The sequence below is a fragment of the Rhodamnia argentea genome, chromosome 7 (assembly GCF_020921035.1).
Source record: "Rhodamnia argentea isolate NSW1041297 chromosome 7, ASM2092103v1, whole genome shotgun sequence".
Classification (NCBI taxonomy): Eukaryota; Viridiplantae; Streptophyta; class Magnoliopsida; order Myrtales; family Myrtaceae; genus Rhodamnia; species Rhodamnia argentea.
The window spans coordinates 2,735,626-2,800,499 of NC_063156.1; the positions used below are offsets into that span (position 1 = coordinate 2,735,626).

At 40.1% G+C, this 64,874-nt stretch overlaps 3 protein-coding genes and 1 long non-coding RNA gene across 4 annotated transcripts; 3 read left to right on the top strand and 1 right to left on the bottom strand.

Moving 5' to 3' along the window:
* The first annotated feature begins 3,756 nt into the window (after positions 1-3,756).
* Positions 3,757-24,837, top strand: LOC115732410 (rust resistance kinase Lr10-like). The gene is made up of 2 exons (XM_048281993.1): positions 3,757-4,070; positions 24,072-24,837. Exons 1-2 carry the CDS (start codon positions 3,936-3,938, stop codon positions 24,747-24,749), a joined length of 813 nt encoding a protein of 270 aa, XP_048137950.1. The 5' UTR covers positions 3,757-3,935; the 3' UTR covers positions 24,750-24,837.
* LOC125315888 lies at positions 19,684-29,464 on the bottom strand. Its single transcript, XR_007199160.1, has 3 exons — positions 29,036-29,464; positions 28,755-28,759; positions 19,684-19,694 (listed from the first exon to the last, which is right to left on the bottom strand). It is a non-coding gene; the product is annotated as an uncharacterized LOC125315888 (long non-coding RNA).
* A 16,510-nt stretch (positions 29,465-45,974) lies between these two features.
* Positions 45,975-47,373, top strand: LOC125315886 (rust resistance kinase Lr10-like). The gene has a single exon (XM_048281991.1). It carries the CDS (start codon positions 46,000-46,002, stop codon positions 47,203-47,205), a length of 1,206 nt encoding a protein of 401 aa, XP_048137948.1. The 5' UTR covers positions 45,975-45,999; the 3' UTR covers positions 47,206-47,373.
* Positions 47,374-62,463: 15,090 nt separating this feature from the next.
* Positions 62,464-64,809, top strand: LOC125315884 (rust resistance kinase Lr10-like). The gene is made up of 3 exons (XM_048281989.1): positions 62,464-62,869; positions 63,385-63,432; positions 63,500-64,809. Exons 1-3 carry the CDS (start codon positions 62,473-62,475, stop codon positions 64,651-64,653), a joined length of 1,599 nt encoding a protein of 532 aa, XP_048137946.1. The 5' UTR covers positions 62,464-62,472; the 3' UTR covers positions 64,654-64,809.
* The last annotated feature ends 65 nt before the right edge of the window (positions 64,810-64,874 follow it).

Genomic DNA, 64,874 nt, shown 5'->3' on the forward strand with positions numbered 1-64,874 from the left:
TTGTGTCTCTTGCAAATCCTTGACAGACACTTGTTGTGAAGAAAACTCCCCAAGAAATCGGTTTGCAAAGTGCAATTTTCAATAGAAAACTACCATCCCTCATTCAATGATGGTATTCTTTTCGAAGACATTTCCGTAAGACCAAGATCGGTGACTAGTCGGCGATGATCACCAACGTCAAGCCCCTTCTCATTTAATTTCCGAGCCAAAACGAGCCTTTTCGTTCCTCGGTCCCCAATCCTAGCCTACGTTATAACCATCCAAAGTCTCTTCTGATTAGGGCACTTGAGTTAACGTAGAGTTAAATGATTTTAAGTATCACTCGAAGAAGTTCGAGCAAGATTATTTCTCTCTCATTTTTGTAGGATTCTTGACTTGTAAATCCGGAGCAAATGATGAAGAAATTCATTTCAACAGCCTTGACTCAACTAGAGTCCCCTTTGTAAACCTTTGACCTAGCCCTCATTACGGTCCTAATCAAGACCTCCGGATCGGCTCGGTCGTATCAATTGCGAGATTACTTGGATCCTTATCGAATGCGATGATGGAAAGATTGAGTGATTTCTCTTGAATCCTCGAGACGGGATAAATAGCTTTTCTCGAGAGTGAGAGAAAGCCCTTTCGGATCGAAGTCCCCCATTCAGCTCACATTCGAGGTATTCGTCATGTGAGAACCTCTCTGGACAAAATTGGTAATGCAAACTTGACAGAATGGTTATGCATGAACCATAGTATGAGTGATTGCATTATACTCATTGTTGAATATGTTTGTGTGTGTTACCTCTGACATTCTATGATACGTAATACATTCCCGATGTTCGAGTTCCCTCCCAAGGTCTCGAAATTCATCCAAGGATTATTGAATGAGCAAGTTTTGCTGGCAAATGCCTACCAGGTACGATACAGCAATTTGTTTCGTTCCTTGATTAATCGTTTGGAGAACCCGGGTAAGTTTTCGAACCCCTTTTCAAATTAACAACTCTTCGATGATAGTTGTTATGATTCAATTCGAGCAATATGCCCCTTTTGTACTTATCGATTCCATTCAATGGTGCTCCTATCAAACATTGTTCAATTCGTGCAAGTATGCCTCTTTCGTCAGTCGTGAAGACATATGCATTGGCGATCTTGACATCTTATCAAATCATAACGACGTAGCTCTTATGATTTCGGTCTCGGATCACGAAGACGTATGCACCGATGATCTTGACCTTTAGTCGGCTCATAATGACATAGCTCTTATGATTTTCGGCTCCTTTATCAAATCATGAAGACATAAGCACCCATGGTTTTGATCCAAACCAAATCATAATGACGTAGCTCTTATGATTTTGATTCCCTTTGTCGAATCGTGAAGACATATGCACTCGGCGATTTCGACATTTAATCAACTCACAACGACGTAGCTCTTGTGAACTTGATTTCACTTCTTTCGACTCACAACGACGTAGCTCTTGTGATCTCAAACGACACACATATCTTGCGCTGTCTTGCATTAGGGAGAAGTCTCGATAACGGATAAGGCACCGATACCTTAAAATCCTTGCATCCGCAAAAAGAAGCTTGGAAATTAAGAGAACCATTAGCTTACGAGAAATTTGGTAAAACAGGTATTCTTGTATGCGATCCATGTGCAGGTTTCTCTAACATGAAAAATGAGAAGTTTTGACACATGTTATTTACAGTCTTGCATATCATGCATCACTTCATTACATAAAAAATGGGATTAAAACTCCCGCCAAAAAGTTCATCCATAATTTGCACTGTCAAAATTTAGGATTCAATTTTGTCTTTGAGCGGAACCTCTACGAGCCTCCACTCAAAGAGGGGCAGCTGTTGACGCCTAAATTTTGACTAATCTATTTTTTGCATAAAAATTATAAAAAAATCATCTCACATATTTATTTTTAGCGTACATTGCATTGGCATATAATTGGGCAAGCAGAACACTTAATTTAGCATGCGTCTAGACTAGGCACGGGATGAAAAATACACCGAGAAGATTTGAAACTTCAAGGACTGTATTGCAAATACTTAAAATTTCGGGGACCGTATTGCAAATACTTGGAACTTCGTGGACTGTATTGCAAATACCAAAAGAAGATGAAGAAGGGAAGATGATGAAAAGAAGATGATGAAGGGAAGATAATGAAGGGAAGATGAAAATGGAAGGTGAAGAAATGAAGATGAAGAAGGGAAGATGAAAATGGAAGGTGAAGAAATGAAGATGAAGAAGAGAAGATGAAGATGGAAGGTGAAGAAATGAAGGTGAAGAATGAAGGATGAAGAACTTTGCCTATAAAAGAGAGAGCTCTTGAGAAGAGTTTTAGAAGGGGGGAAGTGGAAGAGAATTGAAAGAGAGAGTAGAAGAGAATTGAGAGAGTTTTTTAGGAAGAGTGGAAGAGAATTGAGAGAGTTTTTGAGAGGAATTTTTAGAAAGGAAAAAGAGAGTTCTTGAGAAAAATCAGAAGAGAAAATTCGAGAGTGAAGAAAAGTGTTTTAGTCGAGCATCATCTTCGACGAGTCCCGACACATATTTCGCCTCTCGCCACCCAACAACGCCATTGCTTGCCATTTTCGACGACAGCCGCGTTCTTCCAGCTCCGAGATCTTGAAGGGAACTATAACGTGTATGTGAGTAAGATTTTGTGTAATAGAAGGTAATCCTTTCCATCTCGATCTACAAAAATGTAATCGTTTGGTTTGAACATTTGTTTGTTTATTTTAGACATGCCACGTGTTCCAAATTTTAGCATTATTACATGTTAATTTATTTTTATAAATACTCGTGACTGGCTGCGTTTTCTTTCTTTCTAAATCACCCATGGTGTATATCGTACAAAGTTCAATGTTTTACATCCCCATAAAAAAGAAGAAAAAACCAAAAAAATTGCATCTTTGAATTTCAAGCAAAATCCATCAAAATAGCCAAATCAAATATTTTTCATGAAAATGGTACCGAAAGGGCGTTAGAGAAATCTGACGTAACCAAATCCCCGAATTCAAAATCTCTGGTTCGCGGAAATAAGATAGTTTTCTCCCGCTATTTTATTTAGGTTTCTAATCAACCTACCGAAAATGATTAGTGGCGACTCCAAATTCAAAACACGTTGCATGTTAATTATTTGAACCTTAAGTTGCGATTTGGTATGGACTTGGGAGAGTCCGAGTTAGGTTAGTTAATTAATTAACCCGATAATCCATTAGCCCGAAAATTAACTCGTTTATTTTTTAGGTCGCGACAATGACAAATATACATGATAGCGTATCTATAGGAGGAGGAAAATTACTCATAAAAAATGGATGCTTTATCATTTAGGGGAAAGGAGGCTTATTATTCCACTTGTGATATTCTTTTGCACAAGATTCAACTTATGAAAAGTAGCTTGCTATTTACTCTGTTTCCCGTGAGTTTTGTTTTGCATACTCTGTTCCTTCAATTCCTTTTCACACCATTCATTCCTTCCACAGGTACCCTCGATTATATTGCAATTTGGACTGCTGCAGATTTAATAGCACTACTGGGTGAGCCGCAATGATTCGTTCTTAAGATAATTATAAAGATATGTTCTAACCTATCGAAATTTTCTCTAGTGCTTTTTTGTGCAGCGAAATTCATAATCGGGACACCATTTGTCGCGATATTTCTAATCTACAAATACAGGAGAAGGCACTTAGCAATGGACAAGAACGTCGAAGAATTCCTGCAGGCTCAAAACAACTTTTTGTCCATAATATACTCTTACTCGAATATCAAGAAGATTACCCGAAATTTTAAGCACAAACTAGGTGAAGGAGGGTATGGTTTTGTGTACAAAGGAACGTTCACAAGTGGAAACGAAGTGGCCATAATGATTTTAAAGTAGTCCAAGGCGCATGGCCAAGATTTTATTAGTGAAGTGGCTACTATTGGAAGAATTCACCATGTCAATGTAATGCAACTCATCGGTTTTTTCTTTGAAGGCTCGAAACAAGTTCTCGTGTATGATCTCATGACACATGGATCTTTGGATAAGCATATTTTTGCTGAGGAAGGTGATAAGTTTCTTGATTACAGGAAACTATATGAGATTGTTCTTGGGGTGGTGAGGGGGATCGAATACTTACATCGAGGGTGTAACATGCAAATAGTACATTTTGATATCAAGCCTCACAACATTCTCTTAGATAGGAATTTCAATCCAAAAGTTTCTGACTTTGAACTCGCAAAACTTTCCCCCACTGATCATAACATAGTTTCGCTGACTGCTGCAAGAGGAACCTTGGGATATATGGCGCCCGAGTTGTTCTACAAAAACATTAGAGGCGTATCTTATGAAGCGGACATCTATAGCATTGGGATGTTGCTCATGAAATGGCAGGGAGAAGGAAGAATATAAAAGCAAATGCGGAACACTCAAGTGAAATTTATTTTCCATTGTGGGTGTATGACCAAGTCAGTGAAGGAAAAAAATGTTGAAATGGAAGGACTTGTAGAAGAGGAAAGGAAGGTGAAAACAAAAAGATGATAATAGTTGCACTTTGGTGTATACAATTAAACCCTGACTATCGGCCTCCAATGAGCAAAGTCCTAGAAATGCTTGAAGGAGATATTGGTAAACTTTAAATGCCTCCAAAGCCGCTTATTTACCCACTGGGTGTGCTAGTGAACAGTGACAAAGCTGATATGGACCTAGAGACATTCTCAACTTTATCAAGCATTCCGATAATTTCCACTAGTTTTCATTTTGGAGATACTAATGATGTATAGAGAACCATGCATGGTTTGATTGAAAAAGCTTTGTGTATTTGTTATATGTTCGCACAATCTTGTATTATCTTGGGAGGGATTTGAGCTAGTTTAGCCCGACTGTGATTTCTTTCGAGATTGTCTTCTTCTAGCTCTTAGGTTACTGTTATGTCATTGTATTTCATATGGTTTTACTCTCTTGCCTCCTCCTTCAAAAGAATGAACAAATGGGTAAGAGAGCAAGACTAAAATGGAGGGGGAAGATGGCGGCATTGAGAAATTTTCCTCCCTCATTGTGATTCAGGGTAAAGTTCACATTTTTTACTCTAACGATTTCTGGATAATTTTTTAGTATAGATAATAGAATAGAGTTGATAACTCTTCAAATATCCTAAACATTTCTTTTTCACTTCAAATCAAATTTAAGGAATCCTTAACTATCAGAGTCCATCAATTTTTAATTTACATGGATTCAATTCGTTTCAATATTTGCATCAATTCATAAGACGGCTTTCACATCATCTTGAAAAGAAGAAAATCGATCAAAACCGTAAGTGTCTCCGAAAATATGAAGTAACTTACTCTAAAAATAATTCTCCAAAGAAATTTGGAGCGACGTCGTATAGCTAACTATATATGGGTGGTCAATTGTGATGTTCTCTTTCCCGGAAGGAGATGGTGATGATGTTGTGTTCTACTTGCTGCTCATGTAACGTTGTCGACTTGATTGATATTTGTTTTATCGATTGATGTACGGTTTTTTATAGACGGCTCCAAGTCTTCGTATTCAAAATCCATCTCTTTCGTCACCATTACACACGCATCCCATCCTTTCCTTGTTGACCCTCCACCACATATCAACCCCCATATTTCAATTGCTCACAGGCCGAGAGGGACATGATTTTTCCTCTCAATTACACACCAATGTATCTTGAATCTCTGGTTTTTCTTGGTGTGCTACTAGGGTCACGTACATGTAACGCCCAGAATGAATCGTCGTGTCCTCAGGATCCCACGTGTTAAAGTAATGGGATCAACTTGAGGATCACGCCATCAGGAAGCTGAACGTACTTGATGGAACTAAACCTAGATTAGACATCACTTAAATCTCATCTAATTGGCAGCCACAATGGTGCCTCCACTAACTAAATGGTCTAGCGTGCATTGATCTTAGATTGGTTTTACCACTTTATATTGTGATAGTGTCAAGTATTTTCAATTTTGGGCATTTGTCCATGCACATTGCCTGTTATCACCTCAAACGACATATTCATGGTCAACAAAACCGAGGATCAATTATGCTCAAGAGATCTACAAATGCGTCGCATTTACTCATAATTGGTGCCATTGGCAACTTCATTCTTCTTCCTATGTGATTTGAGACAAGTTGGGCTTTGGAATGACGAATTACGAGACACCTTAAGATGAGGTAGCCATACTGCTTTGACGGCAGAATACTATATAACCATGGCAAGGTAAGAAGTCATATATCTGCAAGATTACAGATATCATTGAGATCATGCAAACTTGTCATACTCAATTCCGAACATGATATTCTTAGTGTAAAACCTCATTCTACAGCGTCTCTTAAGTATTTAAGATAGAAGCAAAAGATCATGCCCTGCTCATGTGTAAAAGTGCCAAATTAACCGGATAACTTTCTTGATATTTCCAGATTGAAGGGGTGTGAATCCTTTTTTTGCCCATTTAATGTGTCCTTTTTGCTAGTCCTGATTGTATTAATTGTAATTCACCCTGGGATAGTTATATTTTTGCAGATTATTGTACTGGGAGGGTCCAAAAAAATATAAGAAAATCATTGCAGACTAGAACAAATCGTTGGACTTATCTAACATGCGACGGATTTATTGTTCCATTCGAAACAACAGTGCAGGGGACTTATGTAAAATGGATTCATGGTACTACGTCAAAACTGATGTACTATGTTGCGACATGGAGAAGAAGAAGTTTTGAGGCAAGCTAGTTTTTATTTTTTGCTCATTGTTGAAGTTGTTGTGTCTTACATCGCCCGACAACGAGTCTTATATGCTCTTTATATTCATGTAGTTTCTCTCCACCTAATAGCTTAAGTTTTTGGTTGGATTTCTAACATGGTATCAGAGCCAGTGTTGTCCGTATAGGTGAGCCCACCCCCCACTAGTTAAATTCCACACGTCAAACGAGTCTTATATGCTCTTTATATTCATGTGGACTCCTTATACCTAATAGCTTAAGTTTTTGAGTTGGAATTTCTAACACCTTGAAATCATATATCAATTTCCTATGGCCATGACTCATGGGGCGAAGAAAGAAGATGGAGAAGAAGAAGAAGACGAAAGATTGTGTATCAAAGGGAAGTGATGGAGAGAGGCTGGAAGGAACTTTTGAATTTTCAATGAAGTGACGTTGTATGGCTAAATATATGGGTGGTCAATTGTGATGTTCTTTTTCCTGGGCCACACCTGTTACGGTCTCAAATTGATTGATTTATGTTTTATAGATTGACATAGGATTTTCAATAGATGACCCCAAATCTTCGCATTCAAAATCTATCTCTTTCGCTACCATTACATACGCATCCCATCCTTGTTGATCCTCCACCACATGTCAAGTCCCATATTTCAATTGCTCCCAGGCTGAGAGGGAAGTCATGTAGAGAGACTAGAAGGAACTTTTGAATTTTCAATGAAGGGACGTTGTATGGCTAAATATATGGGTGGTCAATTGTGATGTTCTTTTTCCTGGGTCACACCTGTTACAGTCTCGAATTGATTGATTTATGTTTTATAGATTGACACAGGCTTTTCAATAGATGACCCCAAGTCTTCGCATTCAAAATCTATCTCTTTTGCCGCCATTACATACTCATCCCATCCTTGTTGATCCTCCACCACATGTCAAGTCCCATATTTCAATTTCTCCCAGGCTGAGAGGGAAGTGATGGAGAGAGGCTGGAAGGAACTTTTGAATTTTCAATGAAGTGACATTGTATGGCTAAATATATGGGTGGTCAATTGTGATGTTCTTTTTCCTGGGCCACACCTGTTACGGTCTCGAATTGATTGATTTATGTTTTATATATTGACACAGGCTTTTCAATAGATGACCCCAAGTCTTCGCATTCAAAATCTATCTCTTTCACCACCATTACATACGCATCCCATCCTTGTTGATCTTCCACCACATGTCAAGTCCCATATTTCAATTGCTCCTAGGCTGAGAGGGACATAATTTTTCCTCTCAATTACACAACAATGTACTTTGTTATCTCTGGTCTTTCTTGGTGTGCTACTAGGGTATTGTACTTGTGATGCCTGGAATGAATGGTTGTGTCCTCGGGATCTCGTGTGTTAAAGCAATGGGACCAACTCGATGATCAAGCCACGTGTTAAAGCAACGGGAGAGACTGGAAGGAACTTTTGAATTTTTAATGGAACGATGTCGTATGGCTAAATATATGGGTGGTCAACTGTGATGTTCTCTTTCCTGGAAGGAGATGGTGATGATGTTGGTCCTCCTCGCTACAGCTACAACATTCTCAACTTGATTGATTTATGTTTTATCGATTGACACGGGCTTTTCAATAGACAACCCGAAGTCTTCGCATTCAAAATCCCTCTCCTTTGACACCATTACATACACATCCCATCCTTGTTGATCCTCCACCACATGTCGGGTCCTATATTTCAATTGCTCCCAAGCTAATAGGGACATGATTTTTCCTCTCAATTACACACCAATATACCTTGTTATCTCTGGTTTTTCTTGGGTGCTACTGGGGTCATGTACTTATGATGCCCGGAATGAATGGCTGTGTCCTTAGGATTCCTCATGTTAGAGTAGGGGGACCAACTTGATGATCAAGCCACGTGTTAAAGCAATGGGAGAGATTGGAAGGAACTTTTGAATTTTCAATGAAGTGATGTCATACGGCTAAATATATGGGTGGTCAATTGTGACGTTCTCTTTCCCGGAAGGAGATGGTGATGATGTTGGTTCCTCCTCGCTACACTTGTAACAGTCTCGACTTGATTGATTTATGCTTTATCAATTGACACGGGCTTTTCAATTGACGACCCCAAGTCTTTGCATGCAAAATCTCTCTCCTTTGCCACCATTACATACACATCCAATCCTTGTTGATCCTCCACAACATGTCAAGCCCCATATTTCAATTGCTCCCAGGCTGAGAGGGATATGATTTTTCCTCTCAATTACACACCACCGCACCTTGTTATCTCTAGTCTTTCTTAGTGTGCTACTAGGGTCATGTACTTGTGATGCCCGGAATGCATGGCCATGTCCTCAAGATCTTGCGTGTTAAAGCAGTGGGACCAACTCGATAATCAAGCGGCGTGTTAAAGTAATAGGAGAGATTGGAAGGAACTTTTGAATTTTCAATGAAAAGATGTCATATGGCTAAATATATGGGTGGTCAATTGTGATGTTCTCTTTTCCGAAAGGAGATGGTGATGATGTTGGGTCCTCCTCGCTATACCTGTAATAGTCTCGACTTGATTGATTTGTTTTTTATCGATTGACATAGGCTTTTCAAAAGAAGAATCGAAGTCTTCTCATTTAAAACCTATCTCTTTCGCCACCATTACATACGCATCCCATGCTTGTTGATCCTCCACCACATGTCAAGCCCCATATTTCAATTGCTCTCAGGCTGAGAGGGACATGATTTTTCCTCTCAATTACACACCAATGTATCTTGTTATCTTTGGTCTTTCTTGGTATGCTACTAGGGTCAGGTACTTGTGATGCCCGTAATGAACCGCCGTGTCCTCGGGATCCCGTTGTTAAAGCAACGGGACCAACTCGATGATCAAGCCATCGGGTAGCTATACATACTTGACGGTAATAAACCTTGATTAGACATAACTCAAACCTCATCTAATTGGCATCTTTAGAAAGAATGAGCAAATTGGTAAGAGAGCAAGGACTAAAATGGTGGGGGAAGGTGATGGCATTGAGAAGCTTTTCCTCCCTCATTACGTGATTTAGGGTAAAGTCCCACGATCTTGCTACTTAATGTGCTACTATCCTCGTATGATTTCTCTATATCAAGAATTGCTAATTTTGGCTTGTGAAGAATATGCGTATATACATTTTACAAAGCAGACATCATCTCTTTAGAGAAACAACTTTGATCACAATGGATAAGGTCTTTAGATGAAATAGGTCCAATACCCAAAAAAACATTCAACTTTAGCATTTGTTACAATTATATCCAAAACTTTTTTTTGTCACATAAAAAACTCTAACTTTTACTTTTGTACTAATTCTATCCAAACTTTTACTTTTGTTCAAATTCTACCGGTCTAGTACCAAAAAAACCCTCAACTGTAGCATATGTCTCAATTATGTCTGAAACTTTTTTTTGTCTCATAAAAAACCTTAACTTTTACTTTTGTCCCAAATCTACCACCGTCAGCCTTCCGTCCATAATCATCATTAGTTAATCCTACTTAATATTTTCACATCGATGAATTACACCTCAGCAAAGCTGACATGGAAAAACTCTAGAACTTCTTTTCTGTTGTTTGCTTCCCCTACATATTGCTTGGAGATACTGAGTCACTCAAGACGGCACGTTTCGTATTCTATCTTGCACTAAATATCCCAAAGAATGGCTAGACATGAAGATATTTGGATGAACGATCTAAAATCTCGTTGTCCTTGAAACTTACTATATCTAAATTTTGAAGATTGATTGGTAAGTTCAGCAAGAAAATTCGAGCCACGTAGGATTAAATAATGGAGATTATAGATGGACAGATGGCGGTGATAGAATTGAGATAAAAGTAAAAGTTGGGGCTTTTTATGAGACAAAAAAAAGTTTCAGATATAATTAGGACATATGCTAAAGTTGAGGATTTTTTTGGGTATTAGACCATAGAATTGAGATAAAAGTAAAAGTTGGGGTTTTTTTTATAAGACAAAAACAAGTTTTGGATATAATTGTCATAAATGCTAAAGTTGGAGGTTTTTTTGGGTATTAGGCCGATGAAATATCCAATGAAGTTTATATTTGAAAGAATACATATTCCGTTTTAAAATTAGTATGAAATTGTTGACAAGCAATGGATCGAAAAATTAAAATTTCCTCTTAATATTTAATTGTTGACTGTAGCATTTTTAATTGACAGGCTTGTAGAATTTTGGAGCACTTTACTTCATAAACCTTGCTTATATAACCGACGTCAGCCACGGAGGGAAGGGGGAGGAGGCAAAACAAAAAGTCACATCTTGAACTTCAGAAAAAAAATATTCTATTATGATCCATGTCAGTTCTGCAAGACGTTGTATTCAATGGGAAAGATGTAAATTGCAAAGATGCAAACTGATGACATAATCTTATCTTACCTTATACGGTGTTACTTCGTTCAAAATTTTTGAGTAGAAAATGTTTTTGACTCCATATTTCATCACAAGTTTCACTCCCCTTCAACATAACGTGCTATAATATTCTTTCCAAAGATAGTGAGACAGCTACAGAGTTCACGTAACGATTTCAGGAGAAATTCCTTCTGTAGGTAATAGAATAGAGTTGATAATTCTTTAAATTTCCTAAACATTTCCCTTTCACTTCGAATCAAATTTATGCAATCCTTAACTATCAGATTCCATCAACTTTTAATTTACATGGATTCAATTCTCTTCAAAGTTTGTATTGATTCTTAAAACAGCTTTCATGTTAGCTTGAAAACAAGAATTAACACCATAAGTATCTCCGAAAAATGTGAAGTAGCTTACTTATCTAAAAATAATTCTCCAAAAATTTCAAGCAAAGTCACATGGCTAAATAAATGGTTTGTCAATTGTGATGTTTTCTTGCCAGAAAGAGATGGCGATGATGTTGGGTCCTACTCGCTATTCTTGTAACATTCTCGACTTGATTGATTTTTGCATTATTGGTTGACATGAGCTTTTCAATGGATGACTCCAAGTCTTCGTATTAAAGGTCTCTTGCTTTTGCCACTATCACACATGCATCCCATCCTTGTTGATCCTCCACCACTTATTCTGCCCCAAATTTCCATTGCTCCCCGGCCGAGAGGGACATGATTTTTCCTCTCAATCCCGCACCAATGTACCTTGTTATCTCTGGTCGTTCTTGGTGTGCTCCTAGGGTCACATACTTGTGACGCTCAGAATGAATGGCCGTGTCCTCAAGATCCCGGGTGTTAAAGCAACAGGATCAACTTGATGATCAAGCCATCGAGAAGCTGAAATACTTGACAGTACTAAATCTAGATTAGACATCACTTAAACCTTGTCTAATTGGCAGCCACAACTATCCCTTTACTAAGTAAATGATCCGGCGTACATTGATCCTCGGATCGGTTTTACCACTTATGAGTGTAAGATCATTGGAGATCACTGCATATTGTTGGAGTGTCAAGTGCTTTCAGTTTTGGACATTAGTCCATCCGCATTGCCAATTGCGACCTTAAAGTACAAATTCATTGTCAATAAAACCAAGGGTCAATTATCCTCAAGAGATCCTCCAAAGGGTGGCATTTACTCATAATAGGTGCCATTGGCAACTTCGTTCTCTCTCCTATGTGACTTGACACGGGTAGGCTTTGGAATGGCGAGATGTGAATCCTTTTTGTCCATTTAGTGTGTCCTTTTGTGGATGCCTACGACAAAAGTTTGGAGTCCAATCAAGCCTTTGAACTGCTCCATCAGATTGAGAGAGGAATCGGAACGAGTGCTTCTACATTTGCCAACCTTTTAATTGGATCTGCCTGTATCGGCCCTATCCGTAAGGGGTAGCAGATCCATGCGAGGATGGTAAAATCAGGGCTGGACTCAAATCAATGCATTTCTAATGCTTTTCGAGTTTTCTGTGAGACGAGAGAATTGGCCACTATGCATGCATGGGCGGACTTAAGGATCCTTTGTAGATGACCTTCAGTTTATAAATCCAGTGCTTTCCAGGGCTGATACACTGGTCAGGTCTCGCGTACATTTCTTGGAGCTTGCTGAGTTCCTGGTAATGTTGAACTTGCAAAACAAGCTGCATCGATGAGTTTTTAGGAGAAACCAGACTACCCTGCTGCTTATGTTTTGCTTATCAAATAATTATGCATGCCTCGGCTGGTCTTGGGAAGATGACAGCAGCAATCAGAAAGAAGATGAAACTGAAACATATTACAAAAGAAACCGGTTGTAGCTGGATTCAAGTGAAAAATAACGTTCGCAAGGTCTTATGTGGGTGACAGCACTTCATACCCAAAGGCACAGGAAATCTATTACGAACTGGACTCATTGGTTAGTCGAATGAATTTGTTCTTCATGATGTGGAGGAGGGACAAAAGGAACAATATTTGATCCAGCACAGTTAAAAAAATTGCTGTTGGTTTTGACCTTATAAGTGAAGGGATTTATCGGAACCGAATCAGATGATCACACAGAGAATCAAGAAAAATTGAAAGACGCACGAGATTACCCGGGTTCCCCCTAAGATTAGGGCTACGTCCTGCAAAGAGATTTTCACTATATTTTTCGGTTTACAGCCAATTCACAAATTACAATAATAAAACCGAGCAAAATATATATGCCCAAAAACGGGCTAAAAAACCTAAATCTCTTAATCCCAACCATACGGGCCAGCTTAAAAAACCTACGCGCTGCCCCCGAACCCCCGCATCCCGCGCGTAGGGGTCATATGTCGTTGGGTAACACTTTGGTTTCCCTAAGCTCACGTGGGCGTACCCGGTGTGAGAAGCAAGGGTCCCCGAAGTATTCGCCAACTCCAACATTCTCCCACTTGGTGGATACTTCGCGCAAATGAGAGCCCTTCCAATATCATTCTTCTTCAATCCAATCGCAGCAGAGCACCATTCAAACTTCTCACCCGTGACGGCTTTAGTAAGGAAGTCTGAACTATTTTCTACCGTGTCGACCTTTACAAGTTGAACCTCATTATTCTCCACTTTTTCTCTGATAAAATGATATTGAATATCAATGTGCTTTGTGCGTGAGTGAAACGCTGGATTCTTGGCTAAATAAATAGCCCCTTGATTATCACATCTCACATCTACAGCACCTTGCTCAAAACCGAGCTCCGAGCACAACCGCCGTAACCATACAGCTTCTTTTCCGGCATGAGTAAGAGCCATATACTCAGCCTCGGTAGAAGAAAGCGCTACCACGCTTTGCCTCTTACTCATCCAACTCAACGCAGCACCAAACAATGTGAAAACAAACCCGCTAGTGGACCGTCTACTATCAATATCTCCACCCCAATCAGCATCTACATGGCCTACGATATCAAGCATATTTCCATTCCCTGTACCTTCGTAACACAAAGAAAAATTTGAAGTTCCACGAAGATACCCGAAAACTCTTTTGATCGCATTCCAGTGTCCTTTACCTGGGTTAGACATGTATCGGCTCAAGACTCCCACCGCTTGGGCTATATCCGGACGCGTGCACACCATAGCATACATCAAGCTACCCACTGCACTCGCGTATGGAACTCGGGCCATCTCTTCAGCTTCTTCATCCGTTTTAGGACATTGCTTCGCAGATAACTTGGTCCCTAAAGGTATAGGGGTACCAATAGGCTTACAGTCTATCATATTGAATTTCTTCAAAATTTCTTTGATGTATTTCTCCTGCCCTAGCCACAGCTTCCGTTTCTCACGGTCTCTCCTAATCTACATGCCCAAAATAAAATTTGCAGGCCCCAAGTCTTTCATTTCGAACTTTTTAGCCAACAAACTCTTCACGGACTTCACCATCTTCACGCTATTCCCGATCAACAACATATCATCCACATATAGCGTGAGAATGACAAACCGATTGCCCGTCCTCTTCACATAAACACAATGGTCAGAATTTGAACGTACAAAATCAAGCTGGAGCATATACGTGTCAAACTTCTGGTACCACATCCTCGGTGACTGCTTCAGCCCATATAAGGACTTTTTCAATTTGCACACCAGATTCTCCTTTCCTTTTACTTCAAAGCCTTCTGGTTGCCTCATATATATCTCCTCCTCCAAGTCCCCATGAAGGAAAGCCGTCTTGACATCCATCTGTTCTACCTCAAGATCATATGCAGCTGCTACGGACGTAACAAACCGTATCGAGGTCAACTTCGCCACGGGAGAGAAAATCTCGTCATAGTCAACACCCTCGATCTAAGAGTACCCTTGGCTACAAGCCTAGTCTTGTACTTCTCTACAGTCCCATCCGGTTTCAGCTTTCGCTTGAACACCTATTTACACCCAATTGCCTTTCTATCCTTAGGCAATTTACAGAGGCTCCATGTCTCGTTATGATCAAGCGATCGCATCTCATCTATCATCGCGAGCTCCCACCGATTCGCATCATCCATGGATCTCGCCTCTTTTACGTAACTAGGATCATCTCCGGTAATGCTCAAAGCATGAAACGTACTCAAAGCACTAAGGGAGTATCGAAGTGGTACCTTTCTTTCCCGCGTCGATCTCCCGAGAGCCGGCATGCTATCTGTATCCGAGTCTTCATCCGAATCCATATCCTCGACTTCATTAACCGAGTCCCCTTGCTCCGATTCGGAATCATATTCTATTGGCGTACCTTGTGGAGCCATCTCCATAGTTTCAGCTTTAGGACTTTCTTCAAGCACTACCACTTTCTTCGGCTCATCCCCTTTCTGTGTGCCAACCTGGGATTGTGATTCACGAAAGACGACATCCCCGCTGTATACAATGGTCTTTGATTTCGGATTCCACAACTTATAGCCCTTGACCCCTTTCTTGTATCCGACAAATATGTTCTTCTCGGACTTATTGTCAAGCTTACCCCGTTTCTCCTTGCGTACATGAACATATGCATCACACCCGAACACCCGAACATGTGACAGATTCGGCTTCTTTCCAAACGCTGCCTCATATGGTGTACGATCCTTCACCGATGAGGTCGGTGACCGGTTCTTCAAATAACAGGCCGTGGCTACAGCTTCTGCCCAAAATTCCGGCTCCAAACCCGCCCAACTCAGCATGCATCTCGCCTTTTCTATGAGTGACCGATTTAATCTTTCGGCCACCCCATTCTGTTGGGGCGTATATGGAGTCGTCTTCTGCCTTGCAATACCATTGTCCACACAAAATTGCTCGAACTTATCCGAACAGAATTCACCTCCGTTATCCGTACGAAGGACCTTGATCTTCCCGCCCAATTGATTTTCAACCAATGCCTTAAATTCATGAAATTTCTCGAATACATCTGATTTACTCTTAATAAAATAAATCCAATCGTATCTTGAAAAATCATCTATGAATGATACATAGTACCTGGATCCTCCAATAGATGGAGTCGAAGTAGGTCCAAAAACGTCGCCGTGAATCAGCTCGAGAACCTCAGCTGCTCTTGTACCGGTGTGTTGGAAGCTAACTCGGTTCCGTTTTCCATGGAGACAGTGTTCACGTAACCCGAAACCCATAGAGCATTTTGGAACACCTTCTACCATCTGACTCGAAGCTAAGGTAGACAGCCCCTTTTCACCGATGTGCCCTAACCTCTGATGACATAACATGGACATATCATGTCCATCTTCCTTGGCCTTTTCAGAAACAAACCCGCTACCAACCATCACTGTTTCCCCGAGCAGCTTATATAATGTCCCGTAACGGACTCCTCGTGCAATCACAATAGAACCTCGAGTCATTTTGCACGAATCCTTATCACAGCTAAAAGTAACCCCCGAGTCGCCTATCGTACCGACCGATAACAGATTTCTACTCATCAAGGGTATGTGCATCACGTCCGGAATAGTCTTCACGGTGCCATTACTCATCCTCGCCTTCACCCCGCCACGCCCGACAATCCGAACCGGCAAAGATCCATCTCCGAGCATGACATCCCCACCATTATATTGCTCATATTCACAAAACCAGTGTCTATGAGGCGTCATGTGGTATGAAGCACCAGTATCGATCAACCAGATATCCTTGTCTGATTGCGCCATACATGCAGCAGCCAAATACATATCTCCCGCATCGACCTCCTTTTTACCCGAGGATGATTCAGCTTCCTTCTTAAAAGCTGGCTTGTTTTTTTGATCTCGCTTCACATGGCCCCATTCTTCACATCTCTAGCACTGTACCCTCCTCTCCCTACTCTTTGATCGCCCACGAGATTTGGACCTGGACCCTTTCCGATTCAGAGTCTTCTCTGCTGGCCTTCCCCTAGCCGCCAATGCCTCTTTACCGGAATTTCCCGATCCCTTTCTTCGTGTCTCCTCCGATAACAAAGCAGAACACACACTTTCATATGATAATTCCTTATCCCCACCACCGATCACAACAATCAAGTTATCCCATGAATCCGGCAGTGAACAAAGCAGTGTTATCGCCTTATCATCATCCTCAAACTTAACACCGATTGATACAAGTTGACTAATCAATGTGTTAAAGCTATACAGATGTGCAGAAAACGAGTCGCCCTCATGCATCCGAAGATTATACAGCTTTTTTCTCAAAAATAGCTTATTAACCAACGACTTACTTTGATACAGCGACTCCAGTTTCTGCCACAAATCCTTGGCTGTAGGTTCGCTCATCACGTTCGTCAGAATCGAATCCGTGAGACAAAGCCGAATCAAGCCCTTTGCTTTCCGATCAATCCGATCCCAGTCTTCAATCTCCTTTGGATCCGCCCTTTTGGAAGACGTCTCGTCATCCTTCCCCGCTTCCTTGCCTGATTCCCTTATCACGACACCAGGCTTCGCAGCAACAGGCCTTTCCGTTTCGATTGCCGACCAAAGATCTTGATTGTGACATCCTGTAATCCGGCGGCTCGGACCTTCAGGGGTTTCAAAAAAATAAAAATTTTGGACGTTTCCTCATCCTGGGTGCAATTCCTTCGCGGTTCGCCCCAAAGAGGTTCAGGAAAAATAGATTTGGATTGGATATGGGAAAGGACCCATTTACCCTCGAAAAATACCCCATTTTTAACTTGGAACGAAGGGTATTTTGGTCATTTTACCCCTTGGCCGAATTTTGACTATTTTTGGTGGAGAAAATCACCAATTTGTCCCTCTTGACTTTCAAGACACCAAAATATCCCACCCAATAATTATTTTGGCTTTCTTCTTCTTCATTTTTCAAGAACCCTTTCTCTCTCTAGCTCACTCCCTCTCTTGGCCAAACTCACCCTTGCTCATTCTCTCCCTCATCGAAAATTCTTCAAACAACCGCCGGTGTCGCCTTGAACCGCCGGAGCTCGACTACCGCCGTGAGCTACTCGGAGTCGCCGGATTTCCGTGGGTTAAAGCCGGTCAAGAGGAGTTGCCGGAGCCGCCGGATTAGGGTCAAAATTTTTCTTGGTTTCTCGCCGGAAAACTTGCTAAAATAGTGGTAAGTTGGTCCCTAACCTTATATTAGGTATCTAGGATGCTAATGGACTTGAGATTTGGTAGATTTGGGAGAAAAATTGGTTGTTTTTGGCCATTTTTATGCCTTGGCCGAGAATGAATATTTGGAGGAGAGAGAAAGCTTGTTCTTGCATGAATAGTAAAGTCAAGAAGATAATAGTGGTCAAAGTTTAACTATGGTTACTTTATGCCCTAACTAGAGTTACTTTATGCTATTGTTTAACCAAGGTTAGGTTAGTATTTGACTCTAGTTAATTTTTGAACCATGGTTAGTTAATATATTAACTAGGGTTACTTTTATGTGATATAAAGTTGTTATGCCATGGTACTAAATAAATGTGGCATTAGTACTATAGTTTAGTACTATAGTAGAATTATTTTATATGTTAGAAAATTATTATTGTTCGGCCGTGATAAATTTCCACGTTAGTATAATTTTAATGGTACGTGATTTATAAATTGCTACGTTAGCGTAATATGGTCGCATGACGTGGATTGGATACTATGGTAGTGTTAATTGATCGGGTAGTATGAATTAATATTTGGTTTAGTGTGGATTAATCGGGTGATCCCGAATTATTAATTCTCTAACGTGAGTGAATCACGTGGTCCCGAACTATTCTAAGAAAATGATAAGGTCGTATTCAATCAAGTCGCTCCTGAGGCCAAAGTGAGCCGTATTCGTCGATTGTCCGAGACCGAGGAAATGTGAGGGTCGTATTCAATCAAGTCGTCCGAGGCCAAAGTGAGCCGTATTTGTCTGATTGTCTGAGACCGAGAAAGTAAGAAAGTCGTGTTCAATTAAGTCGTCCGAGACCAAAGTGAGTCGTGTTCGACTAATTGTCCGAGACTTGATCCGGTCGTGTTCCTATGTGTCCGAGACCGAGATCCGTGGGTCGTATTCCTATGTGTCCGAGACCCTGGTATATATATAGAGCCGTGTTCCATAAAGGTCCGAGGCTCAATGTTATGAACTTATTGGATGGCGGTGGAGTAACGTGGAATATTTCTGGAGTAACGTGGAATATTCTGGTGTAACGTGGAATATTTCCGGAGTAACGTGGAATATTCTGGAGCAATGTGAAATACTTCCGGAGTAACGTGGAATATTTTCGAGTGCCGTGGAATATTTTCGGGTAACGTGGAAATTTTTGGAGTAAGGTGGACATTTATATTATGGCCTGGTGTGCTAAAAACGGGCCCTGGGAGCACGTAGAATATTTTATTGTTAGACCGAGGCGTGCAACGCCGAAACGGGAGTAACGTAGAATATTGGAGAAGGTGTGAGAATTTTCGGAGAAAGAACGGAATTTTCTGGAATTAAATTGTGGAATTTTTGGGAAGAAAGAAGAATTATTGGAAATTGTTCACTGAAAAATGTGTCTGGAGGCACTAGAGCCCTAATCTAGGATTAGGGGCTAGCTTATCGAGATTTTATCTCACCCCGTCGTGGGTTCGTTGTTTTTCAAACCACCCGCCTCAGCCATGAGTGTTCTGCCCAGGAGATTCGGTATTCCCTAATGTCATGGTACCGGGAGAAGATGGGAGGTTGTAGAGCCATCGGATGCGGAACAGCCACCCGAGCTTGACGAGGATGAGCTGGAGGCGAGAGATGATATAGTACCGGATAGCGAGAACGAGGCCTAGGGTAGTTGGCCTCTTGACTTTTGCTGGCTGTTTTATTTGGGATGTATAGTAGGCTTCGACCACGTAATCTTTTTGTTTTAGTGGTTATAGGCTTGTACAGTGGCCTCCGAAGCCGTAGATTTGGAAAATTGTATAGAACGTGTTGATATGTATATAAGTTTGTTTTTACCGTCCCAAGTCATCGTGATGTTAATTGTTTTTGTACGGGGATTTGTTTTTGCTTCCGCATGAATTTGTTGGCCTTTGGATCCTGGAGAATCGTACATAAGTGTGGCCAGGTGGGATGTCGATGAGCTCGCGGGGTTCGGGTCGTGACATCGATCGCAAAGTAGATCCTCCATCTTCATCTTCCACAGATCGAACCGCGTCCCATCGAATTTTTCGATCTCAATCCGTGACCCTCCTAACATCTCCGATAAACCCTAATCTCTCGAACACAAGGCTCTGATACCGATTGAAGGGATTTATCGGAACGGAATCAGATGATCACACGGAGAATCAAGAAAAATTGAAAGACGCACGAGATTACCCAAGTTCACCCCAAGATTAGGGGTACGTCCCGCAAAGAGATTTTCACTATATTTTTCGGTTTACAGCCAATTCACAAATTACAATAATAAAACCGAGTAAAATATATATGCCCAAAAACGGGCTAAAAAACGTAAATCTCTTAATCCCAACCATACGGGCCATACGGAACCCCCGTCGGGAGGTACGCCCTCTGAACCCCCCGCCCGCCGACCGGGCAGCGGGACACCCGTGTCGGGGGCGCTGCCCCCGAACCCCCGCATCCCGCGCGTAGGGGTCATATGTCGTTGGGTAACACTTCGGTTTCCCTAAGCTCACGTGGGCGTACCCGGTGTGAGAAACAAGGGTCCCCGAAGTATTCGCCAACTCCAACAATAAGCACCTCCAGTCCGAAATCTGTCAGGGTGTTTTAAGAATCTCCACATTTACGGGGATTGCCATTCTGTGATCGAGGACATCTCCATGGCAACCAGAAGATTTCTAGTCGTAACGGATGCAAATTGGTCCGCCAATTTACGGACTAAACATGCTCGTGCAGTGACCACTAGCGACGATGCTTCTTAAATTGTTTCATTGATAGTGTAAAATCGAACCTCTGTTTTAGATTTTCCCCTTTGTACCTATGTTACTTGAGCTGGGATTCCATTAGTTGCGCTCTCGAACGATGCATGTGTTCAGGTAGTACAGATAACAGAATCCGGAAAGTTAAATAATGTGCACAAGTAGGTAATTCATTCATGATATTTATTTAATACAGTGCCTCTGTTTTTAGTACAATTCTATTGATTAGGAAATTAATTCATTATCAGCGTCCACTTAAGAGGGTGTGAGCTGTTGATGGTAACTCCTTGGTCGCGCATTGGCTCTGGAAAAGAAGAGCTACCATTCTAAGGCAATAGGACCGTGAGATGCTAAACACAAGAATAGTCCAGAGGCTACAAGACAATTTGTGCGCAGGTGATGCTACCTCTTCCCTTTAGTGTGGTCTTGTCAAAACAGAGGATACCTGTCATCTTCTGCTTTCACGGAATTGCACGTTCTTTGCAAGTTCTTGAAGGTGAAAAGTAGAATGGATGGAGCAATAATTTCGTGGCTTGTTGAATAAATCCACTGAACCGCGTTGGTTATGGAATTGCCGAGCTTCAGCGGAATGTCTATTGTATTCTGTGCATGATGCTCCTAGCAATTTAGTTATAAATACCATAACTTGTAATGAACTTCAGCAAATTAATATAGAGCCAACAAGAAGAGCACGCTTATCACATTTGAAATAGATTTGTCACCCGAGCCGTCATGCCTCAGAGCATCAAAATGAGGTATCTCAAAATGTGTTTGATTATGAATTATTAAGTATCTTTCAAGATTGAGAATGAGAAAATAGCCCGTTTCATTAAGTGATTCGACCGCCTAAGGAATTGGAATTACGTCAAAAATTTGCGCCTTAATTTAACAAATATGGAGGAGAAACAAACGAAGAAGAAAATAAGAAGAAAAGTAGAGATGTGGGACCCAACAATCGCGTGGAAAAACCGGAGGAGGAAAGATCAAATTGGGATGGCCACGGGGAACCTCCACTCGGTTTGGGTCCACCTCTTTTAATTTATTGACTTCCATGCATTTGTTACGTTGACTGACTCGGGCATTTCTATCGGACGAGGCGATTCCGAGTCTCCAATTAATCAATGGTTGAGGTTCATCCAATCTGTTTTTTAGTCCTTTTATATCGGGCGTCCTCCACCAGCACCAATCGATTGTTTACCGATTTCTCTTTTTCCCATTGTCGAAAAGAGTCATGTTTAATGCTCCCATCTCCATGAATATCCATCCACTGTTGCTCCTCATTCTTGTGCTACTGCAGGCGATGACTAGCGATGCCCGGTCAAGTAATCCACGGTGCATTGCTTCTTCCTGTGGTGACATTCGCAACATAAGTCACCCATTCCGACTGAAGAGTGATCTGAAGGGATGCGGTGACCGCAATAAAGAGCTGATTTGTGAAAATAATCGCACTATTATGCATTTCCATGATGGCCGATTCTATGTGCAATCTATCAATTATTCCGCCTACCAAATTAGATTGGTCGACGATGGGCTGCAAGAGGATAAGTGCTCGTCTCTCCCACGTCATTCAAGGGCTCTGTATAACTTCAACAACTATTCCGATCCAAACAACCCATACTACAAGTGGGACGATAGTACTGTGGTCATTGTGAACTGCTCAAAGTCGGTTAGTTCTCCATTTTACATCTCTACCGGTCTATGCATTGAGGGGTTGAACTCTTCCAATGGATCATCGAATTGGAACTTGTATGCTCTGATCGAGCCAACATCATCGAATGTCGAGGATTTTTGTACCATTAGCAGCTGGACGTGGGTATCATATGATTATTTTGGGGGTGAGGAGCAGATCAATAGTAGCTCCTACAACTACGAGCGTATCCATAACATCATGGGCGAAGGATTTACTCTCTCCTTTGGTCCAGCTATACCTAAGCATACTTTCTTTTGCTACTTTGATATCTATCGCTACTTTCATATCATTCGCCACTTTCCTTTGTATCAATCTGCCTATTATGACTATCATCCCTATTGGTCCGACGTCGGTCATCAGGTTTGTGGATCCAAGGGCTATGTCAAAGGTAAGCATCGGTTAGCAATGAAATTGTACCAAAGTTTTGAAAGATTCTGTACACTCTTTCACTTGCTATTTTCTCTTCAAAACTGGAAAACGAAAGAAACTTCTATTATCCAAGAAAAATGACGATGTATACATGATAGGGTATGTCAACGTTGTGCATTTTGAAAGATTTGTGGAGCTTCGCATGAATTATTAATATCAAGTTGAAGGAGTTGCAAGATTCGTGAAAGAAATCAAAAAGTGTCTAGATTATAATTCCTTTCCCACTGTTAAACAAGAAAAGAAAAGAAAAGAAAGACGATACTTGTGCGAGCAAACACATGACTAGTTTTTGTTGGCATAGAACTTACCTTACCTTATTTTGTTAATTAGGTTCTTCAATTCGTCACTTAACATTCATTTGCAGATGCACACATCCCATTTGTCATATTCTTTTGGACGACGTTCAACTTATGCAAACTAATTCGCCACTTACTCTGTTTTCCTCTCGTGAGTTTTTTGTTTTGCAAACTCCTTTTCCTTCAATTCCTTTTCACACCATTCATTTCCTTCCACAGGTACCCCCGGTACTATCGCATTTTGGACTGCTACAGATTTTATAGTACTGCTAGGTAAGCTGCAACGATTCGTTCTTACAATAACTATAGAGATATTTCTAACCTATCAAATTTTCTCCAGTGCTTTTCTGTATGGCGAAATTTGTAATCGGGATGCCCATTGTCACGATATTCCTAATCTACAAGCACAGAAGAAGGCACTTAGCAATGGACAAAAATGTCGAAGAATTCTTGCAGGCTCATAATAACTTTTTGCCCATAAGGTACTCTTACTCGAATATCAAGAAGATCACCAGAAATTTTAAGCACAAATTAGGTGAAGGAGGGTATGGTTCTGTGTACAGAGGAACGCTCAGAAGCGGAAACGAAGTTGCCATCAAGATTTTAAAGCAATCCAAGGCCCATGGCCAAGACTTTATTAGTGAAGTGGCCACTATTGGAAGAATTCACCATGTTAATGTTGTGCAACTCATCGGCTTTTGCTTTGAAGGCTCAAAACAAGCTCTCATGTATGATTTCATGGCAAATGGATCTTTGGATAAGCATATTTTTGCCAAAGAAGGTGATCTTCATTACATGAAACTATTTGAGATCGCTCTTGGGGTGGCGAGGGGGATTGAATACTTACATCGGGGGTGTGACATGCAAATACTACACTTTGATATCAAGCCTCACAACATTCTTTTAGACAAGAATTTCACTCCAAAAGTTTCTGACTTTGGACTTGCGAAACTTTATCCCACTGATCGTAGTATAGTCTCATTGACTGCTGCAAGAGGGACGTTGGGATATATGGCACCCGAATTGTTCTATAAGAACATAGGCGGTGTATCTTACAAAGCGGACGTCTACAGCTTTGGGATGTTGCTCATGGAAATGGCAGGGAGAAGGAAGAATATAAATGCAAATGCGGAACACTCCAGCCAAATTTATTTTCCATTGTGGGTGTACGACCAAGTCGGTGAAGGAAAAAGTGTTGAAATGGAAGGAGTTGTAGAGGAGGAGAGGAAGGTGATAAAAAAGATGATAATAGTTGCACTTTGGTGTATACAATTGAACCTTGACCATCGGCCTCCAATGAACAAAGTCCTAGAAATGCTTGAAGGAGATATTGGTAAACTTCAAATGCCTCCAAAGCCGCTTTTTTACCCACCGGATGTGCCGGATAACAGTGACAAAGTCGAGATGGAACTAGAGACATTCTCAGCTTCATCAAGCGTTCCGACAATTTCCTCTAGTTTTCCTTTTGTTGATACCGGCTATGTTTAGAGAGCCATGTCCAATTTGATTGGAAAAGCTTGGTGTATTTTTCATATGTCCGCACAATCTAGTATTATTTTGGGAGGGACTTGAGCTAGTTTAGCTCTATTGTGACTACTTTCCAGATTGTGTTCTTCCAGCTCTTAGGTTACTGTAATCTTATTGTATCTCAGAGAGTTTTACTCTCTTGCATCCTCCTCCGAAAGAATCAACAAATTGGTAAGAAAGCAACGACTAAAATGGTGGGGGAAGGTGATGGCATCGAGAAATTTTCCTCCCTCGTTACGTGATTGAGGGCAAAATCAGCTAAAAAGCTAATAATAATCTGCGATCTTGTGTACATAAAATCAACAAATCAATCCTAAACATATTATTCACACCTGGGATCCGATTCTCTCCCTTCATGGGAGCTTTTCTCTCCCTTTATGGGAGCTTCCTCTCTTGATATTGAATCTGAGAGTTTTTTCCAACCTACTGATTGTGCTTCCTTTCCTTCATCTTTTCCACCACCCCACGTCTCTGGGTTTCCAATTCCTTCGCAACACAACACTACTACTTTCCTTGCTGCTGGTCCGCCTTCACTCGTCAAGTGCCTAAGAACGGCCCTCCGCCTTTACGCCTTTAGCCCTTCTTCGCCTCCAGCACCTCACGCTTCACATCCACCGTAGCAAAATTCGCCTTTGCTTTATCATTGTTCCTTCCCCATCACTTTGTGGAAGTTTCCCCCTGGTGCTGAACACATGTTCGACAAAATGCTTGTTAGAGAAAGATGCCAGGTTCTTTCTTTTAGTGTCTCTTAATAACGACTTCACTATAGTTGTTGTAATAACGACTTCACTATAGTTGTTGAGTCTTACGGATAACTCTTATTGTTGTTATATCATATTGGTGTGAACATTGGTTTTCTGAGGATATCAAGTTACAGTTTGGTGGCTAGCCCCAGAAGCCACCACAGTAGAAATGAATATGATTTGCTGGAACTGTCAAGGGTTGGGCACACCGCAACAGTCCAAGAACTCCGAGCCCTTGTGGCTCGGTTTAAGGCCTGCTGTGGTTTTCTTGATGGAAACTAAAAATCAAGAAGTGGTGCTCCAAAGATTAAGGAGGAGGCTAAATTTATCAGAACTGTAAGGTGGTTGACCCAGAAGGATCTGCTGGTGGTTTGGCCATTTTGTGGGACGAAAAAGTGGAACTCAGTTTCGATTTGCTAACTGAAAGCTACATAGATCTGAGATGCAAAGATTTACTCAACAGCAAGAGGATGCGAATGACCTTTGTTCATGCCCCTTATAATTTTCAGAAAAGACTTGTGCTCTGGGAGGAACTTCGAGCAATAAGCTCGTCGATGACAATACCTTGAGTTTGCTTGGGAGACTTCAACGAGGTGTTGTATTGTTGGGAAAAGGTGGGGAAACGTATGCCTGATAACTACCGAATGACGGCTTTCCGGGATTTCCTGGACATGTGCTCTTTAATGGAATTTGACAGTAAAGGATGTGCCTTTACTTGGTCTAATAATAGAGATGGGGAAGACAATGTCAGAGAATGGCTTGATAGAGTACTGTGCAACATCGAATGGAGAGTCTTATTCCCTGAAGCCGAAGCCTTTGCTCTCCCAGCCGTAGGGTCTGACCATAGCCCCATTCTTCTGTCTTTCGAGGCAAAGCGGGTCAAACGAAAAAAAGAGTTTAAATTCGAAGCATTTTGGCTTGAGAATGAAGAATGCAGAGAAGTTATAAAGGAAGTGTGGAGTTCTCCAACCCAGGAGGATAAGAATTTAATTGGGAAGCTACTTGCAATATCTACTGCTTTATCTAAATGGAGCCAAAAAGCATTCGGAAATGGACAAAAAAGAGTTTGTAAGTTAAAAAAGGAGTTACAACAGTACTTGAACAACTGTCATACTCCTTTTGAAAAGGAAAAATTGAAAAAATTGCAGGGAGAAATTGAGGCGACGTGGAAACAGGAAGAGATGTATTGGGGGTTAAGGTCCCGGATAAACTGGCTAAAATGGGGGGATAGAAACACAAAATTTTTTCATGCAACAACGATCCAACGAAGACAAAGGAATAGGATCTCTATGATAAAAGGGGCTGATGAAACCTGGATTAAAGAACCAGGTTCGATTAAGCAAGCTGTATTTATGTTTTTTAGAGATCTTTATCAATCTGAGGGCTCTCGAAACTTCTCCCCCGTTTTGGAACAGTGTCCCAAGGTAGTTACCGAGGAAATGAACCTCTCCTTAACAACTGAGGTGAGTTTTGATGAAGTTAGAAACCTGATGGCTTGAATGACTTATTTTACCAACAAAACTGGGAAGTGCTTAAAATTGATATTTTTCAGGGAGTTAAGGATTTTATCAGATCAGGAACCATGCTGCCAGATCTTAATAAAACCACGATTTATATAATACCAAAGGTCCCAAACCCAGAGAAACTCGACCAATTTCGTCCCATTAGCTTGTGTAACTTTGGATACAAAATTATTGTCAAAGTGCTCGTGAATAGATTGAAGCCACTGCTGCCCGAAGTGATAGCTGCTGAGCAGAGTGCCTTTGTTGGAGGAAGACAAATTCAGGATAACATTTTTGTAGTGCAGGAGGTGTTACACCAACTCAGAATTCGGAAAAGAAAAAGAAGATTCCAAGCAATTATGAAACTTGATATGAAAAAAGCCTACCATCGTGTGGAATGGGATTTCTTGGAAGCTTGCCTTATTAAAACTGGGTTTGATACAAGATGGGTGGAATGGATAATGCAATGTGTAACTACTGCATCGTTTAGCGTCAAAGTAAATGGAGAGCCTCTTCAATTCTTCAAACCATCTCGAGGAATCAGGCAAGGGGATCCTCTCTCTCCATATCTGTTTATCCTAGTGGCCAATGTGTTAACTTCGCTAATGAGGAAAGCAGTGGTTGATGGAAGTATTAGGGGGATCAAATTCAATAGATGGTGCCCCACCCTCTCCCATCTACTTTTCGCGGATGACTCTATCTTTTTTCTGGATGGGAAAGTTCTTGAATGTGAACTTATCATTAATTCTAAACCAATATTGCATGGCTTCTGGACAAGTAGTGAATTTGAATAAATCTGGGATCTTTTTCAGCAGGGATTGTCCTCGAAGCTTAAAGGAAAATATGACAAGGGAACTGAGAGTTCCTATTTTAGAGAGGACAGGAAAATATCTTGGAATCCCTTCAGATTGGGGAGAATAAAAAAAACACATGGTTGCCTGGATTCTTGGACGTGTCAACAGTAAGCCAGAAGGCTGGAAGGAAAACCTTATGTCGAAAGCAGGTAAAGAAATCTTAATTAAGACAGTGGTCCAAGCGCTCCCACAATATGCCACGTCTATTTTCAAGATTCCAGTATCAATTTGCAAGGCTATTGAGCAGAAAATTGCAAGATTCTGGTGGAAGACTAACGAAGCTAAAGCTGGAGTCCATTGGAAAGGGTGGGATTTACTGAAGTTGAGAAAAGATGAAGGGGGCCTGGGTTTCCGAGACTTGCTAGATTTCAACAAAACAATGTTCGCCAAACAAGCCCGGCGCTTAAGTTTTAACCCCAATTCACAATGGGGTCAAATCTTCAAAGGCCTCTATTTTCCAAATGGAGATTTTCAACATGCAAAAAAAGGGTACCGCCCATCATGGGGTTGGCAGAGTTTGATGTTGGGAAGGGACTCCATTTCACGTTCTATAATGTGGACTGTAGGAGATGGGACAAAAATAAGAACTAGAAAAGACAAGTGGTTGAAGAAAGGAGTTTTAATTGGTCCTGCGAATGGAAACGAACCTCATCTTGTATCAGGACTTATAAAAAATGTTTTGCAGGAACATTTTGATGAGCAAACAGTGTGTGAGATCTTGTCAATTCCGATCAGACCTAAAACTGAAAGTGACAAAATTGTGTGGACTTGCACCAGAGCGGTTTATTACACTGTGAAAAGTGGACACCACTTCATTGGCGAAGAAGCAGGTAAACAGATAGAGAACACAGCTTCTTCTTCCTACACCCCCCCTCAATCTCTATGGACAGACATTTGGAAATTGTAGACCCCTCCAAAAATCAAATTCTTTATGTGGAATCTTTGCCAGGGTGCTCTCCCAACAAAGGAAAATCTTTTCAAAAGGAAGATAGTACCTGATCTTTTATGTCCCCTGTGCAAACAGTGTTGAAACAGCAGAATATGTATGCCTCCTCTGCCCATGGACGAAGGCCGTTTGGGAAAACCCATCGCTGAACCTGCAGATTTCGGATCGGGGATTATCTCGAATTGAAGAGTGGACTTATAACTTATCGAAGCACAGGAAAAACGCACTAGATCTGGCTAAGGTAGCCTCGGTTTTGTGGAGTGTGTGGAAAACACGAAATACAGCTATTTTCAATCAAAAGCCAACCAACCCCGACAAGGTTGTTGAGACGGCCCTCATCTCGCTGAAAAGCTTTAAAAAATGGAACGGAAAAGCTAGCAGATCTGGATCCGAAGAAGGAAACCCCTCAACTTCCTGGAAAGCTCCCAAAAATCGCAACTTTAAGGTAAATATTGATGGGACTTACGTACCTAGAGCGTCGGAAGGCTCGATAGCGTGGGTTTGTCGTGATTCGGTCGACCAATTGGTCAGCGGTGGCGCGAGATCTGTAGCTGCCTCATCGGCCCTTGTGGTTGAAGCTCACGCTTTAGCGGAAACCCTCAATTGCATCCTCTGTCCCCAAAGGAACGAAGATGAAAACTTAACTGAGCTTCTCTCTCCTGGCAATTGTACTTTTGAGTTTGAGAGTGATTGCTTGGTCTTAGTGGAAGCTATCTCCAATCCCCACTAGCACACGTGGGAAGCCCATGTGCCAATCCTTAAGCGCAAAGATATTTTGCTGAATTACCCAAATGCCCAAGTGTCATATTGCCCTAGAGAATCAAATTCCGTCGATGACTGGGTCGCTAAAAACCATAGGAACAATAGCTTACCTTTAAACTGGGTTTCCTCCCCTCCCCTTGCTTCGTGGGAGCTATTATGTACTGATGCCCATCCCTTGGGCTTTCCTTCCTGAGTTATTTCAATGAAAACTTCTTGTTTGGACCCAAAAAAAAAAAAAAATTCTGCGATCTTGCTACTTAACGTGCTACTATCCACGTGTGATCTCTGGATATCAAGAATTGCTTGATTTCGGCTTGTGAATTAATTTCCATAGAAAATATACATACATACATTTTTCACAGTAGACATTATCTGTTTACGTGAGAAACAACTTTTATCAGAGTGGACAAGGAGAAGGTCATAGACGAAGTAACTCAATGAAGTTTATATTTGAAAGAACACAAACTCCATAATATGAAATTTTCGACTAGTAATAGATCAAAAAATTAGAATTTGCTCTTAATAATTATCAATCGACTGTAGTGATTTTAATTGACAGGTTTGTAGAATTTTGGAGCACTTTAATGAGACTTTATAGACCTAGCTCATAGAACCGACATCAGCCAGTAAGGGAAGGGGGAGGAGGCAAAACAAAAAGTAACAAATCTCGATTGCATGGAATTTAATCCCACCTTGAATTTCATGCTCAAACTTCTCTTTTCAGAAAAAAAAAATTCTATTTTGATCCATGTCAGTTTGCTCAAGGTAAATTGCAAGCCGTTGTATTCAATGAGAAAGATGTAAATTGCAAAGATGAAAACTGAAGACATTATTTTATCTTACCTTATATGTGTTGACAATTCTATTGTATTATCTATCACTTTCTTAATATTGTTTTTCATCTAAGAAATCGTGACTTTTCATTAACGCTCTATCTTTCCGTTTATAAAAAGAATTAGCTACGGATGAACCACCCTCAATTAATTGAATAATTTAGTGGAAAATTTCTAGCCAAAAAAATGAATTTTGAAATTCTACATAAGTAGGGGAAATTGCCCAAAAATATCATAACCTATTGCACTTTTGCCAATTCGATTCTAAACTTTTTATTTTGCTAATTGAGTCCCAAACCTCTCTATCGTTTGCCAATTGAGTCTATTCTACCAATTTTGGCTGGAAGTCGCCGACATGGACACCAGCTGTCCTACGTGGCACAACCGACACCGACATTGATTTTTCAATTTTTTTTCTTTTCTTTTCTTTCTATTTTCTTTTCCTTTTTAGTTCAAAGGGTCGGCGGGGCTGCCGACCACTTGCTGAGGGTCGACGACCCCCACCGGCCCCTTGGTGAGGGCCACCATGCCCTTGCCTCGCCGGCCTTAGCGCGGGGCCATAGCGAGGCGGCGGCCCCGCTAGCCCTTTGAACAGAAAATGAAGAAGATGAAGAAAGAAAGGAAAAAGAAAAGAAAAGAAAAGAATAATTAAAGTAAATAAAAAATACAAAAAAATATTGAAACTATATTGAAAATTGTCCAGGTCAGCATCTTTCGTGCCATGTTGTATGGTTGGCATCCATGTTAGCGATTTCAATCCAAAATTTGCTCGAATGGACTTAATAATCCGAGGATCAATAATCCTCAAGAGATCCCCAAAAGGGTGCCATTTTCTCATAAAGGGTGCCATTGACCACTTCGTTCTCTCTCCTATGTGACTTGACACAGGTTAGGCTTTGCAATGGCGAATTGCAAGAGGCCTTAAGATTAAGTAGCCGTATTGCTTTGGTGGCAGAATATGACCATGGCGATGTAAGCAATCCTTTATCTGCAAGATTACAATGATCATTGGGTTAATGCAAACTCATCATATCCAGGTCTTAACATCTGATATTCTTAGTGCGTGGCCTCATTCTACTGTGTTTCTTTAAGTATTATCCTATGTCTGGTAGTCCTGCATTGAATTTTCACATTCTATAAATAAATGCCATAGGAGAACAAATAAGAACAAGCTATTCCGATGCAGGCCGACATGGTTGTCAAAGCTGATCATGCCGTGCTCAGGAGTCAAAGTGCCAAATTAACCGGACAACTTTCTTGATATTGCCAGATTGATGGGGTGTGAATCCTTTTTGTCCATTTAGTGTGTCCTCATGCTGCTAAGTGAATATGAATTCTCATTGTATTTCGCTGTGAGATAGTTATATTTCTACCAATTGTTTGTACCGTGAGTGCCCATCATTGCAGAGAGAAGAACCGATCGTTGGACTTATCTACCAAGCCACGATATTATTGTTCCAAATCAAACAAACAAATTAGGGAACTTACGCAAAATAAATTCATGGTACTGCGTCGAAACTGATGTACTATCATATCGTGACATGGAGATGAAGAAGTTTCGAGGCAAGCTAGTTTTTGCTATTCATCTTTGTTCCTCAAAATCAGATATCAATTTCCTATGGGCGTGACTCCTGGGCAGAGAAAGAAGATTTAGAAGAAGAAGAAGAAGAAGAAGAAGAAGAAGAAGAAGAAGAGAGGAGGAAAAAGACGAAGAAGGAAGATCGAGTATCAGACGAAAGTGATGGGGAGAGAGTGGGATTTGTTTGTTGACTTAACGGGACGTGGAACCAACCATCACGGCAATAGAGTCGAAGAAACTCGTGAATTTTCAATGGGCGTAAATTTCCAACAGGAACGTGCATAAGTCCTATTTTCTATTCAATTTACAGCATGTATTAAGTACATAAATTATAATCGCTATTGTCAATATTCTTATAATTCCATCAATGTTGCATTGTTGTCTTAGCTCAAAAGCAAGGCCTACCTAAGACACGACAAGAAGTCATGATTCTCGTGGGCTTCCGAAAAGCAAGTCCACCGATTCTTCCAGTTTTTTTACTTTGAAGCTCTTCGTTTTGCACAATTTTCAATGAAATAAAGAGGCAAGGCGACAACAAATCTCTTTACTTTTTTTTGGGGTCGAAAAATCTCCATACTTTAGGCTGCATTTGTTTAGAGATAAACTTTTTGTTAAAGAAAAATCCTTACCAATCAGAAAAATGATTAATTTTCATTTATTTGGTGATATGTGATCGCAAATGTTTTTTGGTGTTTGGATATTATTTGGATTATGATTTCAATCTCATCATTGTATTTCACGCAAAAATGTAATCTGAGTTTTCAAAATTTTTTCATTATCTTATTTATTTCTTTTCTTTCTTTTTCTTTTTCCTTCTTCCTCCACCGCCGTGACATCCCGAATTTCGACCCACTTTCGAAGCTATGAATGAATGAAATATCTCATTGATGTATTTCAGTCTAATCTCACTCGGAGTTGATCCCTCTCGAGCGGACTAACCAAATGGGAATGGCCAGCTAGGAAAATCAAGTACGTGGACCTAAGAAGTTGATCCTTAATTGACTCTTTGGCCATGAAAATTGTCGAGGGAATATTCTGGACTAATATAGGCCGATCTTAGAATGATTAAGGAACGATTTGGATAATACCCTATGCTTGGATCACGGATGATTCCATTTGACCTCGTATGGGTTCCGAACGTCCCTAAATTATTTTCTAATGATCGTGTCCATCGGGACTAGTAATTGACCCTCGCAATTGAATGACAACCAAAGTCGCCAAGGCTCGAGAAATTCTTAAACGTGATTTTAATCACGAGTCGATACGCGTAACTCCTAAAAGCCGCCCGTTAGTTTGAGATACGCTGAAAATTCTATTGATTGAGATTGATCGCGAATCAAGCTTCACAATTTGACGTCGGACCTTCGGGGGTTTCAATAAATAAAAATTTTGGACATTTCCTCATCCTAGGTGCAATTCCTTTGCGGTTCGCCCCAAAGAGATTCAGGAAAAGTAGATTTGGACTGGATATGGGAAAGGACCCATTTGCCCTCGAAAAATACCCCATTTTTCACTAGGACCGAAGGGTATTTTGGTCATTTTTCCCTTTGGCCGAGTTTAACTAGTCCTTGTAGGGAGAAAATTAATTTTTTCTCCTCTAGACTTTGTGGACCCAATAATTATTCTTAATTTATATTAGTTATTATTTGGCCCTCTTCTTCTTCATTTTTTTCAAGAACCCACTCTCTCTCTAGCTCACTTTCTCTCTCTACCTCATACTCCCTCACTTGGCCGAATTCTCTCTCTCACACCCTCCATTGCCGAAAATTCTTCAAGCTTTCACCGGTGTCGCTTTGGATCGTTTGGAGTTGCTAGATCGTCGTCGAGTCACCGGCCGTGCAAGGACCACCGGAATCGCCGCTTGATTCGAGATTTTTGCAACTGTTTAACGGAGGTTTTTGCTAGTTTTTGAGATAGGATTATTTCTAAACCTAAATTAGGTGGTTAGGTTGCTAAGAGACCTTGGATTTGCAAAATTTTGATGAAGAAATTGGAGGATTTTAGCATGGAATAGAGGTGGCCGAAAATTTGCATGAAGGAGGAGAGAGAAAGCTTGTTCTTGAAATGAATAGTAAATGCAAGAGGATAATTGTTTGGTCAAAGTTTGACCATGGTTATTTTACCAACTCTAGTAACTTTATGTCCAACTATAGTTACTTTATGCTATTAATTAATCATGGTTAGGTTAGTATTTGACTCTAGTTAATTTTAAAACCATAGTTAGTTTATATATTAACTAGAGTTACTTTTGTGTGACAATGTTGTTATGCCATGGTGCTAATTAAATGTGGCATTAATATTATAGTTTAGTACTATAGTCGTAAATTAATTATACGTTAGAAAATTATTATTTTTGATCCTGATAAATTCCCACGTTAGTATAATTTTAATTGCACGTTATTCATATATTACTACGTTAGCATAATATGGTTGCATGGCGTGGATTGGATACTATGGTAGTATTAATTGATCGGGTAGTCTGGATTAATCTTTGGATTAGTGTGAATTAATCGGGTGATCCCGAATTATTAATTCTCTAACGTGAGTGAATCATGTGGTCCCGAACTATTCTGAGAAAATATGAGGGTCGTATTCAATCAAGTCGTCCGAGGCCAAAGTGAGCCGTATTCGTCTAATTGTTTGAGACCGAGAAAATGTGAGGGTCGTATTCAATCAAGTCGTCCGAGGCCAAAGTGAGTCGTATTCGTCTGAGGCCAAAGTGAGCCGTATTCGTCCGATTGTCTGAGACCGAGAAAATATGAAAGTCATGTTCAATTAAGTCGTCCGAGACCAAAGTGAGTCGTGTTCGACTAATTATCCGAGACTTAATCCGGTCGTGTTCCTATGTGTCCGAGACCGAGATTTGTGGGTCATATTCCTTTGTGTCTGAGACCCTGGTATATATATAGAGCCGTGTTCCATAAAGGTCCAAGACTCAATGTTATGAACTTATTTGATGGCGGTGGAGTAACGTGGAATATTTTGAAGTAACGTGGAATGTTTTTGGAGTAACGTGGAATATTCTGGAGTAGCGTAGAATATTTTCGGAGTAATGTGGAAATTTTCGGAGTAATGTAGATATTGATAGTAAGGCCTGATGCGTTAAACACGGGCCCCGGAGCACGTAGAATATTTTATTGTCAGATCGAGGCGTGGAATGCCGAAACGGGAGTAACATAGAATATTTGAGAAGGTGTGAGAATTTTCGGAGAAAGAATGGAATTTTCTGGAATTTAATTGTGGAATTTTTTGGGTAAGAAAGAAAGAGTTGTTGGAAATTGTTGCTCACCTAGATGGTGTCTGGAGGCACTAACAACCTGATCTAGGGTTAGAGATTTTCCTACTGAGATTTTATCTCACCCCATCGTGGGTTCGTTGTTTTTCGGACCCTCTGTCTCAGCCATGAGTGTTCCACCCGGGAGATTCGGTATTCCCCGAGGTCATGGTATCGGGAGAAGATGGCAAGGTTGTAGAGTCATCGGATGCGGAACAGCCACCTGAGCTTGACGAGAATGAGTTGGAGGCAAGAGATGATGTAGTACCGGATAGCGAGGATGAGGCCTAGGGTAGTTGGCCTCTTGACTTTTGCTGGCTATTTTATTTTGGATGTATAGTAGGCTTCGACCCCGTAATCTTTTTGTTTTAGTGGTCATAGGCTTGTACAGGTGGCCTCGAAGCCGTAGGTTTGGAAAATTGTATAGAACGTGTGGATATGTATATAAGTTTGTTTTTACCGTCCCAAGTCATCGTGACATTAATTGTTTCTGTACGGGGATTCGTTTTTGCTTCCGCACGTGTTGTTTTCGTTGGCCTTTGGATCCTGGAGAACTGTACATAAGCGTGGCCAAGTGGGATGTCGACAAACTTGCAGGGTTCGGGTCGTGACAACCGCAACCCACCGGTGGCGGCCATGAGAGAGCCTCAAGCTCGCCGGCTCGCGTTTGTGGTTGGTCATTGGCCATCGTTGAGATCCAGGGACCGGTGGAGGAAGAAGGAAAAAGAAAAAGAAAGTAAAGAAAAAAAGCAAAGAAAAGAAAAGATATAATGTAAAAAATTAAAAAATTCAAGAGAAACAATCTTGGAAAGTGTTGTCATATCTTTAGAATTAAGAATTCACTTTCCTAATTTTCTGCATGAATCTTCAATTGGAAAGTGTTTCCCGTTGACTAAGTTATTTTCGCGAACCAAACGAGTGAAAGTCAGTAAAACTATAATTTCCGAAGAATACTTTCACTCAAACAAACGCATCCTTGGTAACTTAATCGATCTCACTTTGCTGATCAGTTTTGAAACAAGGTTGGTTCACCGTGTCAATCGATTAGAGTTAATTAGAAGTGGAGATGAACAGAGAAATGTCACTGGTTTGAGGTAACTGCACCAATTTCACGCACCAATCTCCGATCCACATTCTAACAGTATGCTTCCCTTCAGATATACCCTGTGTCTTTAATTTTTTTACTTTGCATCCATTTGTCCCGCCGACTGACTTGGGCTTCTCTACAAGACCAGGCGACTCCCAAATCTCCAATCAAGCAAGGATCATCCAATCTCTTTTCAATCTTTTTATGTTGCGCCTCCTCCACACCCACCAAGCAATTCTTTGCCAATTTCTCTTTGCCCAAAGACGAACAGAAGCATGATTGTTGCTCTCAGTTCTATGAATATCTGTCAAGAGATGCTACTCACTCTTGAATTACACCTAATGTTTGTGACTTAATTTAGCAAATATGTAGCACAAATACGATGGAACATAAAAGAAATTCGAAGAATTTGTGATAAAGTATCTCTTGTATTTGTAGGTCATTAAATGGGGTCTCAATTAAGGTTGGACACCCGACCAAAAAAACAAGGCTGGACCCGACTCACACTAAAAATGGAACGAACCTCAGTTTGGGTACACCTCTTTAATTTTGTTGACTTGCGTGCAATTGTTCCGTTGACGGACTTGGGCTTTTCTATATAGGACGAGGCCACAATCAAAGTCTCCAATCGAACAAGGCTCATCCAATCTCCTCTCCACACATACATTTATAATTAATTAAAACCAGTTCTCTTGGTTTCGTTCTTTGATGAAATTACGTCATTTCCATAAAAGTGTTATGACTATTGAATTAAGAGCAAAAAAAAAAAAAAACCGATGGCTGAGTAGCCATGCTGCTTTGGTGGTGGAATATAACCGTGGCAAGGTAAGAATCCTGCGTGTGCAAAATTGCGGTGATAGTCGAGTTATGCAAACTGTTCGTATGGGACATTGATATTCTTGGCAGATGCCTCGTTCTACTACATTTCTTTAGTACTACCCTATATTTGGTGATCCTGCATTGCATTTCTACATTCTGTAAATAAATGTCATTCGAGAACAAATAAGGACAAAATCTTCCTATGCATGCTAACATGTTCTCATGATGCCGCGTCGGTGACATGGACAAGAAGTTTCGACGCAAGCTAGTTTTTGTTTTTTTATCTCTTTCCTCAAAACTATGCATCAATTTTCCCGTGGTCGTGACTCGTGGGGCGAAGAAAGAAGATGGAGAAGAAGAAGTGATGTTCTTTGTTGACTTGACGGGACGTGGAACCAATAATCACGGCAAGAGAGTGGAAGAAACTTTTGCATTTTCCGTGGGCGTCAAGTTTCAAGATGCGCTTTATATGTAGCTCATTAAACGGGTAACTTTATTGACTCCAAAGTCTCCAATATTTAATCTATGGACAATAATAAAAACTTCTCAGAATGGATCAGTTAGGATTTATTAATTATCTTCTTAGAATGAGGAAAAAATCCCGTTTGCTAAGGTAATATGTCGGTTTCGTGCTAACACGAACGTATGTAAAGTCCTTTTTTCTATTCAATTTGCAGCATGTATTAAGTATAAAAGTTATAGTCGTTATTGTCAATATTTTTAACTAGTGTTGTGGAGGACGCGCTAATTAAAATTGTATCAATGTTATGCCCTTGTCTTGGCTCAAAAGCAAGGGCTACCTAAGACACGGCAAAAAGTCTTGTAACTAATTAAATCAAAAAGTAAGAAAGCATGATTGCCGTGGACTTCCAAAAAGCAAACCTGTCCATTCTTCCTATTTCCTTACTTTGAAACTGTTTGTTTTGTGCAATTTTCAATAAAAATAGAGTGGCCATGCGAAAACAAATCTGCCTTTATTGGGGAAAATGTGACATCCTGAATTCCGACCCACTTTCGAAGCTATGAATGAATGAAATATCTCATTGATGTATTTTAGTCTAATCTCACTCGGAGTTGATCCCTCTCGAGCAGGCTAACCAAATGGGAATGGCTAGCTAGGAAAATCAAGTACGTAGACCTAAGAACTTGATCCTGGATTGACTCTTTGGTCATGAAAATTGTCGAGGGAATATTCTAGACCAATATAGGCCGATCCTAGAATGATTAAGGAACGATTTGGATAATACCCTACGCTTGGATTACGGGTGATTCCGTTTGACCTCGTATGGGTTCCGAACATCTCTAAATTATTTTCTAATGATCGTGTCCATCGGGACTAGTAATTGACCCTCGCAATTGAATGACAACCAAAGTCGCCATGGCTCGAGAAATTCTTAAACGTGATGTTAATCACGGGTTGATATGCGTAACTCCTAAAAGCCGCCCGTTAGTTTGAGATAAGCTGAAAGTTCTATTGATCGAGATTGATCGCGAATCAAGCTTCGGAATTTGACGTCGGACCTTCGGGGGTTTCAATAAATAAAAATTTTGGACGTTTCTTCATCCTGTGTGCAATTCCTTCGCGGTTCGCCCCAAAGAGGTTCGGGAAAAGTAGATTTGGACTGGATATAGGAAAAGACCCATATGCCCTCGAAAAATACCCCATTTTTCACTTGGACCGAAGGGTATTTTGGTCATTTCTCCCCTTGGCCGAAAATTGACTTTGAAGACCCCAAAATTATCCGACATTTTTATTAATATGTGTTTTTGGCCTTCTTTTTCTTTATTTTCAAGAGCACTCTCTCTCTCTACCTCATTTTCTCTCTCTACCCCTCACCCTCTCACTTGGCCGAACTCCATAGTTCTCACTCTCCCTCACCGAAAAATTTCCCAAGCCTCGCCAGATTCGCCTTGGATCGCCGGAGCTCGACTACCACCCGAACCACCTTGAACTGCCGGATTTTTGTGGATTTTAGCCGAACAAGGGAGTCATTGGAGCTGCCGGTTGGAACCAAGATTCTCCACCCGTTTTCTCACCGGAAAACTTGCTAAAATAGTGGTAAGTTGGTCCCTAACCTTATATTAGGTACCTAGGGTGCTAATGGACTTGAGATTTGGTAGATTTGGGTGAAAAATTGGTTGTTTTTGGCCATTTTTACGCCTTGGCCGAGAATGAAGATTGGAGGAGAGAGATAAACCATGTTCTTGAATGAATAGTAAAGTCAAGAGGACTTGTGTGGTCAAAGTTGGACCATGGTTACTTTATGCTTAACTATAGTTACTTTATGCTATTTATTAATCATGGTTAGGTCATTTTTTACTCTAGTTAATTTTGAACCATGGTTAGTTATATTTTAACTACAGTTACTTTTATGTGGCAAAAAGTTGTTATGCCATGGTGTTATTTAAATATGGTATTACTATAGTCTAGTACTATAGTCAGGAATTAAATTGCATGTTAGAGAATTATTATTTTTCAGCTCTGATAAATTTCCACGTTAGTATAATTTTAATGGCACGTGATTTATAAATTGCTACGTTAGCATAATATGGTCGCATGGCGTGGATTGGATACTGTGATAGTATAGATTGATCGGGTGGTGTGGATTAATCTTTGGATTAGTGGAAATTAATCGGGTGGTCCCGATTTATTAATTCTCTAACGTGAGCAAATCACGTGATCCCGATCTATTCTCAGAAAATATGAAGGTCGTATTCAATCAAGTCGTCCGAGGCCAAAGTGAGCCGTATTCGTCCGATTGTCCGAGACCGAGAAGGTATAAAAGTCGTGTTCAATTAAGTCGTCCGAGACCAAAGTAAGTCGTGTTCGACTAATTGTCCGAGACTTAATCCGGTCGTGTTTTTATGTGTCCGAGACCGAAATTTATGGGTCGTATTCAATCAAGTCGTCTGAGGCCAAAGTGAGCCGTATTCGTCTGATTGTCCGAGACCGAGAAAGTATGAAAGTCGTGTTCAATTAAGTCGTCCAAGACCAAAGTGAGTCGTGTTCGACTAATTGTCCGATACTTAATCCGGTCGTGTTCTTATGTGTCCGAGACCGAGATTTATAGGTCGTATTCCTATGTGTCCGAGACCCTTATATATATATATATATATATATATATATATATATATATATATAACCGTGTTCTATAAAGGTCCGAGGCTCAATGTTATGAACTTATATGATGGCGGTAGAGTAACGTGGAATATTTTTGGAGTAACGTGGAATATTCTGGAGTAACGTGGAATATTTTTGGAGTAACATGGAATATTCTGGAGTAACGTGGAATATTCTGGAGTAGTGTGAAATATTTTCGGAGTAACGTGGAATTTTCTATTACAGCCTGATGGGTTAAACGCAGGCTTTGGATCAATGTGGATATTTATATTATGGCCCGATGCGTTAAATGCGGGCCCCTGAGCACGTGGAATATTTTATTGTCGGGCTGAGGCGTGGAACGCCGAAACGGGAGTAACGTAGAATATTTGAGAAGGTGTGAAAATTTTCGGAGAAAGAACTGAATTTTCTGGAATTAAATTGTGGAATTTTTAGTAAGAAAGAAGAGTTGTTGAAAATTGTTCATTGAAAATGTGTCTAGAGGCACTAGGGCCCTAATATAGGATTAGGGGCTAGCTTACTGAGATTTTATCTCACCCCGTCGTGGGTTCGTTGTTTTTCAGACCCTCCGCCGAAATGATCTGACCTAAAGATCGAGACGCCGGGAGAAGTTGTAGAGCCTTTGGATGCTGAGTAGCCGCTTGAGATAGTGAGGGCGAGGATTAGGATAGTTGTCCTCTTAGTTAGTGTTGTAGAGTGTTGTATTTTGGATTATGTAGTAGGCTTCGACCACGTAATCCTTTTGTTTTAGTGGTCATAGGCTTGTATAGTGGCCTCCGAAGCCGTAGGTTTGGAAAATTGTATAGAACATGTGGATATGTATATAAGTTTGTTTTTACCGTCCCAAGTCATCGTGATGTTAATTGTTTCTGTACGGGGATTCATTTTCGCTTCCGCATGAATTTGTTGGCCTTTGGATCCTGGAGAACTATACATAAGTGTGGCCAGGTGGGATGTCGACGAGCTCGCGGGGTTCGGGTCGTGACATCCACAACTTTATCTTAAAAAAATAATTTTCGGAAAATAATTTCTTAGAAAATAATCAATTTTCTTTTGTTTGGTGATATGTGATCGGAAGTATTTTTCTAGTGTTTGGATCTCATTTGAAAACTAATTTCAATCTCATCACTTTATCTCACGCAAGAAAAAAGTAATTCGATTTTTTAGATATTTTTTATTACTCTATTTATTTATTTTCTTTCTTTGTCTTTTTCCTTCCTCCTACATAGCGACCGGCCATTGGCTGCCACGGGCGAGCCTGGAGCTCGCCAGCCCACCTCTGTGGCTGGTCTTGGCCGTTGCCAAGGTTCCGTGGCTGGTGGAGGGAGAAGGACAAAAAAGAAAGATCTATAGTCATAAGGGATGCAAACCGGTTCCGCCATTTTATAGACATAACACTTCGTCAATTGAGCTCATTGGCCAATTTTTGTCGAAAATAACTGACGTGGGGCGCTAATGATCGGAAATAGCTCAAAAGTTAACTCAATAGAAGACAAGACAAAAGTCTTGTAACAAGCGCTGGGTGTGCCATTGCATTTCTGGGTAATACGGTCCCGATTGGCTTCGGATGTCTGTGTTGGATGCAGCTTGGTGGACATGTACGTGCAGTGCGTAGCTAGCGGATCACTTCGTGATTCGAGAAAGATGTTTGATCAGATGCAAGATTCGAACGTGATGTCTTAGAGAGCGATAATTCCAGGATATACACAAACCGAAGAGAATGGGGAGTATCACACTCTTTTTGGAAATGATAAAAGGTCCAGTGAGGCCAAACCATTTCGCATTCGCTAGTGTTCTCAAGGCATGCGGAAGTACTTGTGATGTAGATATAGGGATACAAACATACTCAGATAGCTCTATAATTGGGCTTTGCCGGTGATACTTGCGTGGGTTATTCTCTTATTGGCATGTATCCTCGGTCGGGCTACATGGAAGACGCTCGAAGAGCTTTCGATGCACCGTTTGAGAAGAATTAGATTTCTTATAACACCTTTGTGGATTCCTATAACAAAAGTTTGGAGTCCAATCTAGCCTTTGAACTGCTCCATGAGATTGAGAGAGGAATCGGAACGAGTGCTTTTACATTTGCCAACCTTTTAATTGGATCTTCTTGTATCGGCCCTATCTGTAAGGGGGAGTAAATCCATGCGAGGATGGTAAAATCAGGGCTGGACTCAAATCAATGCATTTCTAATGCTTTTCGAGTTTTCTGTGAGACGAGAGAATTGGCCACTATGCATGCATGGGTGGACTTAAGGATCCTTTATAGATGCCCTTCAGTTTATAAATTCAATGCTTTTCTGGGCTGATACACCGGAGTTCTCGTGTACATTTCTTGGAGCTTGCCGAGTTCCCGGTAATGTTGAACTTGCAAAACAAGCTGCAGCAATGGTTTTTTAGGAGGAACCAGACTATCCTGCTGCTTATGTTTTGCTATCAAATAATTATGCATGCCTTGGCTGGTCTTGGGAAGATGCAGCAGCAATCAGAAAGAAGACGAAACTGAAATATATTACAAAAGAAACCGGTTGTAGATGGATTCAAGTGAAAAATAAGTTCGCAAGGTCTATCTGGGTGACAACACTTCATATCCAAAGGCACAGGAGATCTATCACGAACTGGACCGATCGGTTAGTCGAATGAATTTGTTCTTCATGATGTGGAGGAGGGACAAAAGGAACAATATCTGCTCCAGCCCCGTGAAAAAATTGCAGTTGTTTTTGGCCTTACAAGCACCTCCAGTCCGAAATCTGCCAGGGTGTTTAAGAATCTCCACATTTGCCGAAATTGTCATTCTGCGATCAAGTACATCTCCATGGCAATCAGAAGATTTCTAGTCGTAAGGGACGCAATCTGGTCCACCAATTTATGGACTAAACATGCTCATGCAGTGACTACTAGCGACGATGCTTTTTAAATTGTCTCATTGATAGTGTAAAATCAAAGCTCCGTTTTATATTTTCTCCTTTGTACCTATGTTACTTGAGCCAGGATTCTATTAGTTGCGCTCTCAAATAATGCATGTGTTTAAAGTAGTGCAGATAGCAGAATTCGGAAAGTAGGTAAGTAGTTTTCACAAGCAGGTAATTTATTCATGATATCTATATACACTACTTACTGTTCTAAATTTCTAATACAATTCTAGTGATTAGAAGATTAATTCATTATCAGTATCTACTTAAGGGCGGGTAAGTGGTGATGGTAACTCCTTGGTCACGCATTGGCCATGGAAACAATTTGTGGAAAGTAGAATGGATGGAGCATGAGATGCTAAACACAAGAAAAGTCCAGAGGCTACAAAACAATTTGTTCACAGGTGATGCTACCACTTCCCTGTAGTGCGGTCTTGTCAGAACAGAGGATGCCTGCCACTATTGGCTGTCATCCTCTGCTTTCACGGAATTGCACATTCTTTGCAAGTTCTTGAAGGTGAAAAAGTAGAATGGATGGAGCAATAATTTCGTGGCTTGTTGAATAAACCCACTGAACCGCATTGTTCATGGAATGGCCGAGCTTCAGCCGAATGTCTATCGTGTTCCGGGCACGACGCTCCTAGCGATTAGCTATAAACACCATAAATCATCATGAGCTTTAGCAAATTAATATAGAGCCAACAAGAAGAACACACTTATCACATTGGAAACAGATTTGTCACTCGGGGCGCCATATCTCAGAGCATCAAAACGAGGTATCTCAAAATATGTTGATTATGATTTATTAAGTATCTTTCAAGAATGAGAATGAGAAAATAGCCCGTTTTATTAAGTGATTCGACTGCCTAAGGAATTAGACCTACGTCAAAAGTATGCGATTTAATTCATCAAATATGGAGTACAAACAAACGAAGAAGAAAATAAGGAGAAAAGTAGAGATAGGACGTGGACCCAACAACCGCGTGGAAAAAGGGGCGGAGGAAAGATCAAATTGGGTGGCCATTTCCGGGCCGTTCCTCTAATAGTGGAACCTCCACTCAGTTTGGGTGGGTCCCCCTCTTTAATTTCTTGACTTCCATGCACTTGTTACGTTGACCGACTTGGGCATTGTCTATCGGACGAGGCGACTCCAAGTCTCCAATCAATCTAAGGATCGACGTTCATCCAATCTCTTTTTCAGTCCTTTTATATCGGGCCTCCTCCGCCCGCACCAAGCAATTGTTTCCCAAAGTCGAAAAGAGTCATGTTTAATGCTCCCAGCTCCATGAATATCCATCCACTGTTGCTCCTCATTCTTGTTCTATTGCAGGCGATTACTAGTGATGCCCGGTCAAGCAATCCGCAGGGTATCGCTTCTTCCTGTGGTGATAATCTCAACATAAGTTATCCGTTCCGACTGAAGAATGACTCGAAGGGATGCGTTGACTGCAATTTCGAGCTGGTTTGTGAAGATAGTCGCACTGTTATGTACTTCCACGGTGGCCGATTCTATGTGCAGGAAATCGATGATTACACCGCCTCTACCAACAACCGAATTAGATTGGTCGACGATGGGCTGCAAAAGGATAATTGCTCGTCTCTCCCCTATCATTCATGGGCGTTGTATAACTTCAGCAATGATCCTGATCCAAACAACCCATACTACAAGAGTGACGATAATACTGTGGTCATTGTGAACTGCTCAAAGCCGGTTAGTACTCCATCCTACATCCCTACTGGTCCATGCATTGAGGGATCGTACTCTTCCAACAGATCATCGAATTGGAACTTGTATGCTTTGGTCAATCCAAAAGCGTGGGAAATCAGGGATTTTTGTACCATTAGCAGCTGGACGTGGGTATCATCATCTTCTTTTGGGGATGACGAGCAGATCAATAGTAGTTCCTACAAATACGAGCAATTGCATAACATCATGGGCAATGGATTCACTCTAGAGTACTTTCCTTCATATACATCGGAGTATCCTTTCTTGTGCTACTTTGATATCCTTCGCTACTTACGTTTCTATAACGTCTACATTTCCTACGGCGATGGGATTTGCGGAACCAATAGCTACGGCAGTGGTAAGTATCGGTTAGGAATGAAATTTTACTGAAGCTTTGCATGATCCTGTACACTCTTTTCCTTGCTTTTTCTCTTCAAAACTGGAAGACGGACTAAACGTCTATTATCCAAGAAGAATTGCTAGATATCCATGATAGGGTATGTCAACGTTGTGTATTTCGAAAGATTTGTGGAGCTTCGCATTACTTATTAATATCAAGTTGAAGGAGTAGCAAGATTCGCAAAAGAAATGTCTGGATTACAATTCCTTTCCCACTGTAAAAAATAAAAAAAAATAAAAAAGGAAGAAAAAGAAAGCCGATACTTGTGCGAGCAATCCCATGACTAGCTTTTGTTGGCATAGAATTAACCTTTCCTTATTTTCTTAATTAGTTCTTCAATTAGTCACTTAACTAGTAATCCGAGACACTATTTCATATTCCTCAGAAAATTAGTCATTAAAAATGGAAAGCATTGTTTCTCTAGATTAATCCAAGCGAAAGGAGTTTCTTGTATCGTCTCATTCTATCATCTATGTGAAACGAAGCTCATTATTTTCCATTCATTTACAAATGTTACTCTGTTTTCCTCGTGAGTTTTGGTTTGCAAACTTCTTTTCCTAGAATTCCTTTTCATTCATTCCCTCGACAGGTATCCTCGATGATCTTCCATTTTGGATTGCTACAGATTTTATAGTACTACTAGGTAAGCTGCAATGATTAGTTCTTACAATAACTATGGAGATACTTCTAACCTATCAAAGTTTTCTCTAGTGCTTTTCGGTGCAGCGAAATTCGTAATTGGGATGCCCATTGTCGCGATATTCCTAATCTACAAACATAGAAGAAGGCACTTAGCAATGGACAAGAACGTCGAAGATTTCTTGCAGGCTCATAATAACTTTTTGCCCATAAGGTACTCTTACTCGAATATCAAAAAGATCACCAGAAATTTTAAGCACAAACTAGGTGAAGGAGGGTATGGTTCTGTGTACAGAGGAACGCTCAGAAGTGGAAATGAAGTGGCCATCAAGATTTTAAAGCAGTCCAAGGCCCATGGCCAAGACTTTATTAGTGAAGTGGCTACTATTGGAAGAATTCACCATGTTAATGTTGTGCATCTCATCGGCTTTTGCTTTGAAGGCTCAAAACAAGCTCTTGTATATGATTTCATGACAAATGGATCTTTGGATAAGCACATTTTTGCTGAGGAAGGTGATCTTCATTACATGAAACTATATGAGATCGCTCTTGGGGTGGCAAGGGGGATTGAATACTTACATCGGGGTTGTGACATGCAAATACTACACTTTGATATCAAGCCTCACAACATTCTCTTAGACAAGAATTTCACTCCAAAAGTTTCTGACTTTGGACTTGCGAAACTTTATCCCACCGATCGTAGTATAGTCTCATTGACTGCCGCAAGAGGGACGTTGGGATATATGGCACCTGAGTTGTTCTACAAGAACATCGGTGGTGTATCTTACAAAGCGGACGTCTATAGCTTTGGGATGTTGCTCATGGAAATGGCAGGGAGAAGGAAGAATATAAATGCAAATGCAGAACACTCCAGCCAAATTTATTTTCCATCATGGGTGTATGACCAAGTCGGTGAAGGAAAAAGTGTTGAAATGGAAGGAGTTGTAGAAGAGGAGAGAAAGGTGATAAAAAAGATGATAATAGTTGCGCTTTGGTGTATACAATTGAACCCCGACCATCGGCCTCCAATGAACAAAGTCCTAGAAATGCTTGAAGGAGATATTGGTAAACTTCAAATGCCTCCAAAGCCGCTTTTTTACCCACCAGATGTGCCGGATAACAGTGACAAAGTCGAGATGGAACTAGAGACATTCTCAGCTTCATCAAGCGTTCCGATAATTTCCACTAGTTTTCCTTTTGTTGATACCGGCGATGCTTAGAGAGTCATGTCCAATTTGATTGGAAAAGCTTTGTGTATTTTTCATATGTCTGCACAATCTAGTATTATCTTGGGAGGGACTTGAGCTAGTTTAGCTCTATTGTGACTACTTTCCAGATTGTCTTCTTCTAGCTCTTAGGTTACTGTAATGTTGTTGTATTTCAGATGGTTTTATTCTCTTCCATTGTCCTTCGAAAGAATGAACAAATTGGTAAGAGAGCAACGACAAAAATGGTGGGGGAAGGTGACGACATCCAGAAATTTTCCAACCTCATTACGTGATTTAGGGTAAAGTCAGCTAAAAGCTAAGAATAATCTGCGATCTTGCTACTTAATGTGCTGCTATCCACGCATGATTTCTCGATATCAAGAATTGCTTGAGTTCGGCTTGTGAATTAATTTCCATAGAAAACATACACATATGCATTTTTCACAGTAGACAATTTATGCGAGAAACAACTTTTATCGAATGGACAAGGAGAAGTTCTTAGATGAAATGATTCAATGAGGTTTATATTTGAAATAACACATAATCCATTTTAAAACTAATATGAAATTGTTGACAAGTAATAGATCGAAAAATTAGAATTTGCTCTTAATAATTATCGATCGACTATAGTGGCGGCTTTAATTGACAAGTTTGTAGAATTTTGGAGCACTTTAATGAGACGTCAGCCACAGAGAGAAGGGGAAGGAGGCAAAACTAGAAGTAACAAATTTCTCGATTGCATAGAATTCAATCTCATCTTGAATTTCATGCTCAAACTTCTTTTTTCCACAAAAAAATTATATTACAATTCATGTTAGTTTGCCTAAGGTAAATTGCAAGAAGTTTTATTCAATGGGAGAGATGTAAATTGCAAAGATGCAAACTGATGACATTATCTCATCTTACCTTATATGTGTTGACATTTTCACCTAAGACGTCGTAACTTTTCATTAACTCTATATATTTTCGTTTATAAAAAGAATTAGATATGGATGCATCACCCTCAAGTAATTGAATAATTTAGTGGAAAAGTTCTAGCTAAGGAATGAATGTTGAAATTCAACATAAGTAGGGGAAATTGTCCAAAAATACCTAAACCTATTGCAATTTTGCGAACTTGATCCCAAACTTTTTAATTTTGCTAATTGAATTATAAACATTTTCACCATTTGTTAATTGAGTCAATCCTATCAATTTTGGCTGGAAATCGCTAACATGAACGCCGGCTATCTTATATGACACGGGCTACGCTAACATTGACAACTTTTAATAATGTTTTAATATTTTTAGTTTTTTTCTTTTTATTTTCTTTTTATTTCTTTATTTTCCTTTTTAGTTCAAAGGGTTGGCGGGGCTTGCGACCACTTATTGAGGGCCAATGACCCCCACCGGCCCCCGGGTGAGGGCGGCCATGCCCTCGACTCACCAGCCTCGGTGAGGGGCCATAGCGACGCGGCGACCCCGCTAGCCCTCTAAACAGAAAAAGAAGAAGATGAAGAAAGAAAGGAAAAATAAAAGAAAAGAATAACTCTAGTAAATAATTTTTTTAAAATATTGAAATATTATTGAAAATTATCCAAGTTAGCAGCATCTATGCCATATAGGATGGATGATACTCACATTAGTGTTTTCTAGCCAAAATTGATTTACTGGACTTAATTGGTAAAAGGTGAAAATGTTTAGGACTCAATTGGCAAAATTTAAATGCTTATGGCTCATTTGGCAAAAGTGCAATAGTTTTAAGACTTTTTGGACAATTTTCCCTATATAAGTATAATGAAGAATCATCAAGAAAAAAAGCATTCTGTTGTCCCCATACATATTTAGGTTCCTATAAAGAATCAAGCACAAAATCTACAAAGTTTCGAATTGAACTTGTATTTCCTAAAACTTATTAGAAACCAATGTACACTTTATATTGTGTAACTCTATTCGAAATTCTCGAGTAATTTCTTTTGACTTCGCATTTCATCATAAGTTTCACTTCCCTTCAACCCACACCTTGGCTCTGTCGCTGCTTACGTCAAGAGTATGCCGAACTTCTAAACGCGCTATAAGATTCTTCCCAAAGATGGTGAGAGAACTATAAAGTTCACATATTTTACTTTAATGATTTCGGGAAAATTCTCTTCTATAAAAGTAGAATAGAGTCAATACTCCTTTCAATTTTCTTAACATTTCTTTTTTCCTTCCAATCAAATCAATATAATCTTATTGATCGAAGTCCATCACTTCTTAATTTACATGGGGAGATCACGAAGATAGAGTGTCACGACCCGAACCCTGCGAGCTCGTCAACATACCACCTAGCCATGCTTATGTACAGTTCTCCAGGATCCAAAGGTCAACAAATTCATGGGAAGCAAAAACAAATCCCCGTACAGAAACAATTAACATCACTATGATTTGGGACAGTAAAAACAAGCTTATATACATATCTACATGTTTTATACAATTTTCCAAACCTATGGCTTCGGAGGCCACTGTACAAGCATATGACCACTAAAACAAAAAGATTACGTGGTCGAAGCCTACTATATATCCAAAATAAAACAGCTAGCAAAAGTCAAGAGGCCAACTACCCTAAGCCTCATCCTCGCTATCCGGTAATATATCATCTCTCGCCTCCAACTCATCCTCGTCAAGCTCGGGTGGCTGTTCCGCATTCGATAACTCTACAACCTCCCCATCTTCTCCCGATACCATGACCTCGGGAAATACCGAATCTCCTGGGCGGATCATTCATGCTTGCGGCGGAGGGTCTGAAATAAACAACGAGCCCATAACGGGGTGAGATAAAATCTCGGTAAGCTAGCCTCTAATCCTAGATTAGGGCTATAGTGCCTCCAGACACATTTTTAGTGAACAATTTCCAACAATTCTTCTTTCTTACCAAAAATTCCACAATTTAATTCCAGAAAATTCCGTTCTTTCTCCAAAAATTCCCACACCTTCTCAAATATTCTACATTACTCCCGTTTCGGCGTTCCACGCCTCGGTCTGACAATAAAATATTTTACGTGCTCCGGGGCCCGTGTTTAACGCATCAAGCCATAATATAAATATCCATATTACTCTGAGAATTTCCACGTTACTCCGAAAATATTCCACGCTACTCCAGAATATTCCACGTTACTCCAAAATATTCCACGTTACTCCGGAAATATTCCATGTTATTGCACCGCCATCATATAAGTTCATAACATTGAGCCTCGGACCTTTATAGAACACGGCTCTATATATATATACCAGGGTCTCAAACACAAAGGAATACAACCCATAAATCTCAGTCTTGGACATATAGGAACACGACCGGATTAAGTCTCGGACAATTAGTCGAACACGACTCACTTTGGTCTCGGACGACTTAATTGAACACGACTTTCATACCTTCTCGGTCTCGGACAATCGGACGAATACGGCTCACTTTGGCCTCAGACGACTTGATTGAATACGACCCTCATACTTTCTCGGTCTCAGACAATCGGACGAATATGGCTCACTTTGGCCTCGGACAACTTGATTGAATACGACCCTCATACCTTCTCGGTCTCAGACAATCAGACAAATACGGCTCACTTTGGCCTCAAGCGACTTGATTGAATACGACCCTCATATTTTCTGAGAATAGATCGAGACCATGTGATTCGCTCACATTAGAGAATTAATAAATCGGGACCACCCGATTAATTCACGCTAATCCATAGATTAATCCAGACCACCCGATCAATTTATGCTACCACAGAATTCAATCTACGCCATACGACCATATTTATGCTAACGTAGCAATAAATAAATAACGTACGATTACAATTATACTAACGTGCAATTAATACTAATATAGTACTAAACTATAATAATACCACATTTCCTTAATTCCATAGCATAACAACTTATTGTCACATAAAAGTAACTATAGTTAAAATATAAACTAACCATGGTTCAAAAATTAACTAGAGTTAATAACTAACCTAACCATGGTTAAATAATTGCATAAAGTAACTAGAGTTAAGCATAAAGTAGCTAGAGTTAGGCATAAAGTAACCATGGTCCAACTTTCACTATTCACTTCAAGAACATGGTTTCTCTCTCCTCAAATCTTCATTCTCAGCCAAGGCATAAAAATGGCCAAAAACAACTAATTTTTCACCCAAATCTACCAAATCTCAAGTCCATTAGCACCCTAGATACCTAATATAAGGTTAGGGACCAACTTACCACTATTTTAGCAAGTTTTCCGGCGAGAAACTGAGAAAAATTTTGACCCCAATCCAGCGGCTCCGGCAACTCCTCTTGACCGGCTTTAACCCACGGAAATCGGGCGACTCCAAGTAGCTAACAGCGGTAGTCAAGCTCCGGCGGTTCAAGGCGACACCAGCGGTTGTTTGAAGAATTTTCGGTGAGGGAGAGAGTGAGCAAGGGTGAGTTCGGCCAAGAGAGGGAGTGAGCTAGAGAGAGAGAGGGTTCTTGAAATTTTTGAGTAAGAAGAAGACTAAAAATTTTATTAATAAAAAGGTAGGATAATTCAAGGGTCGATATTTTGGGGTCTTCAAAGTCAAGAAGGGCAAAAAATGGAATTTTCCTCTATGTTGACTAGTCATTCTCGGCCAAGGGAAAAAATGACCAAAATAACCTTCAATCCTAGTGAAAAATTGGGTATTCTTTAAGGGTAAATGAGTCTTTTCCCATTTCCAGTCCAAATTTTTATTTTTCCTGAACCCTTTAGGCCGAACCGCGAAGAATTCGTAACTTGGATGAGGAAACGTCCAAAATTTAATTATTGAAACCCCTAAAGTCCGACGTCAAATTCTGAAGCTCGATTCGCGATCAATCTCGATCAATAGAAATTTCAGCGTATCTCAAACTAACGGGCGGCTTTTAGGAATTACGCATATCGACCCGTGATTAATATCACGTTTAAGAATTTCTCGAGCCATGGCGACTTTGGTTGTCATTAATTGCGAGGGTCAATCACTAGTCCCGATGGACATGATCGTTAGAAAATAATTTAGGGACGTTCGGAACCCATATGAGGTCAAACGGAATCACCCGTGATCCAAGCATAGGGTATTATCCAAATCGTTCCTTAATCATTCTAAGATCGGCCTATATTGGTCCAGAATATTCCCTCGACAATTTTCATGGCCAAAGAGTCAATCCAAGATCAAGTTCTTAGGTCCACGTACTTGATTTTCCTAACTAGCCATTCCCATTTGGTTAGTACGCTCGAGAGGGATCAATTCCGAGTGAGATTAGACTGAAATACATTAATGAGATATTTCATTCATTCACAGCTTTGAAAGTGGGTCGGAATTCGGGATGTCACACAGAGCCTAAGTCCGAACCAATTATCATATCCAGTTGGATCCACATTTACTCAAAAGTTTAAATCAATGAGTTATGAGCCAACTAGAATAAATCAACTGCTTTATACCACACCAATTCTCTGATGTGAGATTTCTCTAACTCAACTCACACATGCATTCTAACACAAAATTATAAATCAATGAGTTATGAGCTAACTAGGATAAATTAACTGCTTTATACCACACCGATTCTCCAATGTGAGATTTCCAACTCAACTCACACATGCATTCTAACACATAATTATCTCCAAAAATATGAAATGACTTACTTATCTACAAAAAGTTTCTCCAAAAATTTGAAATGATGTTGTATGGTAAATACACAGGTATACAAGGGCAATCAATTGTGATGTTCTCTTTCCCGGAAGGAGATGGCGATGATGTTGGATCCCACTTGCTACTTCTGTAATGTTTTCGAATTGATTGATTATTGTTTTATCGATTGACACGGGCTTTTTAATAGGCGACTCCACATCTTCGTATTCAAAATCTCTCTTTTGCCACTATCACATATTCATCATATTAAAATATAACGCGCGGAAACTAACCCGGATCTTGCAAATAAATCAATGCGAAAAGCTCAAGAAAATAACGATGAACAATAAAGGACACCAAAGATTACGTGGTTCGGTCCGAATATTAGTACCTACATCCACGGGAGAGCCAGCAAGAACAATTCACTATAATCGGAGAATCGGAATTACAATCGCTCAATACGCTCGTGTTTCCCACACCTAGATTATATCCAAACCCTAAGTGTTTACAAATAAAATAACTTAATTGGATATATGAAAACTCACGAAGCACAAACCGATAGGTGTTCAAGCCCAAGGCAATAACTCACGCACGATCGAAATACCAAAACGTCCCTTACGTTCTTTTCTCTTTCTCGCGTGGCTGCTCTTCGCCTTTTTTTTTTTCTCTTGTGCGGCTTCGGTCTTGTATTGTGTGGCCTCGCTCTGCACACACTTTCCTTTTTGTCCAGAGAAAAGTAACCTAAAAGCAACTCACGCCCCTTTTTATTTTGCTTTTCTCTCTCTGACAAAACTTGGCCCCACATTTTCATATACATGTAACTTAAGAAGGCTTTTCCTCCTTTTTGAACTCTCTGGGGCCCACAATAACATAATAACAATAATATATGTGTGCCTCCTTTTCCGTCCTGTAGTGCCAATAACAATTCTGGAGCAAGAACAAGATTTCCGTTGCACGCGCACGCGAGGATTGATTTTCCTTTAATGAACCGATTTAACAAATCGGTACTCATCCATAAACAATTTTAAACTCGAGACATATTTAACACATCCCATTCTTGTTAATCCTCCAACACATATCGAGCCCCAATTTTCCATTGCTCCCAGGCAGACAAGGACATGATTTTTCCTCTCAGTTTTACACCAATGTACCTTGGTATCTCTGGTCTTTCTTGGTGTGCTACTAAGGTCATGTACTTGTGACGCCCATAATGAACGGCCGTGTCCTCAAGATCCCACGTGTTAAAGCAACGGGACCAACTTGATGATCAAGCCATTGGGAAGCTAAACATACTTGACAATACTAAATCCATACTAGACATCACTTAAATCTCGTCTAATTTGCATCCTTAGAAAGAATGAGCAAATTGGTAAGAGAGCAAGGACTAAAATGGTGGGCGAAGGTGACGGCATTGAGAAACTTTTCCTCCCTCATTACGTGATTTAGGGTAAGGTCCCAAGATCTTGCAACTTAACGTGCTACTGTCGGCGTATGGTTTCTCTATATCAAGAATTGCTGATTTTGGCTTGTGAATTAATTTCCATAGAGATATACATACATACATTTTACAAAGCAGACATCATCTCTTTAGAGCAACAACTTTTATCAAAATGGGCAAGTTCTTAAGATGAAATATTCAATGAAGTTTATATTTGAAAGAACACATATTTTGTTTTCAAATTAGTATGAAATTGTTGACAAGTACTAGATCGAAAAATTAAAATTTCCTCTTAATATTTATTTGTCGACTGTAGCATTTTTAATTAACGGGGTTGTATAATTTCGGAGCACTTTAATAAAACTTCATAAACCTAGCTTATATAACCGACATCAGCCACGGAGGGAAGGGGGAGGAGGCAAAACATAAAGTCACAAATCTCTATTACATGGAATTTAATCTCATCTTCAATTTCTTGCTCAAACTCCTTTTTTCAGAAAAAAAAAAATTCTATTATGATCCATGCCAGTTTGCTTAAGGTAAATTGCAAGACGTTGTATGCAATGGGAAAGATGTAAATTGCAAGAGATGCAAACTGATGACATAATCTTATCTTACCTTATACGGTGTTAATTCATTCAAAATTGTCGAGTAGAAAATCTTTTTGACTCCATATTTCATCACAAGTTTCACTCCCCTTCAACCTAACACGCTATGAGATTCTTCCCAAGATAGTAAGATAGCTATGTTGCGGTGTGGCTCATACTCTCCTGCGATAGGAAAGCACGTGGGCCCTGCTATATATACTCCTTTTTGCTTGTGCTTAAGTGATGTAATAAGAGGTACGATGTGCTAATATAGTTGAATCCTCCGTTGGACGTAACCCTAATTTAAGGGTGAACCAGGATAAAATCTCGTGTCTCAATTTCTCTTACTCGCTTTACTTTTTATTTCGTTTTGATTGTATGCCGAATCCTAACAAGTCATATAGTTCACATATTTTAATCGAACGAATTCTAAGAATTTCTTTTTGTAGATAATAGAATAGAGTTGATAATTCCTTAAATTTCCTAAACATTTCCTTTTCACTTCAAATCAAATTTATGCAATTCTTAACTATCAAAGTCCAACTTTTAGTTTACATGGATTCAATTCTCCTCGAAGTTTGTATCGATTCTTAAAACAACTTTCATGTTATCTTGAAAAGAAGATTTAACACCGTAAGTATCTCCAAAAATGTGAAGTAACTTACTTATCTAAAATTAATTCCCCAAAAATTTGAAGCGAAGTCACACAGCCAAATAAATGGGTTGTCAATTACGATGTTTTCTTGCCAGAAGAGGTAGCGATGCTGTTGGGTCCTACTCGCTACTCTTGTAACATTCTCAACTTGATTGATTTTTGCTTTATTGGTTGACACGGGCTTTTCAATAGATGACTTCAAGTCTTCGCATTAAAGGTCTCTTGCTTTTGCCACTATCACACATGCATCCCATCCTTGTTGATCCTCCACCACATATCCTGCCCCAAATTTCCATTGCTTCTCGGCCGAGAGGGACATGATTTTCCCTCTCAATTCCATGCCAACGTACCTTGTTATCTCTGGTCATTCTTGGTGTGCTCCTAGGGTCACGTACTTGTAACTCCCAGAATGAATGGAAGTGTCCTCAAGATCCTGCGTGTTAAAGCAACGGGATCAACTTGATGATCAAGCCATCGGGAAGCTGAACATACTTGACGGTACTAAATCTAGATTAGACATCACTCAAACCTTGTCTAATTGGCAGTCCCAGCTATCCCTTCACTAAGTAAATGGTCTAGCTTACATTGATCCTCAGATCGGTTTTACCACTGAAGAGTGTAAGATCACTGGAGATCACAGCATATTGTCAAAGTGTCAAGTTCTTTCAGTTTCGGACATTTGTTCATGCGCATTGCCAGTTGCAACCTTAAAGTACAAATTCATTGTCAATAAAACCGAGGATGAATTATCCTCAAGAGATCCACAAAAGGGTGGCATTTACTCTCCTATGTAATAGGTGCCATGGGCAACTTCGTTCTCTCTCCTATGTGACTTGACACAGGTTAGGCTTTGGAATGGCGAATTGCAAGGGGCCTTAAGATTAAGTAGCCGTACTGCTGTTTTGATGGCGGAATAGAACCATGGCAAGGTATGAAATCCTACATCTGCAAAATTGCAGCGATCATTGAGTTAATGCAACCTTATCATACTGAGGTCTGAACATTGATATTCTTAAGCGCGTGGCCTCATTCTACTGCGTTTCTTTAAGTATTATCCTATGTCTGTTAGTCGTGCATTGAATTTCCACATTCTATAAATAAATGTCGTTGGAGAAGAAATGAGAACAAGCTATTCCGATGCAGGCCTACATGGTTTAATGGTACGACGTCAAAGCTGATGCACTATGTAGTAAAATGAAGGAAAAATGGTTAATGCCACGAAAAACTCCAGACCGATGTATCTGTGACAAATTTATCATAAATTATTTTTTGGTCACAAGAAACCCAAACCGGTACACCCCTGACGAATTTATCCCAAACTATTTTTTCAACCACCAAAAACCCTAAACTAGTACATCTATGATAAATTTATCATGAATTATTTTTTTTTTAACTCTAAAAAATCCCAAACTTGTATACCTGTGACAAATTTACTCTCCATTAAATTGAGTTAATAACAAAAAAACCCCAAATTGATGCACCTGTGACAAATACGGGGTAAAAACCTCATGCTGATACACTCATCAAGCGCCATGTGTCATTTAACTCAACAATTTGATTGTTAAATTTAACGAAAACTAACATAGGGTAAATTTGTCACAGGTGTACTAGTTCATGGTATTAACCCAAGAAAAAAAATTAATTTCGAAAAGTTGGAATTTTATGCGAGAGTTGATTGGAGGATAAAGGAGAAATTTTCTTCACCGACCTCCTTTTTCCCTCTTTCCTCCCTCTCCCAAACAAAGCATTAAAACAGTACCAAAAGATCATGCCGTGCTCATGTGTCGAAGTGCCTAATTAATCGGATGACTTTTTTGATATTGCCATATTGATGGGGGATGTGAATCCGTTTTGTCCATTTAATTGTCTTGTACTGCTAAGTCACCATGAATTCTCATTGTATTTCGCTCTGAGATAGTTATATTTCTGCCAATAATTTGTACCGTCAGTGTCCATCATTGCAGACACAAGAACCGATCATTGGACTTTCTACCAAGCCACGATATTATTGTTCTAATCAAACGAACAAATGAGGGGACTTATGCAAAATAAATTCATGGTACTACGTCGAAACTGATGTACTATCATATTGTGACATGGAGAAGAAGAAGTTTCGAGGCAAGCTAGTTTTTACTTTTCATCTTTGTTCCTCAAAATCAGACATCAATTTCCTATGGCCGTGACCCGTGGGCCGGAGAAAGAAGATGGAGAAGAAGAAGAAGAAGAAGAAGAAGAGGAAGGGAGGAAGAAAAAGACGAAGAAGAAAGATTGAGTATCAGAAGTGAGTGATGGGAAGAGAGTGGGATTTGTTTGTTGACTTGACGGGACATGGAACCGACAAACACGGCAATAGAGTTGAAGAAACTTGTGAATTTTCAATGGGTGTATATTTCCCACAGGAACGTATATAAGTCTTATTTTCTATTCAATTTACAGCATGAATTAAGTACATAAATTATAGTTGCTATTGTCTACATTCTTACAATTCCATCGATGTTACATCCTTGTCTTAGCTCAAAAGCAAGGGCTACCTAAGACACGACAGTAAGTCACGACTCTCGTGGGCTTCTGAAAAGCAAGTCCACTGATTCTTCCCATTTTCTTACTTTGAAACTCTTTGTTTTGCGCAATTTTCAATGAAATAAAGAGGCAAGGCCATAAAAAAATCTCCTTACTTTAGGCTGCGTTTGTTTAGGGATAAATTTTTTGTTAAAGAAAAATACTTACCAATCAGAAAAATGATTAGTTTTCATTTATTTGGTGATCTATGGTCACAAATATTTTATGGTGTTTGGATCTCATTTGGATTATGATTTCAACTCATCACTGTATTTCACGTAAAAATGTAATCCAAATTTTTTTAAAAAAATTCATTATCTTATTCATTTCTTTTCTTTTTTTTTTCTTTTTCCTTCTTCCTCCACTATGACCGGTTGGCAGCGGCGATGAGCGAGCCTCAAGCTCGCCGACCCGCGTCTATGGCCAGCCATTGGCCATCGTCAAGATCCAGCGACCAGCGTAGGGAGAAGGAAAAGGAAAAAGAAAGAAAAGAAAAAAAGAAAAGAAAAGATACAATGCAAAAATTAAAAAAATTCGAGAGAAACAATTCCGAAAAGTGTTGTCACATCTTTAGAATTAAGAACTTACTCTCCTAATTTTATGTATGAACCTTCAACTGGAAAGTATTTTCTGTCCAGTTGACTAAGTCATTGTCGAGAACTATATGGGTGAAAGTTAGGAAAACTATCATTCCCGAAAAATACTTTCTCTGAAACAAACACATCCTTAGTAACCTAATCAACCTCACTGTGCTAATCAGTTTTGCAACAAGGTTCGATTAGAGTCAATTAGAAGTGGAGATGAACAGAGAAATGTCACTGGTTTGAGGTAATTGCGCCAATTTCACGCACCAATCTCCGATCCACGTTCTAACATTAGGCGTCCCTTCAGATTCTAGCTAAGAAGGACATCCCCATATGTTGCCCGCCAATAGTTAGGGGGCTTAAATTTTCGATAAAGAGAGTCATTGGGACCCACGGTCGCTTCAAATTATCCCTAAATAATTCACATCTTTATATAGCTGTATTAGCTTAAATTTATATTGAGCAACTATAGGCCTTTTTGCCACTTGCATTGCAAGAATTCAACTATATTACAAACATATATGGCTTTGCTTTTGAGCGGGAGAAAATTAGAATTTCGTCTTAACAATTACTAATCCACTTTTGATAGTAGTGATTTTAATTTACGGTTTTGTAGAATTTCAGAGCACTTTAATGAAACTTCATCAACCTAGCTTGCATAACCGACATCAGCCACGGAGGAAATGATTTTTCCTCAGGATTCCATGTGTTAAAGTAACGGGACCAACTTGATGATGAAGCCAACGGGACCAACTTCATGGCACTAAATTTATGTTAGACATCACTTAAACCTTGTTTAATTAGTAGCCACAGTGGCGCCTCCACTAACTAAATGATCTAGCGTGCATTGGTCTTAGATTGGTTTTACCACTATAGATTGTAAGATCATTACATATTGTCGGAGTGTCCAGTGTTTTCAATTCTGGACATCTGTCCATGCACATTGAGACGTTACACTGGAAAATAATCTTGTCAATGTGCATGAGGCATCAAGACGTGGTTGTCTTTGTCTTGCAATTCAGGAGAGATTCTACCGCTTGTTGAACAAGGATTGCTAGAACCAGTGAGTTAACATGATTGAAAGGCATCTATGATCGGCAGTCCTTTCACCAGTAGAAACTATAATGTACAATTAATTAAAAACAGTTCTCTTGGTTTCGTTCTTTGATGAAATTACATCATTTTCATAAAGTGTTATGACTATTGAGCTCAGAGCAAGAAAACCGATGGTTGAGTAGCCATGCTGCTTTGATGGTGGAATATAAACATGGCAAGGTAAGAATCCAGCATCTGCGAGATTGCGGTGATGGTCAAGTTATGCAAACTGTTCGTATTGGACATTGATGTTCTTGGCACGTGGTCTCATTCTACTGCATTTCTTTAGTTACTATCCTATGTTTGGTGATCCTGCATTGCATTTCTACACTCTGTAAATAAATGTCATTTGAGAACAAATAAGAACAAAATCTTCCGATGCATGCTAACATGCTTTCATGATACTGCGTTGAAATTGATGTACCATGTTCTGACATGGGGAAGAAGTTTCGAGGCAAGCTAGTTTTTGTTTTTGATCTTTTTCCTCAAAACTATGCATAAATTTTCCCGTGGTCGTGGCTCGTGGGGCGAAGAAAGAAGACAGAGAAGAAGAAGAATGGAAGAGAAAAAAGACGAAGAACAAAAGATTGCGTATCAGAAGGAAGTAACGTTCTTTGTTGACTTGATGGGATGTGGAACCAATAATCACGGCAAGAGAGTGGAAGAAACTTTTGCATTTTCCATGGGTGTATATATCCAAGATGCGCTTTATATGTAACTCATTAAACGGATAACTTTATTGACTCCAAAGTCTCCAGTATTTAGTCAGTGGACAATAGTGTGGTGACATTCACAACATAAGCTATCTATTTCAATTGAAGAGTAACCCAAAAGGATTGGGTGCCAACACATTCGACCTGACCTATGAAGATAATCACATTGTTAAATACATCTATGATGGCCAATAATATATGCACTCTATCAACTATACCGCTACCAAAATCAGGTTGTTCGACCACGGGCTGTAGAAAGATAACTGCTCGTCTCTCCCCCGTAATTTAGGGTTAAGCTATATGTTCAAAAGCACTGTCTATAATGAAAGTGCATTGGTCATTATGAACCGTTCAAAGCCGGTTAGTTCTCCTTTCTAAGTGGTAGCAATTGTGATCGTCGAAACATATTATTCCTATCAAAAGAATGTTCATGTCCTCCGAAGCAAGAGTTGACAAGGCAAATAATGTTACGCCAAGACTCATGCCATAAGCCGAGAAAGCCACTCGCACTCCCGAACGATGCCGATGCATGTGTTTAAACTAGTGCAGATGACAGAATTCGGAAAGCTAAATAATGTGCAGAAGCAGGTAATTTATTCATGATATCTAATACAGCAACTTCTATTTTTAGTACAACTCTAGTGATTAGGAAATTAATTAATCCATTATCAGCATCCACTTAAGAGCTACCATTCTAAAGCAATAGGACCGTGAGATGCTAAACACAAGAGAAGTCCAGAGGCTACAAAACAATTTGTGCACAGGTGATGCTACCACTTCTCCGTTGTGTGGTCTTGCCAAAACAGAGGATGCCTGCCCCGATTGGCTGTCATCCTCTGCTTTCACTGAATTGCACATTCTTTGCAAGTTCTTGAAGGTGAAAAGTAGAATGGAGCAATAATTTAGTGGCTTGTTGAATAAATCCACTGAACCGCACTGGTTATGGAATCGAGCTTCAGCGGAATGTCTATCGTTTCCGAGGCACGATGCTCCTAGCGATTTAGTTATAAATACCATAACTTGTGATGAATTTAAGCAAATTAATATAGAGCCAATAAGAAGAACACACTTATGATATTTGAAACAGATTCACCACCCGAGCCGCCATGCCTCAGAGCATCAAAATAAGCTATCTCAAAATGTATTTGATTATGACTTATTAAGTATCTTTTGAGAATGAGAATGAGAAAATAGCCCGTTTTATTAAGTGATTCGACCGCCGAAGGAATTGGAATTACGTCAAAAAGTTTGCCACTTAATTCAACAAATATGGAGTACAAGCAAACGAAGAAGAAAATGGGGAGAAAAGTAGAGATAGGGTGTGTACCCAACAATCACGTGGAAAAAGTGGAGGAGGAAAGGTCAAATTTGGATGGCCACCGGACCGTTCCTCTAATAGTGGAACGGAACCTCCACTCAGTTTGGGTGGGTCCACCACTTTAATTTCTCGACTGTACATCCATTCGTCCCGTTGACTGACTTTGGGCTTCTCTTTAGGATAAGGCGACGCCACGCTCTCCAATCAAACAAGGATTGTCCCATCTTGTTTCAGTCTTTTTATATTGCGCCTCTCCTCCACCCACACGCCAACCAATCCTTTCCCAGCTTCTCTTTGCCCAAATACAAACAGAGACATGATCAATACTTCCAGCTCCATGAATATCTACCGAGTGCTGCTACTCACTCTTGTTCTATTTCTAGCTATGACTTGCGGTGCCGAGAGCAGACGAAGACGGCGGTGCTTTGCTTCATCTTGTGGTGACATTCGCAATATAAGTTACCCATTTCGACTAAAAAGTGACCCGCGGGGATGTGGTCACTCGAAGTATGAGCTGACTTGTGAAGATAATCACACTGTTCTGCACTTGGCTGATGGCCGGTACTATGTGCAGTCTATCGATTATCCTGCTCGCAAAATCAGGTTGGTCGACGATGGATTGCAAAAGGACAACTGCTCGTCTCTCCCCCGCCGTTCGTGGGAGCTATATAACTTCAAGATCAGTAACCATCGAAGCAACCCATACTACATGAGTAGCTACTGGATAAGCTACGATACGTTGGTCATCTTGAACTGCTCAACGCCGGTTAGTTCTCCATTCTACATCACTACCGGTTCGTGCATTAAGCGGCCATACTCTTCCAACATATCATCGAATTGGAACTTGTATGCTTTGGTCAATCCAAAAGCATCGTATATCATGGATTTTTGCACCATTCACAGTTGGACGTGGGTATCATATGATTTTGGGGGTGAAGAGCAGATAAATAGCAGCTCCTACAACTACAACCTAATCCACAACATCATGGCTGATGGATTCGGTCTGCGCTATTATGTAGATTCAGGGATCAAAGTTTTCATGTGCACCTTTGATTTCTTGAGCATCTACTATGGTGCCACGGGTTGCAGAACCAATCACATAAATGGTAAGCATCGGTTGGCGATGATATCTTACTGCAATTTTGCATGATTCCAAACTCTCTTTCACTTGCTATCTTCTGCTGCATATTAAAATCAAATTGGTGGAGTTGCAAGATTACGGAAAAAAAACAAACAGAAGTGACAGTGAAACTCGCCCCAGACATGGACATGGGCCTAGATTCTGTTTCCTTCCGTATGAGGGGTAAACCTTCCTTTGTAGTTTTTTGTTGGCATAGAGTTTGGATGTTTCTTAATTAGTTCCTTACTTAGTGACTTAACAAATAATTCAAGACAGGGTTGTTTAACAAATTACTTGTATGCATGTATTGATAGGAGGAACAATTAACTAAGAGGGAAAATTATTATCTTGCGTTGACTGCTAACAAGCGAAAGGGGTTTCTTGTATTCTTTTGGACAAAATTCAACTGATCCATGTTAGCTTTACTCTCTTTTCTGGTGAGATTTGTTTTCATACTTCTTTTCCTTCTATTCCACTTCACATCATTCGTTCCTTCCACAGGTCTGCTTTTTGCAATTTGGACAACTCTCGAATCTACAGCATTACTAGGTAAGCCGCAATGATTCGTTCTTAAATTAATAAAAGGAACTAATCTAACCTATCAAAATTTCCCCAGTGTATTTTTGTGCAGCGAAATTCGTAATTGGGATGCCATTGGTCGCCATGTTTCTAATCTACAAGTATAGAAGAAGGCACTTTGCAATGGACAAGAACGTCGAAGAATTTTTGCAAGCTCATAACAACTTTTTGCCGATAAGGTACTCGTACTCGAATATCAAGAAGATCACCGGAAATTTTAAGCACAAGCTGGGTGAAGGGGGTTATGGTTCTGTATACAAAGGAATGCTCAGAAGCGGCAATGAAGTGGCCATCAAGATTTTGAAGCAGTCCAAAGCCCAGGGCCAAGATTTTATCAATGAAATGGCTACTATTGGAAGAATTCACCATGTGAATATAGTGCAACTCATTGGTTTTTGCTTTGAAGGCTCGAAACAAGCTCTCGTGTATGATCTCATGCCAAATGGATCATTGGACAAGCACATCTTCACTAAGGAATGTGATAAGTTTCTTGATTACGGGAAAATATATGAGATCGCTCTTGGCGTGGCAAAGGGGATTGAATACTTACATCGGGGGTGTGACATGCAAATACTACATTTTGATATCAAGCCTCACAACATTCTTTTAGACAAGAATTTCACTCCTAAAGTTTCTGATTTTGGACTCGCGAAACTTTATCCCATCGATAATAGCATAGTCTCGATGTCTGCCGCAAGAGGAACCTTGGGATATATGGCGCCCGAGTTGTTCTATAAGAGTATTGGTGGTGTATCTTATAAATCGGATGTCTATAGCTTCGGGATGTTGCTCATGGAAATGGCAGGTAGAAGGAAAAATATAAATGCAAATGCGGAACGGTCAAGCCAAGTTTATTTTCCATTGTGGGTGTATGACCAAGTGAGTGAAGAAGAAAGTGTTGAAATGGAAGAAGTTGTTGAAGAGGAAAGGGAGGTGATAAAAAAGATGATAATAGTTGCACTTTGGTGTATACAATTAAACCCTAACCATCGGCCTCCAATGAATAAAGTCTTAGGAATGCTTGAAGGAGATATTGGTACTATTCAAATGCCTCCAAAACCTCTTATTTACCCACCAGATGAGCCAGTTGACGATGGCAAAGCCGAGATGGAAGTAGAAACATTCTCAACTTCATCAAGCGCTCCCACAACTTCCGCTGGTTTTCCATTAAGAGATAGAAATGATGTTTAGAGGATCACTCACACTTTGATTGCAAAAGCTTTGTTCCCCACAGTATAGTGTTATATTGGGAGGGTGTTGAGGTAATTTAGCTTGCCAGTGATAAGGTTTTGTCTTCTTCTTGCTCCTAAGTAACTGTTGGGTTATTGTACTTCATGTATAGTATCACTCTCTCGCATCTTCCTTGGAAAGATAAACAAATTGGTAAGAGAGCAAGGACAAAAACGGCGGGG

Excerpts from the sequence above, each read along its gene's own strand:
- LOC125315884 (XM_048281989.1), top strand. The coding sequence starts at position 62,473 with ATGAGTAGCTACTGGATAAGCTACGATACGTTGGTCATCTTGAACTGC. Across the intron at positions 62,870-63,384 it reads CAGAACCAATCACATAAATG|GTCTGCTTTTTGCAATTTGG; the intron begins GTAAGCATCGGT and ends TTCCTTCCACAG. Across the intron at positions 63,433-63,499 it reads CGAATCTACAGCATTACTAG|TGTATTTTTGTGCAGCGAAA; the intron begins GTAAGCCGCAAT and ends AAATTTCCCCAG.
- LOC125315886 (XM_048281991.1), top strand. The coding sequence starts at position 46,000 with ATGATTAGTTCTTACAATAACTATGGAGATACTTCTAACCTATCAAAG.
- LOC115732410 (XM_048281993.1), top strand. The coding sequence starts at position 3,936 with ATGCAACTCATCGGTTTTTTCTTTGAAGGCTCGAAACAAGTTCTCGTG. Across the intron at positions 4,071-24,071 it reads ATTACAGGAAACTATATGAG|ATCGCTCTTGGGGTGGCGAG; the intron begins ATTGTTCTTGGG and ends AAACTATTTGAG.